Source organism: Bactrocera oleae, chromosome 3, assembly GCF_042242935.1.
Source record: "Bactrocera oleae isolate idBacOlea1 chromosome 3, idBacOlea1, whole genome shotgun sequence".
NCBI classification, from domain to species: domain Eukaryota; kingdom Metazoa; phylum Arthropoda; class Insecta; order Diptera; family Tephritidae; genus Bactrocera; species Bactrocera oleae.
The window spans coordinates 54,463,520-54,535,608 of NC_091537.1; the positions used below are offsets into that span (position 1 = coordinate 54,463,520).

The window sequence follows — 72,089 nt, forward strand, 5'->3', positions numbered from 1 at the left end:
GTATGAAGATGGTCCATTCCCCACCAATAAATTAGGAAATAGTCATGTTTTGGTAGTCAAGGACCATTTCAACGAATGGCCACAAGTATACACAATTCCTAACCAAGAGACTGAACCAGTGGCGGAGGCATTCATCAACAAGTGGGTATCGAGATTCGGTGTTCCAACGGAGTTACGTTCTGATCAAGAATGGAATCTCAAGTCATCTTTAAGTCAAGGGATGTACCAGAAACTGAGTATCCGGAAAACGGACGGAATCAACTCCAAGAAGAGAAGGACGGCTAACGATGTCAGCACCAGCCTAGAAGACGAGATGTGGGACATAAAAGCTTTGTGTTTGGTATCGCAAATATGTCTAATCGGGACGATCAGACTTAGGTGGAGGGCAGTATGACGAACACGGATGATAGAACAAAATCGAATCAACGATAAACTGCCAGAAGCAACTAGTTAGCGAATTCGTAGTTGCCAGAATGTTCTAGACGCAATATTTTGTTACAGATTTACTATATAAGGGCTGCCGGATTGTGCAGCAAAGACAGTTCTAGTTAGAGTTTTGTCGTGATAAGAACAATTAAGACATAAGCAAGAAGTTGTAAGCTCAAATAACGAGCAATAAGTTTTAAGTTGTTGGAATTAGAAATAAAGATAAGTGTGTAGCCATTAAATTGGGACTTTTATTTAACAATCCAGTGATCGAACTCAAGAGTGAGTTACAGGTAGACGATTTATCGAGAAATCTGCTACAATATGTATATCTATGACTATATATTGTGACGAACATGAATGATATAACAAAATCGAATCAACGATAAATTGCCAGAAGCAACTAGACAGTTAATTCCTAGTTGCCAGAATGCTCTTGAGGCAAAGTTTTGTTAAAGATCTACTATATAAGGGCTGTCGGATTATGCAGCAAACACAGATCTAGAAGTTGTAAGATCGAATAAATTCATTGGAATAAGAAAAAAAGATAAATGTATAGCATTAAATTGGGACTTGAATTTAACAATCCAATTATCGAGCTCAAGAGTGAGTTACAAGGTAAACGATTTATCGAGAAATCCCAAAGAGGGAATTGTTTTAAAATGGCAGAGTTTGACGATTAGATTCCCCAACTGAAAAGGAGTTCGGTGACAAATGGAGAAAAGTCGGAATTACAATCACGTTTGCCAGGAGGCCATGGAAGCGGAAAACATTGATGTTGACGAGTATGTGTTTCACTTAGAGTTGGAGGAAGATACTACGAAAATAGAAGCAAAAGAAGAGGCTCAATGCTCGTCAAAGGTTGTGGACATGAACATGGTTTTTGCTGCAATATCGCGGATGTCAACGCAATTGTCGACAAAATTTTAAGAGTTCGCAGCGCAAGATGCACGTATATCAGCACATGTAATTAGTGCTTCCTAAATATATGACACCTCTATTACGTTCCTATTATAACGCGATAGTAATTGCCGTTCAGCAAGATTATGCCAAAATTTTAGTTACGAGTAGACACCGACTTTCGTATCCCTGCAAGACGGAGGTGATGGTGTAGTGATAAGTTCTGAATTCTAAGCTCCGAAATTTATATTACGGATATTTCTCAATCGCAAGTTTTAAAAATATATTGAAAAGTACTTGATACCTATCAATGTCGATAGTTTAGTATCGATCCTTTTCCCAGTACCTATAAATCTGATACGATACTGGTATCGAGTAAAGTGTCGATACTTTTGAAATTTTGTGGAACACTAAGAAGAGGAAATACCTAAAGGGGAAGTAAGGAACTAACTAGACTAGAACTTAGAAACTAGGATACAAAAAAATCATCCGAATTTTGTGCCGATTTCACATTCTTCCTGAACTGGCAACTTTCAGTCTATTTTATGTTTGAGGGGATTTCACTCAAGCTTTCGGAGGAATAACCTCTAGATTCGAACAACAAGACATTTTAGAAAAATTCCTTAACATAATATATAAGCAAACAATTAAAATAATTTTTCATTACTTATTTAACAGACACCTAGTAAAAATGTTCTGCCCTAGAGACAAATTTTCGTCATATTCGAGAACAATGTAGCCGTTAATAACTGATACAGAATTAAAAGGTTTAATACATTTAAGTGATATATATGCTAAGCCTACAAGTTGGTTCTATTCTTAAATTTAAAAGTGACGTGCTTTTATGCGGAAAATTAATCATATAAATATTGAAGCGCGCATGTGAATTTACTACGTAAGTACCTATCTATTTTATAAATTAAATTGTAATACGTAAGAAAAAACGTAATATTGAACACACCTAATTTGATATTGACCGCAAGATATGTTAAAAATGTTTTAAGAGGTATGTAAATTTATTTCATAAAATTTTTTACCGTACAGAAAGGCTGACGGTAGATCACGCTTGTCGAGACACCAATATAAAAAACGAAGACTTGAAAAAGACGCAAAGCGACAAAAGCAAGCAGGGGCATTAGAGTCCATTTTGAAGAAAGGTGATCTAAACAGACTATCATCACCCATACCAGAAACCGGAGCTATAGCTGAGATTCCACTTAAACCTCGAGAAGAACATACGTCCGACTCCAATATAATCTGTGAACCTGGTGCTTCTACTTCTGGGTCAAGCCCTATTACAGGTGAAAGTGCTATTACAGGGGAAGAGGCTATGACAGGTGAAACTGCTATTGTAGGTGAAGGTGCTATTGCAAGTTCAAGTGTTTCTACAGAATTAACATCTATTGTAGATGTCGACCCAGCTACGTGGCCCAATAGATTAACATACACAGAAATAATATACTTAGTAAATAGGTTCTCCAGACCCACTGTGTGAATTTCAATTTCCACAAGATATCAATGGTCGGAGATTTACTTCGAGATACTATAAGAGAAAGCTTAATAACGGTGAAGAATTTTTAGGAGATTGGCTTGCATATTCTGTGGCAAAAAAATTTATTGTATTGCTTTTGTTGTAAAATCTTCAATACAACTATAACTTCCGGTCAATCTGAAGATGGCTACAAAAATTGAAGTCATGTAGGTGATATGCTTAAATCTCCTGAGACATCACGAGACCATGTAAAAGCAGTAAAATCTTGGTTAGAACTTTCACGCAGGCTCAAATCGTGTCGAACGCCGTGTCCCAGAGGATAATTAAATCAGAAATAGAACACTGGAATAAAATATTATATTATGGAAGTTATCATTACGTCGTAATATTATTCTATTATTTTAGATCGTACTCCAGACGCTAGTAAAACTGAGCAGATGACCATGATAATTAGGTACCTTTTATATTATTCAATCACAGGACCATTCAAGAACATTCAGAAATTGTAATAAATGAAAGTTTTTTAGGATTTATACCAATCGAGAAATCATCAGGTCTGGCCCTAACAGAAATTATCGTAGAACAATTATCAGCACTTGGATAAGAGGGCAAGGGTACGATAATGGATCTAATATGAAAGGTATTGAAAGTGGAGTTAAAGCCAGGATTAAGAGAACCAATCCACGGGCATTGGTGGTTCTTTGCAGTAGTCATTCTTTAAATTTAGTGGTAAACGACATGGCAAAGTCCTCACTGGAAACTACAATTGTTTTTAATACTGTGCAAAAAATAATTGTTATTTTTTACTTTAAGATAAAGGTGGTCAATTCTTTTGAAGAATGCAAAAGGTATTACTCTAATACTATGTTCGCACCGACACAAAATTCGTGTTTTCATAGACAAAAGAGGTTTTCAGGCGAAAACTTGTGTTTTCATCCATACAAAATCTGTCAAACGAAAACACAGTTTTCGCTGAAAACCCTTTGAGATCTTACTCTTTGTTTACATCAGTTTTTGCACAAGGCTCTTAAGAAAATGATAGAAACTTTGTTCTGCGCGCTGACAAAATTTTTTCAGCTATGACTGTCATATTACCCATCAGATGACCGTCACTGCTCTTGTAGGGTACATAACAAATGTAAACAAATAGATGTGTGAACTGTCAATGAAAACTCATCGAAAACACACAATGCCGGTCAGAACGACTTTGGTTCCACAATGCACAAATTATGTTTTCAAGAGGATTTCAATTCGGTGCGAACATAGTATTAGTAAATAAATGCAAAGTAAAGATTCTAACTTAGTTTCCGTCATTAAATTACTTAAAAATACAAAAGATTGCTTTGAAAACTCATGTTCAGATAAGTATTTTACTCAAGTTCTTGAAGATGCCAAAGCCTTAGCTTCTGAAATTGATTGCGAGATGTCAGACTTTGAAAATGAGGCTAGATCTGGTGCACGATCCAAGAAAAAGCATTTAACTTATGAGTGTGTTGAACCAATCATTGAGCACCGTCAAAAATATAAAATTGAAGTATTTTTTCACATTAAAGATACAGCCATAAATTCTTTATAATTAAGATTTTCCCAAATTTCTGAGCACAGTAAACTTTTTGTATAACATACTCTTACATATATGCCTTAAGATATAATATGATTAGATATAAATGTATTAGAACTTTGTGAGGAGTTGTCAGTCCTTTGTATGTTTTTAAATAGTAATTTATCTCCTCAAGATGTTTTAAAATTTTTAAAAGATTTAAGATTTGGTCCAAATATTACAAGTAGTATTGCGCTCAGAATCCTTTGAACTTTACCGGTAACAGTTGCAAGTTGTGAAAGAAGCTTTTCTAAATTAAAAATAATAAAAAATTATCTGCGATCCACCATGACACAATAGATTATCTGGATTGCCTATGATTTCAATAGAACACAAGGTTTGCGACAGAATAAATTGATCAGATTTTATTAAAGAATTTGCAGAACAAAAAGTGCGAAGAAAATTACTATAATTACGAGGTAGGATTAAATATTCTCTGAAAAAATGGTTAATTTTTGGTTTCATTATTTTAAAAAATAACTGATTTGTTTTGTAGTAACAGTATTAAATTTAAAAACAAATCTTTTGTTGTGTTGTGTTTTGTTTTTTATACGTACCGTACGAACCTTAACTTAAATTTTATGAACCGATTGACCATAATAAACAATTAAACAGTTTGGTCCTAATCTTTTTAACTTCTGAAACGATTTTGATGAAAAATGTTTATTGTTCCTTTAGTTAAAGGGCAACATTAGTAATACAAAGGCTTTTCTGCAATTTCCAATTGAATGGGAGAAACCTTAGGTGAGAGAGAGAAAAACTACCGACATTCTAAACATATTGTAATATAAACATGCCAAAATAAGAAAAACGAATATACAATTTACTACTCAAGAAGAATAAAAAAAGCGTAATTTCACTAAAACCAGGGATAAAGGGACGCTTATTGCAGTGTGAGAGCGCTTCAAAATTAGTGTCTTTTATAACATTTTGCATTGTAGCCAGATCAGTCAAAATAAAAATTGTTGGACATTTAAACTAAAACACCCAACATATATTAAGATTAAAAATATTATATATATATCCGATTAACAAATGGAGGAACTATTAAAATCCTTTTTTGTGATTTTGTGATATTTTAAAACAACTGGTTTTTGAACTTTCAATAGTTGAGAGAGTTGAGCATTCCTTCATCTCTGCTAAAAATTTGGCTTTTAGAGAGGTGAGTTCTTCTTTTTCTAAATATGTTGTATTGTAAAATTAATTTGTTTTACTTTATACATAGAAAAACACGACACAAAACCGATCAATAAGGTACGCATTGTGGTATGTGTTTTGTTTTTATAACCAAAACTTTTATTGTTACAGAAAATTTGCAGCATTGCGGTAAAATTGCATTCCTAGAATAAAACCAATTCAGGTGAGTAAATTATTAATTAATAACTTTAAAAAGTGAACAAATATAGTTAGTTAACTAATATTTAATATAAGAAATTATGTTTTAGATTGATAAAAATGCAATTTAAACATAATTATGTTGGAGGTTCAAGACGATACATGGATTTTGATTGGTATTGGTATACCATCGTTTGTTAGAGAGATTTTTCCTCATTTTCACTCATAATTTGTAAACGTTACAAAGAACGATTTGTGGAACATCGACAGATTCTATTGCAAGATTTTGTATATTGGGCTTGTCGTCATCCGGTACTGTGACAGTGCGAAGTGTGGCATCATTTTTTGACCTGCTACTATGACAAGATGTTGAAATCAAGCATAAGGAAAGCCGATCATGACACATATGTAGGAGTCTCTTATTGTTGGGCCATATCTCTTAGCATTATCGAATGACACGGCGAAACGTTATGAAACATAATGTAAAAAATAAATGCAACGTATTGGTGATGGCAGGTCGGACCTGGCAAAGGCCTTAAATAAAGACGAGCGTCGTGCACACTTAAAAACAACACGGGAAAACTTTGGTTTAGCGTCCCACGATTTCAGGGTTAAGAGGGGTATGGTTGAATAGAGGAGATGCTCCAGATCTCGAATATATATAACTATTGCCGCCGGAAACTTATAGTTTTCGAGATATTTGCATTTTAAGTTAAAAATTTCACACTTTTCATTTTACAATTTCTCGATTTATGGTTATCTTTTCTTTTATATTATGCACTTATTACACACTAACACTTCACTACAATGTTTCTACATATCTATTTTATATTAAATATTTAAGTATTTGCTTTAAATAAGCATTTAATTTTTATACAATTTTCGTAATATGAACAATAACAAATGGGTTCCATGTTGTCAGATAATAAGTGTTGCCATATCCAAACGGATGAAAGCAATCAAAATAAATAAAAAACCCAATCACCCTCTACAAAATATTATGAACTTAATTTTCCATTTTAATAAAAGAAAAAGGTTTTATGGCTTAAACGTATGTTTTATTGCAACTGATAATTTCACAAATGGATCATGATGCTGATTTACTATATTTTTACGCTATATGTATTCATATATCAAATTTTCAAAATCTTCACTGTTATTATAATTATCCTTAATAAAAATTGAAGTTTATAGAGAGTGATATATTCTCTTTAACAATACTTTTTTTTGGTTAAGATTTTTTATTTGCACTGGCGGCCTTCGACCGCGCTTCAAAAAAATAACCCTGGTCGGTCCAACACCTGCGTGTTCATAATTCAATCGCGTCAAACTTCTTTGTGCACTGGTGGCTTTTGGCCGCGCTTCAAAAAAATAACCCTGGTCGGTCCAACACCGGTTTGTTCATAATTTAATCGCGTCAAACTTCTTTCCGCACTGGCGGCCTTCGGTCGCGCTTTAAAAAAATAACCCTAGTCGGTCCAATCGGCAAATATCGACACTATTTAAAGAACAGGATACACGTATGTCTCAAATGGAAACGCGATTGTCAACGCATTTGGAGGAGCTGTTCGCAGCGCAAGATGCACGTTTTTTAGCACAGTTGTCAGCATCGAAAGAGCTCGACGTGCATATGTCAGCGCATTTATCCTCACAGTTGGAAGAGGAGGAAGCATGTGAGCCAGGATCTTCACAGTATGAAGAGCGAGAAGCTTGGATACCAGCACAAGTGTCTTTGCAGTCGGAAGAACTGAACGGGCGCATGCCAGCGCAGGTGTCCTCACAGTCGGAAGAGGGGGACGCGTGTGTACCACTACAAGGGTCCTCATAGTTAGAGAGCAAGAAGCTTGGATACCAGCACAAGTGTCCGTACAGTTGGAAGAGCAGGAAGCGTGTATACCATCATAGGTGGAAGATCAGCATAAAATTGAACCTGAAACGGATGACTCTTTGCAAGAAGATCCAGAATTGGATGGTGCATTACATGAAGTGGAGTTGAACCAATGTACAACGATTAGAGAAATAACTACAGGAAAGCCAGTCACAAAATCATATTGGGCAGAACGGAGCAGTTCAAAGTTAGTGTATGGCTGCTTGCATCGAGTATGGAAAAGCGAAAATAGGCAAACCTTCCGAGTACTTATGGTTGTTCCAAGGGTTGGAATTCATGATGTTCTTAACGTGCAGTACAAATGTCCAAGAGGAGGGCACTTGAGAGACATGAAATCCTTGGAGTATTTGAAGCAAAGGTTTTATTGGACTGGACATGGGCAGATGAAACAGCACAATTCGCGTGCCCCAGTTGAGAAAATAGGCGTGTATGAAGATGGTCCATTCCCCACCAATAAATTAGGAAATAGTCATGTTTTGGTAGTCAAGGACCATTTCAACGAATGGCCACAAGTATACACAATTCCTAACCAAGAGACTGAACCAGTGGCGGAGGCATTCATCAACAAGTGGGTAACGAGATTCGGTGTTCCATTGGATTTACGTTGTGATCAAGAATGGAATCTCAAGTTATCTTTAAGTCAAGAGATGTACCAGAAACTGAGTATCCGGAAAACGGACGGAATCAACTCCAAGAAGAGAAGAACGGCTAACGATGTCAGCACCAGCCTAGAAGACGAGATGGGGGACATAAAAGCTTTGTGTTTGGTATCGCAAATATGTCTAATCGGGACGATCAGACTTAGGTGGAGGGCAGTATGACGAACACGGATGATAGAACAAAATCGAATCAACGATAAACTGCCAGAAGCAACTAGTTAGCGAATTCGTAGTTGCCAGAATGTTCTAGACGCAATATTTTGTTACAGATTTACTATATAAGGGCTGCCGGATTGTGCAGCAAAGACAGTTCTAGTTAGAGTGTTGTCGTGATAAGAACAATTAAGGCATAAGCAAGAAGTTGTAAGCTCAAATAACGAGCAATAAGTTTTAAGTTGTTGGAATTAGTAATAAAGATAAGTGTGTAGCCATTAAATTGGGACTTTTATTTAACAATCCAGTGATCGAACTCAACAGTGAGTTACAGGTAGACGATTTATCGAGAAATCTGCTACAATATGTATATCTATGACTATATATTGTGACGAACATGAATGATATAACAAAATCGAATCAACGATAAATTGCCAGAAGCAACTAGACAGTTAATTCCTAGTTGCCAGAATGCTCTTGAGGCAAAGTTTTGTTAAAGATCTACTATATAAGGGTTGTCGGATTATGCAGCAAACACAGATCTAGAAGTTGTAAGATAGAAGCAAAAGAAGAGGCTCAATGCTCGTCAAAGGTTGTGGACATGAACATGGTTTTTGCTGCAATATCGCGGATGTCAACGCAAATGTCGACAAAATTTTAAGAGTTCGCAGCGCAAGATGCACGTATATCAGCACATGTACTTAGTGCTTCCCAAATATATGACACCTCTATTACGTATCTATTATAACGCGATAGTAATTGCCGTTCAGCAAGATTATGCCAAAATTTTCGTTACGAGTAGACACCGACTTTCGTATCCCTGCAAGACGGAGGTGTTGTGATGGTGTAGTGATAAGTTCTGAACTCTAAGCTCCGAAATTTCTCGGATAATATTTTATATTACGGATATTTCTCAATCGCAAGTTTTAAAAATATATTGAAAAGTACTTGATACCTATCAATGTCGGTAGTTTAGTTTCGATCCTTTTCCCAGTACCTATAAATCTGATACGATACTGGTATCGAGTAAAGTGTCGATACTTTTAAAATTTTGTGGAACACTAAGAAGAGGAAATACCTAAAGGGGAAATAAGGAACTAACTAGACTAGAACTTAGAAACAAGGATACAAAAAAATCATCCGAATTTTCTGCCGATTTCACATTTCTGAACTGGCAACTCTCAGTCTATTTTATGTTTGAGGGGACTTCCCTCAAACTTTCGGAGGAATAACCTTTAGCTAGATTCCCACAACAAGACATTTTAGAAAAATTCCTTAAACATAATATATAAGCAAACAATTAAACTAATTTTTCATTACTTATTTAACAGACACCTAGTAAAAAGGTTCTGCCCTAGAGACAAATTTTCGTCATATTCGAAAACAATGTAGCCGTTAATAACTGATACAGAATTAAAAGGTTTAATACATTTAAGTGATATATATGCTAAGCCTACAAGTTGGTTCTATTCTTAAATTTAAAAGTGACGTGCTTTTATGCGGAAAATTAATCATATAAATAATGAAGCGCGCATGTGAATTTACTACGTAAGTACCTATCTATTTTATAAATTTAATTGTAATACGTAAAAAAAAAACGTAATATTGAACACACTTAATTTGATATTGACCGCAAGATATGTTAAAAATGTTTTAAGTGGTATGTAAATTTATTTCATATAACTTTTTTACTGTAAAGAAAGGCTGACGGTAGATCACGCTTTTCGAGACACCAATATAAAAAACGAAGACTTGAAAAAGACGCAAAGCGACAAAAGCAAGCAGGGGCATTAGAGTCCATTTTGAAGAAAGGTGATCTAAACAGACTATCATCACCCATACCAGAAACCGGAGCTATAGCTGAGATTCCACTTAAACCTCAAGAAGAACATACGTCCGATTCCAATATAATTTGTGAACCTGGTGCTTCTACTTCTGGGTCAAGCGCTATTACAGGTGAAAGTGCTATTACAGGGGAAGAGGCTATGACAGGTGAAACTGCTATTGTAGGTGAAGGTGCTATTGCAAGTTCAAGTGTTTCTACAGAATTAACATCTATTGTAGATGTCGACCCAGCTACGTGGCCCAATAGATTAACATACACAGAAATAATATATTTGGTAAATAGGTTCTCCAGACCCACTGTGTGAATTTCAATTTCCACAAGATATCAATGGTCGGAGATTTACTTCGAGATACAGTAAGAGAAAGCTTAATAACGGTGAAGAAATTTTAAGAGATTGGCTTGCATATTCTGTGGCAAAAAATTTATTGTATTGCTTTTGTTGTAAAATCTTCAATACAACTATAATTTCCGGTCTATCTGAAGATGGCTACAAAAATTGGAGTCATGTAGGTGATATGCTTAAATCTCCTGAGACATCACGAGACCATGTAAAAGCAGTAAAATCTTGGTTAGAACTTTCACGTAGGCTCAATTCGTGTCGTACGCCGTGTCCCAGAGGATAATTAAATCAGAAATAGAACACTGGAATAGAATATTATTACGAATTGCCTCAATCATCAAAATGTTGGCTAAAAATAGCTTGGCTTTGGGTATTTCTGATAATCTGTATCAACATAACAATGGTAATTTTTTAATACTAGTATAGTTGTTAGCCGAATTTGATTCCGTTATGCAGGAACATGTACGCAGAGTTTTGAAAAAAGAGGAGAAACAAGCAACGTACTTAAGTAAAACAATTCTAAATGAGTTTATTAATACAATTTCAGACGGCATAAAAAAACATTATATTATGGAAGCTATCATTACGTCGAAATATTATTCTATTATTTTAGATCGTACTCCAGACGCTAGTAAAACTGAGCAGATGACCATGATAATTAGGTACCTTTTATATTATTCAATCACAGGACCATTCAAGAACATTCAGAAATTGTAATAAATGAAAGTTTTTTAGGATTTATACCAATCGAGAAATCATCAGGTCTGGCCCTAACAGAAATTATCGTAGAACAATTATCAGCACTTGGATAAGAGGGCAAGGGTACGATAATGGATCTAATATGAAAGGTATTGAAAGTGGAGTTAAAGCCAGGATTAAGAGAACCAATCCACGGGCATTGGTGGTTCTTTGCAGTAGTCATTCTTTAAATTTAGTGGTAAACGACATGGCAAAGTCCTCACTGGAAACTACAATTGTTTTTAATACTGTGCAAAAAATAATTGTTATTTTTCACTTTAAGATAAAGGTGGTCAATTCTTTTGAAGAATGCAAAAGGTATTACTCTAATACTATGTTCGCACCGACACAAAATTCGTGTTTTCATAGACAAAAGAGGTTTTCAGGCGAAAACTTGTGTTTTCATCCATACAAAATCTGTCAAACGAAAACACAGTTTTCGCTGAAAACCCTTTGAAATCTTACATTCCACTCATTATAATCGGCGCCTGCTCTAGTTTAATCGATATTATGAAGACATATTTTGCGAGCCCTAAATGTCAGTTGACAATTTGTTTCCATTCCATAATTGGCCTAAACGTACCCTACAAGAAACTGCTGATGGGTTCGCCAATAAACTTACATTTGATATGTCAGTACTGCTAATTTACATTTGCATTTTTAAATTCATTTATTCACTGATTGGAGAAAGACGTACACAGAGCTATTGAGAGGAGGAAATGGCATCAAGTAAAAATTAATTTTTATATTTTCATATTTTATTATATTTTTTCTTGTATTTCTTTTTATATTTAAGTACATTATTATAACTAATTTTGATTAAAAGTTTGAAATTTATTAAAGAAATAAAAATTATATTATCTACTGCGCAAAAGAATTTTTCACTTCTGATAGCATTTCAGTCATTACTGACAATTTTCAGCTATGACGGGTTTATGGTCCGCAATGACTCAGAAAAAGACATGAGAGTGAGCAAAATAGATATATAGTGAATCAATTCCGAATACCCATGTGTTAAAGAGAGATGCAAACTCACACACATACGTTTGTTTATATCAGTTTTTGCACAAGGCTCTTAAGAAAATGATAGAAACTTTGTTCTGCGCGCTGACAAAATTTTTTCAGCTATGACTGTCATATTACCCATCAGATGACCGTCACCGTTCTTGTAGGGTACATAACAAATGTAAACAAATAGATGTGTGAACTGTCGATGAAAACTCATCGAAAATACACAATGCCGGTCAGAACGACTTTGGTTCCACAATCCACAAATTATGTTTTCAAGAGGATTTCAATTCGGTGCGAACATAGTATTAGTAAATAAATGCAAAGTAAAGATTCTAACTTAGTTTCCGTCATTAAATTACTTAAAAATACAAAAGATTGCTATGAAAACTCATGTTCAGATAAGTATTTTACTCAAGTTCTTGAAGACGCCGAAGCCTTAGCTTCTGAAATTGATTGCGAGGTGTTAGACTTTGAAAATGTGGCTAGACCTGGTGCACGATCCAAGAAAAAGCATTTAACTTATGAGTGTGTTGAACCAATCATTGAGCACCGTCAAAAATATAAAATTGAAGTTTTTTTTCACATTATAGATACAGCCATAAATTCTTTATAATTAAGATTTTCCCAGATTTCTGAGCACAGTAAACAGTTTGCTTTTTTGTATAACATACTCTTACATATATGCCTTAAGATATAATATAATATGATTAGATATAAATGTATTAGAACTTTTAGAGGAGTTGTCAGTTCTTTGTATGTTTTTTAATAGTAATTTATCTCCTCAAGATGTTTTAAAATTTGTAAAAGATTTAAGATTTGGTCCAAATATTACAAGTAGTATTGCGCTCAGAATCCTTTGAACTTTACCGGTAACAGTTGCAAGTTGTGAAAGAAGCTTTTCTCAATTAAAAATAATAAAAAATTATTTGCGATCCACCATGACACAATAGATTATCTGGATTGCCTATGATTTCAATAGAACACAAGGTTTGCGACAGAATAAATTGATCAGATTAAATATTCTCTGAAAAAATGTTTAATTTTTGGTTTCATTATTTTAAAAAATAACTGATTTGTTTTGTAGTAACAGTATTAAATTTAAAAACAAATCTTTTGTTGTGTTGTGTTTTGTTTTTTATACGTACCGTACGAGCCTTAACTTAAATTTTATGAACCGATTGACCATAATAAACAATTAAACAGTTTGGTCCTAATCTTTTTAACTTCTGAAACGATTTTGATGAAAAATGTTTATTGTTCCTTTAGTTAAAGGGCAACATTAGTAATACACAGGCTTTTCTGCAATTTCCAATTGAATGGGAGAAACCTTAGGTGAGAGGGAGAAAAACTACCGACATTCTAAACATATTGTAATATAAACATGCCAAAATAAGAAAAACGAATATACAATTTACTACTCAAGAAGAATAAAAAAAGCGTAATTTCACTAAAACCAGGGATAAAGGGACGCTTATTGCAGTGTGAGAGCGCTTCAAAATTAGTGTCTTTTATAACATTTTGCATTGTAGCCAGATCAGTCAAAATAAAAATTGTTGGACATTTAAACTAAAACACCCAACATATATTAAGATTAAAATTATTATATATATATCCGATTAACACATGGAGGAACTATTTAAATCCTTTTTTGTGATTTTGTGATATTTTAAAACAACTGGTTTTTGAACTTTCAATAGTTGAGAGAGTTGAGCATTCCTTCACCTCTGCCAAAAATTTGGCTTTTAGAGAGGTGAGTTCTTTTTCTAAATATGTTGTATTGTAGAATTAATTTGTTTTACTTTATACATAGAAAAACGCGACACAAAACCGATCAATAAGGTACGCATTGTGGTATGTGTTTTGTTTTTATAACCAAAATTTTATTGTTACAGAAAAGTTGCAGCATTGCGGAAAAATTGCATTCCTAGAATAAAACCAATTCAGGTGAGTAAATTATTAATTAATAACTTTAAAAAGTGAACAAATATAGTTAGTTAACTAATATTTAATATAAGAAATTATGTTTTAGATTGATAAAAATGCAATTTAAACATAATTATGTTGGAGGTTCAAGACGATACATGGATTTTGATTGGTATTGGTATACCATCGTTTGTTGGAGAGATTTTGCCTCATTTTCACTCATAATTTGTAAACGTAACATAGAACGATTTGTGGAGCATCGACAGATTCTATTGCAAGATTTTGTATATTGGGCTTGGTATGGTTGATAGAGGAGATGCTCCAGATCTCGAATATATATAATTATTGCCGCCGGAAACTTAGTTTACGAGATATTTGCATTTTAAATTGAAAATTTCACACTTTTCATTTTACAATTTCTCGATTTATGGTTATCTTTTCTTTTATATTATGCACTTATTACACACTAATACTTCACTACAATGTTTCTACATATCTATTTTATATTAAATATTTAAGTACTTGCTTTAAATAAGCATTTAATTTTTATACAATTTTCGTAATATGAACAATAACCAAATTAGTTATAATAATAAATGTTGCCATATCCAAACGGATGAAAGCAATCAAAATAAATAAAAAACCCAATCACCCTCTACAAAATATTATGAACTTAATTTTCCATTTTAATAAAAGAAAAAGGTTTTATGGCTTAAACGTATGTTTTATTGCAACTGATAATTTCACAAATGGATCATGATGCTGATTTACTATATTTTTACGCCATATGTATTCATATATCAAATTTTCAAAATCTTCACTGTTATTATAATTATCCTTAATAAAAATTGAAGTTTATAGATAGTGATATATTCTCTTTAATATTACTTTTTTTTGGTTAAGATTTTTTATTTGCACTGGCGGCCTTCGACCGCGCTTTAAAAAAATAACCCCGGTCGGTCCAACGCCGGGGTGTTCATAATTCAATCGCGTCAAACTTCTTTCCGCACTGGCGGCCTTCGGCTGAGCTTTAAAAAAATAACCTTAGTCGGTCCAACGCCGGGGTGTTCATAATTCAACCGCGTCAAACCTCTTTCTGCACTGGCGGCCTTTGGCCGCGTTTCAAAAAAATAACCCTGGTCGGTCCAACACCTGGGTGTTCATAATTCAATCGCGTCAAACTTCTTTGTGCACTGGCGACCTTTGGCCGCGCTTCAAAAAAATAACCCTGGTCGGTCCAACACCGGTTTGTTCATAATTTAATCGCGTCAAACTTCTTTCCGCACTGGCGGCCTTTGGCCGCGCTTCAAAAAAATTACCCTAGTCGGTCCAACACCGGGGTGTTCATAATTCAATCGCGTCAAACTTCTTTGTGCACTGGCGGCCTTCGGCCGCGTTTCAAAAAACTAACCCTGGTCGGTCCAACACCTGCGTGTTCATAATTCAATCGCGTCAAACTTCTTTGTGCACTGGCGGCCTTTGGCCGCGCTTCAAAAAAATAACCCTGGTCGGTCCAACACCGGTTTGTTCATAATTTAATCGCGTCAAACTTCTTTCCGCACTGGCGGCCTTTGGCCGCGCTTCAAAAAAATAACCCTGGGCGGTCCAACATCGGGGTGTTCATAATTTAATCGCGTCAAACTTCTTTCCGCACTGGCGGCCTTCGGCTGCGCTTTAAAAAAATAACCCTAGTCGGTCCAACACCGGGGTGTTCATAATTCAATCGCGTCAAACTTCTTTGTGCGCTGGCGGCCTTCGGCTGCGCTTTAAAAAAATAACCCTAGTCGGTCCAACACCGGGGTGTTCATAATTCAATCGCGTCAAACTTCTTTGTGCACTGGCGGCCTTTGGCCGCGCTTCAAAAAAATAACCCTGGTCGGTCCAACACCGGTTTGTTCATAATTTAATCGCGTCAAACTTCTTTCCGCACTGGCGGCCTTTGGCCGCGCTTCAAAAAAATAACCCTGGGCGGTCCAACATCGGGGTGTTCATAATTTAATCGCGTCAAACTTCTTTCCGCACTGGCGGCCTTCGGCCGCGTTTCAAAAAACTAACCCTGGTCGGTCCAACACCTGCGTGTTCATAATTCAATCGCGTCAAACTTCTTTGTGCACTGGCGGCCTTTGGCCGCGCTTCAAAAAAATAACCCTGGTCGGTCCAACACCGGTTTGTTCATAATTTAATCGCGTCAAACTTCTTTCCGCACTGGCGGCCTTTGGCCGCGCTTCAAAAAAATAACCCTGGTCGGTCCAACACCGGTTTGTTCATAATTTAATCGCGTCAAACTTCTTTCCGCACTGGCGGCCTTTGGCCGCGCTTCAAAAAAATAACCCTAGGCGGTCCAACATCGGGGTGTTCATAATTTAATCGCGTCAAACTTCTTTCCGCACTGGCGGCCTTCGGCTGCGCTTTAAAAAAATAACCCTAGTCGGTCCAACACCGGGGTGTTCATAATTCAATCGCGTCAAACTTCTTTGTGCACTGGCGGCCTTTGGCCGCGCTTCAAAAAAATAACCCTGGGCGGTCCAACATCGGGGTGTTCATAATTTAATCGCGTCAAACTTCTTTCCGCACTGGCGGCCTTCGGCTGCGCTTTAAAAAAATAACCCTAGTCGGTCCAACACCGGGGTGTTCATAATTCAATCGCGTCAAACTTCTTTGTGCACTGGCGGCCTTTGGCCGCGCTTCAAAAAAATAACCCTGGTCGGTCCAACACCGGTTTGTTCATAATTTAATCGCGTCAAACTTCTTTCCGCACTGGCGGCCTTTGGCCGCGCTTCAAAAAAATAACCCTGGGCGGTCCAACATCGGGGTGTTCATAATTTAATCGCGTCAAACTTCTTTCCGCACTGGCGGCCTTCGGCCGCGCTTTAAAAAAATAACCCTGGCCAATCCAATACCATACTTTATCAATGGAATGGAATGAACAAAATTATAGTTGATGTATTTGGGGTATAATCCTCTTTTATTGTTCATTTTAATTCGCTTTGAAAATATATATTTATATATATATATATAATAGATATGGCAACACTTATTATTTGACAACATGGAACCCATTTGTTATTGTTCATATTACGAAAATTGTGTAAAAATTAAATGCTTATTTCAAGCAAATACTTAAATATTTAATATAAAATAAATATGTAGAAACATTGAAGTGAAAAGTTAGTGTTTAATAAGTGCATAATATAAAAGAAAAGATAACCATAAATCGAGAAATTGTAAAATGAAGTTTGTGAAATTTTCAACTTAAAATGCAAATATCTCGAAAACTGTAAGTTTCCGGCGGCAATAATGTATTCGTGATCTGGAGAATCTCCTCTATCCAACCATACGTCTCTTAACACTGAAATCGTGGGATGCTAAACTAAAGCTCACCCAACAACACCGTTATCGGAAAGTGTTGGGCATTTCCTCGGGTCGGAAAGTTAAACCATAAATTGGACTCGATACCATTCACGGACCGTTTATAGTTCTACAGTCAATACGACACGAGAGTTAGTCTCTTTTTAGTTACATATGCCTAAGGAATGAAAGAACCTTGTGCCTAGCTTGAAGATACCCAAAAGCCAATATTTCAGTATCTCCTAACTGGTATTAGAGTAATTAATCTAATTGCTACCTCGCTTGTCAATCTCGTTCATAAATGGCTTCATTTTCTATGTATTTTTTATTTCAGAGGCGTCCTGAACAGTTTTCCTGACATTATTTCAACACGAATGCGATTGGTTAACATCTATGCAAAAGATGAGCAATGACCAGATGACCGATGTGAATCGTCGCACCAATGTTAGTTCCTATGCAGTAATAGCTGAAATGTAGGATTTTAAACAAAATCATGTTACACAAATGAAACCGGCGCTTAAATCTTTTATAGTCGAGTTTTTGGCAAGAAACCTGCGAAGAAATAATGTATGACATGGTGTATAATCGTGATGAAGGGGCCGAATCATATTGTTTAAATAGATACACAATTTATGGAGGATCACACACCACTGATTTATAATTAAAATTGCTTTATTTTTAAGAAAAACTCAGTATCTCGATATATTTTATACAAGTAATAAGTTTTGATTTATTTCGTCATATAAGAACAGTGTTTTATAATAATTCTTCCGGATAGAGTGGTGTGTACATGTAGAGGGAGACTAAACTCATTTAACCAGATATTTTGTATGCATGTAGCTTTATAATTGTAGTATATATAAATATATTGTTAAATGTACTTCTTTAAGTATACAATTTAAGTGTTAATACTTATATTTAACCTATATACATATGTGTAACATAGTATATATCAATATGTACACATTTAAGATATTCATTACTTTGAATAATTAGTTAGTAATAAGATAGTAAGTAAGTAGGTTTTTCAATAAAATAAAGACAAATAAAATAAAAAAATATTGAATTTTATTTTACAAAATTGCAATTGGTTATGTCAACAAGAAGGTAACCGATAAGCTTAAATACGAATTTGTTAAAAGAAACAAACAGGTAATAAATAATGTAACAAATCGAGGCAACAGTTATGCTTGTTAAAGCCAACAAATAGATAACAAATACGCTAACAAGTTTATATGTTAAAGGTAACAAACTGCTAATCAAAACGATATCACTAACCGAAATTATGGGAACAAATACTTCTGTTATGGATAACACATAGGTAACCTATTCTCTAACAAAAGAATTTATTACCTTCAACAGACTGTAAACAGATTTGATTACCAATGTATGTCATTCTGTTACCCAAAAAATAACAAACGCATATAAAAGGTAACTTAGAACGAAACTACATGACATAATAACTATTGGATAGAGCGAGAGAACTATTGAACATCAAATGGCGATGTGTTACTTTTTTCCCACTCTCTGTGAACAATAACAAGTCGCGAACACGTTTGCTAGTAGATATCCGCTTGTAAGGATGCAATTGAAGACGACTTCATTATATTTAAACGCGATCCAGGATCGCCATATCATAAAATATTTTGAAATGCGGATCGCGGATCGTGGATCGCGCGTTAAACATTAAATATTGATCGCGACATCAACGACATTTTGTATGTAAATTCACGATACGACGGAACAAATTATTAAAAATAATAAAAAGGCATGCTAATTTTCTCAAAATTTTTTTTAAATTTATATTTACACATATAAATTTTTTTTAGCTTTTTCTAAGATCCGGGGAATTCTTTACAATGGTTGCAACATTTTTTTTTATCGAGCGCTGTCTTTGAATGTTTTTCTTCAAAACCTTAAAAACTTTTCTTCAGTTTTCTTTCGACATTTCATCAAAAACCCGGATAAAATTAAACAAATACTAAGTAAAAATATTTTTAACACACTGGTTTTAACAACTGGATTTATTTCGAATAAAAAGTGACGAGATATTTATTGAACGTGTAGCATTCACTCGTGATCCATCAATCATTAATTATGATCACGATCCAAATATCACATTAAATATTGAACGTGTGATTGCGCCAATCAGTCGGCTTTGGTAATAATATTGTGACGAACACGGATGATAGAACAAAATCGAATCAACGATAAACTGCCAGAAGCAACTAGTTAGCGAATTCGTAGTTGTCAGAATGTTCTAGAAGCAATGTTTTGTTACAGATTTACTGTATAAGGGCTGCCGGACTTTGCAGCAAAGACAGTTCTAGTTAGAACGTTGTCGTGATAAGAACAATTGAGACATAAGCAAGAAGTTGTTAGCTCAAATAACGAGCAATAAGTGTTAAGTTGTTGGAATAAGTAATAAAGATAAGTGTGTAGCCATTAAATTGGGACTTTATTTATCAATCCAGTGATCGAACTCAAGAGTGAGTTACAGGTAGACGATTTATCGAGAAATCTGCTACAATATGTATATCTATGACTATATATTGTGACGAACATGAATGATATAACAAAATCGAATCAACGATAAATTGCCAGAAGCAACTAGACAGTTAATTCCTAGATGCCAGAATGCTCTTGAGGCAAAGTTTTGTTAAAGATCTACTATATAAGGGCTGTCGGATTACGCAGCAAACACAGTTCTAGAAGTTGTAAGGTCGAAAAAATTTATTGGAATAAGAAAAAAAGATAAATGTATAGCATTAAATTGGGACTTAAATTTAACAATCCAATTATCGAGCTCAAGAGTGAGTTACAAGGTAAACGATTTATCGAGAAATCCCAAAGAGGGAATTGTTTTAAAATGGCAGAGTTTGACGATTTGAAGATTCCACAACTGAAAAAGGAGTAGGAAAACGTGGTTCGGTGACAAATGGAGTAAAGTCGGAATTACACTCACGTTTGCGGGAGGCCATGGAGGCGGAAAACATTGATGTTGATGAGTATGTGTTTCAGTTGGAGTTGGAGGAAGAGACTACGAAGATAGAAGCAAAAGAAGAGGCTCAATGCTCGTCAAAGGTTGTGGACATGAACATGGTTTTTGCTGCAATATCGCGGATGTCAACGCAAATGAAGACAAAATTTTAAGAGTTCGCAGCGCAAGATGCACGTATATCAGCACATGTACTTAGTGCTTCCCAAATATATGACACCTCTATTACGTATCTATTATAACGCGATAGTAATTGCCGTTCAGCAAAATTATGCCAAAATTTTCGTTACGAGTAGACACCGACTTTCGTATCCCTGCAAGACGGAGGTGTTGTGATGGTGTAGTGATAAGTTCTGAACTCTAAGCTCCGAATCTTCTCGGATAATATTTTATATTACGGATATTTCTCAATCGCAAGTTTTAAAAATATATTGAAAAGTACTTGATACCTATCAATGTCGGTAGTTTAGTTTCGATCCTTTCCCAGTACCTATAAATCTGATACGATACTGGTATCGAGTAAAGTGTCGATACTTTTGAAATTTTGTGGAACACTAAGAAGAGGAAATACCTAAAGGGGAAATAAGGAACTAACTAGACTAGAACTTAGAAACTAGGATACAAAAAAATCATCCGAATTTTCTGCCGATTTCACATTTCTGAACTGGCAACTCTCAGTCTATTTTATGTTTGAGGGGACTTCCCTCAAACTTTCGGAGGAATAACCTTTAGCTAGATTCGCACAACAAGACATTTTAGAAAAATTCCTTAAACATAATATATAAGCAAACAATTAAACTAATTTTTCATTACTTATTTAACAGACACCTAGTAAAAAGGTTCTGCCCTAGAGACAAATTTTCGTCATATTCGAAAACAATGTAGCCGTTAATAACTGATACAGAATTAAAAGGTTTAATATATTTAAGTGATATATATGCTAAGCCTACAAGTTGGTTCTATTCTTAAATTTAAAAGTGACGTGCTTTTATGCGGAAAATTAATCATATAAATAATGAAGCGCGCATGTGAATTTACTACGTAAGTACCTATCTATTTTATAAATTAAATTGTAATACGTAAAAAAAAACGTAATATTGAACACACCTAATTTGATATTGACCGCAAGATATGTTAAAAATGTTTTAAGTGGTATGTAAATTTATTTCATATAATTTTTTTACTGTACAGAAAGGCAGGCGGTAGATCACGCTTTTCGAGACACCAATATAAAAAACGAAGACTTGAAAAAGACGCAAAGCGACAAAAGCAAGCAGGGGCATTAGAGTCCATTTTGAAGAAAGGTGATCTAAACAGACTATCATCACCCATACCAGAAACCGGAGCTATAGCTGAGATTCCACTTAAACCTCGAGAAGAACATACGTCCGACTCCAATATAATTTGTGAACCTGGTGCTTCTACTTCTGGGTCAAGCGCTATTACAGGTGAAAGTGCTATTACAGAGGAAGAGGCTATGACAGGTGAAACTGCTATTGTAGGTGAAGGTGCTATTGCAAGTTCAAGTGTTTCTACAGAATTAACATCTATTGTAGATGTCGACCCAGCTACGTGGCCCAATAGATTAACATACGCAGAAATAATATATTTGGTAAATAGGTTCTCCAAACCCACTGTGTGAATTTCAATTTCCACAAGATATCAATGGTCGGAGATTTACTTCAAGATACAATAAGAGAAAGCTTAATAACGGTGAAGAAATTTTAAGAGATTGGCTTGCATATTCTGTGGCAAAAAATTTATTGTATTGCTTTTGTTGTAAAATCTTCAATACAACTATAATTTCCGGTCTATCTGAAGATGGCTACAAAAATTGGAGTCATGTAGGTGATATGCTTAAATCTCCTGAGACATCACGAGACCATGTAAAAGCAGTAAAATCTTGGTTAGAACTTTCACGTAGGCTCAATTCGTGTCGTACGCCGTGTCCCAGAGGATAATTAAATCAGAAATAGAACACTGGAATAGAATATTGTTACGAATTGCCTCAATCATCAAAATGTTGGATAAAAATAGCTTTGCTTTGGGTATTTCTGATAATCTGTATCAACATAACAATGGTAATTTTTTAATACTAGTAGAGTTGTTAGCCGAATTTGAATCCGTTATGCAGGAACATGTACGCAGAGTTTTGAAAAAAGAGGAGAAACAAGCAACCTACTTAAGTAAAACAATTCAAAATGAGTTTATTAATACAATTTCAGACGGCATAAAAAAACATTATATTATGGAAGCTATCATTACGTCGAAATATTATTCTATTGTTTTAGATCGTACTCCAGACGCTAGTAAAACTGAGCAGATGACCATGATAATTAGGTACCTTTTATATTATTCAATCACCACACCATTCAAGAACATTCAGAAATTGTAATAAATGAAAGTTTTTTAGGATTTATACCAATCGAGAAATCATCAGGTCTGGCCCTAACAGAAATTATCGTAGAACAATTATCAGCAATTGGATAAGAGGGCAAGGGTACGATAATGGATCTAATATGAAAGGTATTGAAAGTGGAGTTAAAGCCAGGATTAAGAGAACCAATCCACGGGCATTGGTGGTTCTTTGCAATAGTCATTCTTTAAATTTAGTGGTAAACGACATGGCAAAGTCCTCACTGGAAACTACAATTGTTTTTAATACTGTGCAAAAAATAATTGTTATTTTTCACTTTAAGATAAAGGTGGTCAATTCTTTTGAAGAATGCAAAAGGTATTACTCTAATACTATGTTCGCACCGACACAAAATTCGTGTTTTCATAGACAAAAGAGGTTTTCAGGCGAAAACTTGTGTTTTCATCCATACAAAATCTGTCAAACGAAAACACAGTTTTCGCTGAAAACCCTTTGAAATCTTACATTCCACTCATTATAATCGGCGCCTGCTCTAGTTTAATCGATATTATTAGAAGACATATTTTGCGAGCCCTTAATGTCAGTTGACAATTTGTTTACATTCCATAATTGGTACCCTACAAGAAACTGCTGATGGGTTCGCCAATAAACTCACATTTGATATGTCAGTACTGTTAATTTACATTTGCATTTTATTCACTGATTGGAGAAAGACGTACGCAGAGCTATTGAGAGGAGGAAATGGCATCAAGTAAAAATTAATTTTTATATTTTCATATTTTATTATATTTTTTCTTGTATTCCTTTTTATATTTAAGTATATTATTATAACTAATTTTGATTAAAAGTTTGAAATTTATTAAAGAAATAAAAATTATATTATCTACTGCGCAAAAGAATTTTTCACTTCTGATAGCATTTCAGTCATTACTGACAATTTTCAGCTATGACGGGTTTATGGTCCGCAATGACTCAGAAAAAGACATGAGAGTGAGCAAAATAGATATATAGTGAATCAATTCCGAATACCCATGTGTTAAAGAGAGATGCAAACTCACACACATACGTTTGTTTATATCAGTTTTTGCACAAGGCTCTTAAGAAAATGATAGAAACTTTGTTCTGCGCGCTGACAAAATTTTTTCAGCTATGACTGTCATATTACCCATCAGATGACCGTCACCGTTCTTGTAGGGTACATAACAAATGTAAACAAATAGATGTGTGAACTGTCGATGAAAACTCATCGAAAATACACAATGCCGGTCAGAACGACTTTGGTTCCACAATCCACAAATTATGTTTTCAAGGGGATTTCAATTCGGTGCGAACATAGTATTAGTAAATAAATGCAAAGTAAAGATTCTAACTTAGTTTCCGTCATTAAATTACTTAAAAATACAAAAGATTGCTTTGAAAACTCATGTTCAGATAAGTATTTTACTCAAATTCTTGAAGACGCCAAAGCCTTAGCTTCTGAAATTGATTGCGAGGTGTTAGACTTTGAAAATGTGGCTAGACCTGGTGCACGATCCAAGAAAAAGCATTTAACTTATGAGTGTGAACCAACCATTGAGCACCGTCAAAAATATAAAATTGAAGTTTTTTTCACATTATAGATACAGCCATAAATTCTTTATAATTAAGATTTTCCCAGATTTCTGAGCACAGTAAACATTTTGCTTTTTTGTATAACATACTCTTACATATATGCCTTAAGATATAATATAATATGATTAGATATAAATGTATTAGAACTTTTAGAGGAGTTGTCAGTCCTTTGTATGTTTTTTAATAGTAATTTATATCCTCAAGATGTTTTCAAATTTGTAAAAGATTTAAGATTTGGTCCAAATATTACAAGTAGTTTTGCGCTCAGAATCCTTTGAACTTTACCGGTAACAGTTGCAAGTTGTGAAAGAAGCTTTTCTCAATTAAAAATAATAAAAAATTATTTGCGATCCACCATGACACAATAGATTATCTGGATTGCCTATGATTTCAATAGAACACAAGGTTTGCGACAGAATAAATTGATCAGATTAAATATTCTCTGAAAAAATGTTTAATTTTTGGTTTCATTATTTTAAAAAATAACTGATTTGTTTTGTAGTAACAGTATTAAATTTAAAAACAAATCTTTTGTTGTGTTGTGTTTTGTTTTTTATACGTACCGTACGAGCCTTAACTTAAATTTTATGAACCGATTGACCATAATAAACAATTAAACAGTTTGGTCCTAATCTTTTTAACTTCTGAAACGATTTTGATGAAAAATGTTTATTGTTCCTTTAGTTAAAGGGCAACATTAGTAATACACAGGCTTTTCTGCAATTTCCAATTGAATGGGAGAAACCTTAGGTGAGAGGGAGAAAAACTACCGACATTCTAAACATATTGTAATATAAACATGCCAAAATAAGAAAAACGAATATACAATTTACTACTCAAGAAGAATAAAAAAAGCGTAATTTCACTAAAACCAGGGATAAAGGGACGCTTATTGCAGTGTGAGAGCGCTTCAAAATTAGTGTCTTTTATAACATTTTGCATTGTAGCCAGATCAGTCAAAATAAAAATTGTTGGACATTTAAACTAAAACACCCAACATATATTAAGATTAAAATTATTATATATATATCCGATTAACACATGGAGGAACTATTTAAATCCTTTTTTGTGATTTTGTGATATTTTAAAACAACTGGTTTTTGAACTTTCAATAGTTGAGAGAGTTGAGCATTCCTTCACCTCTGCTAAAAATTTGGCTTTTAGAGAGGTGAGTTCTTTTTCTAAATATGTTGTATTGTAGAATTAATTTGTTTTACTTTATACATAGAAAAACGCGACACAAAACCGATCAATAAGGTACGCATTGTGGTATGTGTTTTGTTTTTATAACCAAAATTTTATTGTTACAGAAAAGTTGCAGCATTGCGGAAAAATTGCATTCCTAGAATAAAACCAATTCAGGTGAGTAAATTATTAATTAATAACTTTAAAAAGTGAACAAATATAGTTAGTTAACTAATATTTAATATAAGAAATTATGTTTTAGATTGATAAAAATGCAATTTAAACATAATTATGTTGGAGGTTCAAGACGATACATGGATTTTGATTGGTATTGGTATACCATCGTTTGTTGGAGAGATTTTGCCTCATTTTCACTCATAATTTGTAAACGTAACATAGAACGATTTGTGGAGCATCGACAGATTCTATTGCAAGATTTTGTATATTGGGCTTGGTATGGTTGATAGAGGAGATGCTCCAGATCTCGAATATATATAATTATTGCCGCCGGAAACTTAGTTTTCGAGATATTTGCATTTTAAATTGAAAATTTCACACTTTTCATTTTACAATTTCTCGATTTATGGTTATCTTTTCTTTTATATTATGCACTTATTACACACTAATACTTCACTACAATGTTTCTACATATCTATTTTATATTAAATATTTAAGTACTTGCTTTAAATAAGCATTTAATTTTTATACAATTTTCGTAATATGAACAATAACCAAATTAGTTATAATAATAAGTGTTGCCATATCCAAACGGATGAAAGCAATCAAAATAAATAAAAAAACCCAATCACCCTCTACAAAATATTATGAACTTAATTTTCCATTTTAATAAAAGAAAAAGGTTTTATGGCTTAAACGTATGTTTTATTGCAACTGATAATTTCACAAATGGATCATGATGCTGATTTGCTATATTTTTACGCCATATGTATTCATATATCAAATTTTCAAATTTTCACTGTTATTATAATTATCCTTAATAAAAATTGAAGTTTATAGAGAGTGATATACCCTCTTTTACATTACTTTTTTTTGTTAAGATTTCTTATTGGCACTGGAGGCCTTGGGCCGCGCTTCAAAAAAATAACCCTGATCGGTCCAACACCGGGGTGTTCATAATTCAATCGCGTCAAACCTCTTTCTGCACTGGCGGCCTTTGGCCGCGTTTCAAAAAAATAACCCTGGGCGGTCCAACACCTGGGTGTTCATAATTCAATCGCGGCAAACTTCTTTCTGCACTGGCGGCCTTTGGCCGCGCTTCAAAAAATAACCCTAGTCGGTCCAACACCGGGGTGTTCATAATTCAATCGCGTCAAACTTCTTTCTGCACTGGCGGCTTCGGGCGCCCTTCAAAAAAATAACCCTGGTCGGTCCAGCACCGGGGTGTTCATAATTTAATCGCGTCTTCTTTCCGCACTGGCGGCCTTCGGCCGCGCTTTAAAAAAATAAACCTGGCCAATCCAATACCATAATTTATCAATAGAAGGGAATGAACAAAATTATAGTTCATGTATTTGGGGTATAATCCTCTGTTATTGTTCATTTTAATTCGCTTTGAAAATATATATTTATATATATATATATATACATAATAGATATGGCAACACTTATTATTTGACAACATGGAACCCATTTGTTATTGTTCATATTACGAAAATTGTGTAAAAATTAAATGCTTATTTAAAGCAAATACTTAAATATTTAATATAAAATAAATATGTAGAAACATTGAAGTGAAAAATTAGTGTATAATAAGTGCATAATATAAAAGAAAAGATAACCATAAATCGAGAAATTGTAAAATGAAGTTTGTGAAATTTTCAACTTAAAATGCAAATATCTCGAAAACTGTAACTGTCTATCCAACCATACCCCTCTTAACCCTGAAATCGTGGGATGCTAAACTAAAGCTCACCCAACAACACCGTTATCGGAAAGTATTGGGCATAAAGTTCGCCTCGGATCGGAAAGTTAAACCATAAATTGGACTCGATACCATTCACAGACCGTTTTTAGTTCTACAGTCAATACGACACGAGAGTTAGTCTCTTTTTAGTTACATATGCCTAAGGAATGAAAGAACCTTGTGCCTAGCTTGAAGATACCCAAAAGCCAATATTTCAGTATCTCCTAACTGGTATTAGAGTAATTAATCTAATTGCTACCTCGCTTGTCAATCTCGTTCATAAATTACTTCATTTTCTATGTATTTTTTATTTCAGAGGCGTCCTGAACAGTTTTCCTGACATTATTTCAACACGAATGCGATTGGTTAACATCTATGCAAAAGATGAGCAATGACCAGATGACCGATGTGAATCGTCGCACCAATGTTAGTTCCTATGCAGTAATAGCTGAAATGTAGGATTTTAAACAAAATCATGTTACACAAATGAAACCGGCGCTTAAATCTTTTATAGTCGAGTTTTTGGCAAGAAACCTGCGAAGAAATAATGTATGACATGGTGTATAATCGTGATGAAGGGGCCGAATCATATTGTTTAAATAGATACAAAATTTATGGAGGATCACACACCACTGATTTATAATTAAAGTTGCTTTATTTTTAAGAAAAACTCAGTATCTCGATATATTTTATACAAGTAATAAGTTTTGATTTATTCCGTCATATAAGAACTGTGTTTTATAATAATTCTTCCGGATAGAGTGGTGTGTACATGCAGAGGGAGACTAAACTCATTTAACCAGATATTTTGTATGCATGTAGCTTTATAATTGTAGTATATATAAATATATTGTTAAATGTACTTCTTTAAGTATACAATTTAAGTGTTAATACTTATATTTAACCTATATACATATGTGTTACATAGTATATATCAATATGTACACATTTAAGATATTCATTAATTTGAATAATTAGTTAGTAATAAGATAGTAAAGAAGTAAGTTTTTCAATTAAACAAAGACAAATAATATAAAAAAATATTGAATTTTATCTAACAAAATTGGAATTGGTTATGTCAACAAGAAGGTAACCGATAAGCTAAAATACGAATTTGTTAAAAGAAACAAACAGGTAATAAATTATGTAACAAATCGAGGCAACAGTTATGCTTGTTAAAGCCAACAAATAGATAAAAAATACGCTAACAAGTTTATATGTTAAAGGTAACAAACTGCTAATCAAAACGATATCACTAACCGAAATTTTGGGAACAAATCCTTCTGTTATGGATAACACATAGGTAACCTATTCTCTAACAAAAGAATTTATTACCTTCAACAGACTGTAAACAGATTTGATAACCAATGTATGTCATTCTGTTACCCAAAAAATAACAAACGCATATAAAAGGTAACTTAGAACGAAACTACATGACATAATAACGATTGGATAGAGCGAGAGAATTATTGAACATCAAATGGCGATGTGTTACTTTTTTCCCACTCTCTGTGAACAATAACAAGTCGCGAACACGTTTGCTAGTAGATATCCGCTTGTAAGGATGCAATTGAAGACGACTTCATTATATTTAAACGCGATCCAGGATCGCCATATCATAAAATATTTTGAAATGCGGATCGCGGATCGTGGATCGCGCGTTAAACATTAAATATTGATCGCGACATCAACGACATTTTGTATGTAAATTCACGATACGACGGAACAAATTATTAAAAATAATAAAAAGGCATGCATAATCTCAAAATTTTTTTTTTATTTTTTTTATTATCACTGGTATGATCGAACTCAAGAGTGAGTTACAGGTAGACGATTTATCGAGAAATCCGTTACAATTGGTGTCAGAAGTGGGATTGTCAAATAAATTCCCAAGTAGATAATTATTTTAAAATGGCCAAGTTTAACGATCTGAAGATTCCACAACTGAAAAAGGAGCTGGAGCAACGGGGTTTGGCGACAAATGGATTAAAAACTGAATTACAATCACGGTTGAGAGAGGCCATGGAGCCGGAAAACATTAATGTGGAGGAATATGTCTTTCATATGGAATTAGAAGAAGAGACAACAAAGATAGAAGAAAAGAAAGAGGCTCAATGCTCGTCAAAGATTTTGGACGTAAACATGGTTTTTGTCGCAATATCGCAAATGTCAACGGAAATATAGACACTATTTAAAGAACAGGATACACGTATGTCTCAAATGGAAACGCGATTGTCAACGCATTTGGAGGAGCAGTTCGCAGCGCAAGATGCACGTTTTTCAGCACAGTTGTCAGCACCGAAAGAGCTCGACGTGCATATGTCAGCGCATTTATCCTCACAGTTGGAAGAGGAGGAAGCATGTGAGCCAGGATCTTCACAGTATGAAGAGCGAGAAGCTTGGATACCAGCACAAGTGTCTTCGCAGTCGGAAGAACTGAACGGGCGCATGCCAGCGCAGGTGTCCTCACAGTCGGAAGAGGAGGAAGCGTGTGCACCAGTACAAGGGTCCTCACAGTTAGAAGAGCAAGAAGCTTGGATACCAGCACAAGTGTCCGTACAGTTGGAAGAGCAGGAAGCGTGTATACCATCATAGGAAGTGGAGTTGAACCAATGTACGATTAGAGAAATAACTACAGGAAAGCCAGTCACAAAATCATATTGGGCAGAACGGAGCAGTTTAAAGTTAGTGTATGGCTGCTTGCATCGAGTATGGAAAAGCGAAAATGGGCAAGCCTTCCGAGTACTTATGGTTGTTCCAAGGGTTGGAATTCATGATGTTCTTAACGTGCAGTACAAATGTCCAAGAGGAGGGCACTTGAGAGACATGAAAACCTTGGAGAATTTGAAGCAAAGGTTTTATTGGACTGGTTGTCAATCAGCTATAGAAAGGATTGCGAAATATGCTGAGAACATTGTAGCTAAAGGATCAAGGTCCACTAATCATATAAATATTCAAGCGCGCATGTGATATTACTACGTAAGTACCTATCTATTTTATAAATTAAATTGTAATACGTAAAAAAAACGTAATATTGAAAACACCTAATTTAATATTGACCGCAAGATATGTTAAAAATGTTTTAAGAGGTATGTAAATTTATTTCATATAATTTTTATACCGTACAGAAAGGCTGACGGTAGATCACGCTTGTCGAGATACCAATATAAACAAGTAAGGAAAGGCTAAGTTCGGATGTAACTGAACATTTTATACTCTCGCAAAGTCAAATGGTATACTCGTTTGAGATTTCTTTGTGGATTGACTGATATTTTCGGTAGAAGGTCAACTATAGGCAATGGGGTCCATATATTTAGTACTTAGGGGTTTGAACAGTTTTGGTTCGATTTAGACAATTTTTGACCGCAAGGTGGCATACTTTAATTGCATTATTCACGCAAAGTTTTACCCCGATATAATCATTGTTACCTGATTTGCATAGTGGAATGTGAAAGAATCAGATGGAATCGAAAATGGTGTTACATGGGAAGTAAGCGTGGTTGTAGTCCGATTTCGCCCATTTTCGCACTATGACATAAAAACATGAAAAGAACGTTATGCACCGAATTTGGTTGAAATCGGTTGAGCAGATCTCCAAATATGGGTTTTCACCTCAAAGTGGGCTGTGCCACGCCCACAGACTAATTTTGAACGCGGTTCCTATAAAGCCAATTTATACCATCTCAGAGATAAAATTTAATGTCTCTGGCGTGTTTAGTGCTTGATTTATCGCGCTTTAAGTAGTTTTTAACAGTACCGTTATATGGGGAGTGGGCGGAGTTGCCACCCTATTTCAACTATTTTCACTCCGTCAATAAAAGTGCTCAAAGCATTTGCTTCTAGTGAATTTTGTTATTATAGCATTAGCGGTTTAGGAGATATGCACGTTAAACCTATTAGAGGACCACGCCCACTTTTTAAAAAAAAGTTTTAACTGCAGATGCCCTGCAAGTTATTTGTTTTTGATTAATGGCGTTTTGTGGGCGTGGCAGTGGTCCGATTACGCCCATCTGCAATACCAACCGTCTCACGGTACCAAGAAACATGTCTACCAAGTTTCATAAAGATATCTCAATTTTTACTCAAGTTAGAGCTTGCACGGACGGACGGACGGACGGACAGACAGTCACCCGGATTTCAACTCGTCTCTTCATCCTGACCATTTATATATATAACCCTATATCTAACTCGATTAGTTTTAGGTGATACAAACAACCGTTAGGTGAACAAAACTATTATACTCTGTAGCAACAGGTTGCGAGAGTATAAAAACGAAGACTTGAAAAAGACCCAGAGCGACAAAAGCAAGCAGGGGCATTAGAGTCCATTTTGAAGAAAGGTGATCTAAACAGACCATCATCACCCATACCAGAAACCGGAGCTATAGCTGAGATTCCGCTTAAACCTCGAGAAGAACATACGTCCGACTTCAATATAATCTGTGAACCTGGTGCTTCTATTTCTGGGTCAAGCGCTATTACAGGTGAAAGTGCTATTACAGGGGAAGAGGCTATGACAGGTGAAACTGCTATTGTAGGTGAAGGTGCTATTGCAAGTCCAAGTGTTTCTACAGAATTAACATCTATTGTAGATGTCGACCCAGCTACGTGGCCCAATATTTTAACATACACAGAAATAATATATTTGGTAAATAGGTTCTCCAAACCCACTGTATGAATTCCAATTTTTACAAGATATCAATGGTCGGAGATTTACTTCGAGATACTATAAGAGAAAGCTTAATAACGGTTAAGAAATTTTAAGAGATTGGCTTTCATATTCTGTGGCAAAAAATTTATTGTATTGCTTTTGTTGTAAAATCTTCAATACAACTATAACTTCCGGTCTATCTGAAGATGGCTACAAAAATTGGAGTCATGTAGGTGATATGCTTAAATCTTCTGAGACATCACGAGACCATGTAAAAGCAGTAAAATCTTGGTTAGAACTTTCACGTAGGCTCAAATCGTGTCGTACGCCGTGTCCCAGAGGATAATTAAATCAGAAATAGAACGCTAGAATAGAATATTGTTACGAATTGCCTTAATCATCAAAATGTTGGCTAAAAATAGCTTGGCTTTGGGTATTTCTGATAATCTGTATCAACATAACAATGGTAATTTTTTAATACTAGTAGAGTTGTTAGCCAAATTTGATCCCGTTATGCAGGAACATGTACGCAGAGTTTTGAAAAAAGAGGAGAAACAAGCAACCTACTTAAGTAAAACAATTCAAAATGAGTTTATTAATACAATTTCAGACGGCATAAAAAAACATTATGTTATGGAAGCTATCATTACGTCGAAATATTATTCTATTATTTTAGATCGTAATCCAGACGCTAGTAAAACTGAGCAGATGACCATGATAATTAGGTACCTTTTATATTATTCAATCACAAGACCATTCAAGAACATTCAGAAATTGTAATAAATGAAAGTTTTTTAGGATTTATACCAATCGAGAAATCAACAGGTCTGGCCCTAACAGAAATTATCGTAGAACAATTATCAGCACTTGGATAAGATGGCAAGGGTACGATAATGGATCTAATATGAAAGGTATTAAAAGTGGAGTTAAAGCCAGGATTAAAAGAACCAATCCACGGGCATTGGTGGTTCTTTACAGTAGTCATTCTTTAAATTTAGTGGTAAACGACATGGCAAAGTCCCCACTGGAAACTACAATTGTTTTTAATACTGTGCAAAAAATAATTGTTATTTTCACTTTAAGATAAAGGTGGTCAATTATTTTGAAGAATGCAAAAGGTATTGCTCTAATACTATGTTCGTACCGACACAAAATTCGTGTTTTCATAGACAGAAGAGGTTTGCAGGCGAAAACTTGTGTTTTCATCCATACAAAATCTGTCAAACGAAAACACAGTTTTCGCTGAAAACCCTTTGAAAACTTACATTCCACTCGGCGCCTGCTCTAGTTTAATCAATATTATGAAGGCATATTTTGCGAGCCCTAAATGTCAGTTGAGAATTTGTTTACATTCCATAATTGGCCTAAACGTACCCTACAAGAAACTGCTGATGGGTTCGCCAATACACTCACATTTGATATGTCAGTACTGTTAATTTACATTTGCATTTTTAAATTCAGAACTATTCACTGATTGGAGAAAGACGTACGCAGAGCTTTTGAGAGGAGGAGATGGCATCAAGTGAAAATTAATTTTTGTATTTTCATATTTTATTATATTTTTTCTTGCATTCCTTTTTATATTTAAGTATATTATTATAACTAATTTTGATTAAAAGTTTGAAAGTTATTAAAGAAATAAAAATTTTCTAATCTACTGCGCAAAAGAAATTTTTCACTTCTGATAGCATTTCAGTCATTACTGACAATTTTCAGCTATGACGGATTTATGGTCAGCAATGACTCAGAAAAAGACATGAGAGTGAGCAGTATAGATATATAGTGAATCAATTCCGAATACCCATGTGTTAAAGAGAGATGCAAACTCACACACATACGTTTGTTTATATCAGTTTTTGCACAAGGCTCTTAAGAAAATGATAGAAACTATGTTCTGCGCGCTGACAAAATTTTTTCAGCTATGACTGTCATATTACCCATCAGATGACCGTCACTGTTCTTGTAGGGTACATAACAAATGTAAACAAATAGATGTGTGAACTGTCAATGAAAACTCATCGAAAATACACAATGCTGGTCAGAACGACTTTGGTTCCACAATCCACAAATTATGTTTTCAAGGGGATTTCAATTCGGTGCGAACATAGTATTAGTAAATAAATGCAAAGTAAAGATTCTAACTTAGTTTCCGTCATTAAATTACTTAAAAATACAAAAGATTGCTTTGAAAACTCATGTTCAGATAAGTATTTTACTCAAGTTCTTGAAGACGCCAAAGCCTTAGCTTCTGAAATTGATTGCGAGGTGTTAGACTTTGAAAATGTGGCTAGACCTGGTGCACGATCCAAGAAAAAGCATTTAACTTATGAGTGTGAACCAATCATTGAGCACCGTCAAAAATATAAAATTGAAGTTTTTTTCACATTATAGATACAGCCATAAATTCTTTATAATTAAGATTTTCCCAGATTTCTGAGCACAGTAAACATTTTGCTTTTTTGTATAACATACTTGTACATACATATATGCCTTAAGAGAACTCCCAAATGATGAATTGTTAGAACATTGTAAGAATCTCGAGGCTATTTTAAGTCATTAGAACTGAAGCGATATAAATGTATTAGAACTTTGTGAGGAGCTGTCAGTCCTTTGTATGTTTTTAAATAGTAATTTATCTCCTCAAGATGTTTTAAAATTTGTAACAGATTTAAGATTTGGACCAAATATTACAAGTAGTATTGCGCTCAGGATCCTTTTAACTTTAACGGTAACAGTTGCAAGTTGTGAAAGAAGCTTTTCTAAATTGAAAATAATAAAAAATTATCTGCGATCCACCATGACAAAATAGATTATCTGGATTGGCTATGATTTCAATAGAACACAAGGTTTGCGGCAGAATAAATTGATCAGATTTTATTAAAGAATTTGCAGAACAAAAAGTGCGAAGAAAATTACTATAATTACGAGGTGGGATTAAATATTCTCTGAAAAAATGTTTAATTTTTGGTTTCATTATTTTAAAAAATAACTGATTTGTTTTGTAGTAACAGTATTAAATTTAAAAACAAATCTTTTGTTGTGTTGTGTTTTGTTTTTTATACGTACCGTTTGAACCTTAACTTAAATTTTATGAACCGATTGACCATAATAAACAATTAAACAGTTTGGTCCTAATCTTTTTAACTTCTGAAACGATTTTGATGAAAAATGTTTATTGTTCCTTTAGTTAAAGGGCAACATTAGTAATACACAGGCTTTTCTGCAATTTCCAATTGAATGGGAGAAACCTTAGGTGAGAGAGAGAAAAACTACCGACATTCTAAACATATTGTAATATAAACATGCCAAAATAAGAAAACCGAATATACAATTTACTACTCAAGAAGAATAAGAAAAGCGTAATTTCACTAAAAACAGGGATAAAGGGACGCTTATTCCAGTGTGAGAGCGCTTCAAAATTAGCGTCTTTTATAACATTTTGCGTTGTAGCCAGAAAAGTCAATATAAAAATTGTTGGGTATTTAAACTAAAACACCCAACATTTATTAAGATTAAAATTGTTATATATATATCCGATTAACACATGGAGGAACCATTTAAATCCTTTTTTGTGATTTTGTGATATTTTAAAACAACCGGTTTTTGAACATTCAATAGTTGAGAGAGTTGAGCATTCCTTCATCTCTGCTACAAATTTGGCTTTTAGAGAGCTGAGTTCTTCTTTTTATAAATATGTTGTAAAATTAATTATATTTATATTGTAAAATTAATTTGTTTTACTTTATACATAGAAAAACGCGACACAAAACCGATCAATAAGGTACGCCATGTGATATGTGTTTTGTTTTTATAACCAAAACTTTTATTTTTTGCAGCATTGCGGAAAAATTGCATTCCTAGAATAAAACCAATTCAGGTGAGTAAATTATTAATTAATAACTTTAAAAAGTGAACAAATTATGTTTTAAATTGATAAAAATGCAATTTAAAAATAATTATGTTGGAGGTTCAAGACGATACATGGATTTTGATTGGTATTGGTATACCATCGTTTGTTAGAGAGATTTTGCCTCATTTTCACTCATAATTTGTAAACGTTACAAAGAACGATTGGTGGAGCATCGACAGATTCTATTGCAAGATTTTGTATATTGGGCTTGTCGTCATCCGGTATTCTGACAATGCGAAGTGTGGCATCATTTTTTGACCTGCTACTGTGACAAGATGTTGAAATCAAGCATAAGGAAAGCCAAACGTGACACATATGTAGGAGTCTCTTATTGTTGGGCCATATCTCTTAGCATTATCTAATGACACGGCGAAACGTTATGAAACATAATGTAAAAAATAACTGCAACGTATTGGTGATGGCAGGTCGGACCTGGCAAAGGCCTTAAATAGAGACGAGCGTCGTGCACCCTTAAAAACAACACCGTTATCGGAAAGTGTTGGGCGTAAAGTTCGCCTCGGATCGGAAAGTTAAACCATAAATTGGACTCGACACCATTCACAGACCGTTTTTAGTTCTACAGTCAATACGAAACGAGAGTTAGTCTCATTTTAGTTACATATGCCTAAGGAATGAAAGAACCTTGTGCCTAGCTTGAAGATACCCAAAAGCCAATATTTCAGTATCTACTAACTGGTATTAGAGTAATTAATCTAATTGCTACCTCGCTTGTCAATCTCGTTCATAAATGGCTTCATTTTCTATGTATTTTTTATTTCAGAGGCGTCCTGAACAGTTTTCCTGACATTATTTCAACACGAATGCGATTGGTTAACATCTATGCAAAAGATGAGCAATGACCAGATGACCGATGTGAATCGTCGCACCAATGTTAGTTCCTATGCAGTAATAGCTGAAATGTAGGATTTTAAACAAAATCACGTTACACAAATGAAACCGGCGCTTAAATCTTTTATAGTCGAGTTTTTGGCAAGAAACCTGCGAAGTAATAATGTATGACATGGTGTATAATCGTGATGAAGGGGCCGAATCATATTGTTTAAATAGATACACAATTTATGGAGGATCACACACCACTGATTTATAATTAAAGTTGCTTTATTTTTAAGAAAAACTCAGTATCTCGATATATTTTATACAAGTAATAAGTTTTGATTTATTCCGTCATATAAGAACAGTGTTTTATAATAATTCTTCCGGATAGAGTGGTGTGTACATGCAGAGGGAGACTAAAATCATTTAACCAGATATTTTGTATGCATGTAGCTTTATAATTGTAGTATATATAAATATATTGTTAAATGTACTTCTTTAAGTATACAATTTAAGTGTTAATACTTATATTTAACCTATATACATATGTGTAACATAGTATATATTCCTGTTATAAATTTGGCCTTGAAAGTATTTAGCCCTTTTAAACAAAGACTTTTGAATCCCAAAAATATTGAGTAAAGAAATTATGAATTTTTGATACCTAAATATTAGGAAATTCCTGTTATAAATTTGGCCTTGAAAGTATTTAGCCCTTTTAAACAAAGACTTTTGAGTCCCAAAAATATTGAGTAAAGAAATTATGAATTTTTGATACATAAATATTAGGAAATTCCTGTTATAAATTTGGCCTTTTAAATATTAAGCAGGTAGGTATTATGCATATTGTTCGACCACATTCATGATAATTCATTGCAAGCAAAATGTGGGACCACCATCCCAACATACAAATGAAATATGCAACATACTCTAAGTGTTGCGCATTCGAACGGCACAAACAGACAGAAAAACTATACTCGAGTCGCTGGACTCTTTTTGCTCGTGTGAAAGCAGAGCATGATGCAAGCGTTTACACCATAAAACATGTTCATAACAACATCATGTTTTTAAAATTTTTTAAAAACCATCACACATGTATGACATACACGAATTTATTATGTTTACACGCTCATTCTTCTCATCACGCCGCACATGCTTGCATACAAAAATGACCGTGTAAAGGCCGCTTGTTACCCAAAAAATAACAAACGCATATAAAAGGTGACTTAGAACGAAACTACATGACATAATAACGATTGGATAGAGCGAGAGAACTATTGAACATCAAATGGCGATGTGTTACTTTTTTCCCATTCTCTGTGAACAATAACAAGTCGCGAACACGTTTGCTAGTAAATATCCGCTTGTAGGAATGCATTTGAAGACGACTTCATTATATTTAAACGCGATCCATGATCGCCATATCATAAAATATTTTGAAATGCGGATCGTGGATCGCGCGTTAAACATTAAATATTGATCGCGACATCAACGACATTTTGTATGTAAATTCACGATACGACGGAACAAATTATTAAAAATAATAAAAAGGCATGCATAATCTCAAAATTTTTTTTTTATTTATATTTACACATACCAGTGATCGAACTCAAGAGTGAGTTACAGGTAGACGATTTATCGAGAAATCCGTTACAATTGGTGTCAGAAGTGGGATTGTCAAATAAATTCCCAAGGAGATAATTATTTTAAAATGGCCAAGTTTAACGATCTGAAGATTCCACAACTGAAAAGGGAGCTGGAGCAACGGGGTTTGGCGACAAATGGATTAAAAACTGAATTACAATCACGGTTGAGAGAGGCCATGGAGGCGGAAAACATTAATGTGGAGGAATATGTCTTTCATATGGAATTAGAAGAAGAGACAACAAAGATAGAAGAAAAGAAAGAGGCTCAATGCTCGTCAAAGATTGTGGACATAAACATGGTTTTTGTCGCAATATCGCAAATGTCAACGGAAATATCGACACTATTTAAAGAACAGGATACACGTATGTCTCAAATGGAAACGCGATTGTCAACGCATTTGGAGGAGCAGTTCGCAGCGCAAGATGCACGTTTTTCAGCACAGTTGTCAGCACCGAAAGAGCTCGACGTGCGTATGTCAGCGCAGGTATCCTCACAGTTGGAAGAGGAGGAAGCATGTGAGCCAGGATCTTCACAGTATGAAGAGCAAGAAGCTTGTATACCAGCACAAGTGTCTTCGCAGTCGGAAGAACTGAACGGGCGCATGCCAGCGCAGGTATCCTCACAGTCGGAAGAGGGGGAAGCGTGTGCCAGTACAAGGGTCCTCACAGTTAGAAGAGCAAGAAGCTTGGATACCAGCACAAGTGTCCGTACACCAAAATTTTCGTTACGAGTAGACACCGACTTTCGTATCCCTGCAAGACGGAGGTGTTGTGATGGTGTAGTGATAAGTTCTGAACTCTAAGCTCCGAAATTTCTCGGATAATATTTTATATTACGGATATTACTCAAAAGCAAGTTTTAAAAATATATTGAAAAGTACTTGATACCTATCAATGTCGATAGTTTAGTATCGATCCTTTTCCCAGTACCTATAAATCTGATACGATACTGGTATCGAGTAAAGTGTCGATACTTTTGAAATGTTGTGGAACAATAAGAAGAGGAAATACCTAAAGGGGAAATAAGGAACTAACTAGACTAGAACTTAGAAACTAGGATACAAAAACATCATCCTAATTTTCTGCCGATTTCACATTTCTGAACTGGCAACTCTCAGTCTATTTTATGTTTGAGGGGATTTCCCCACACACAACACAACAAGACATTTTAGAAAAATTCCTTAAACATAATATATAAGCAAACAATTAAACTAATTTTTCATTACTTATTTAACAGACACCTAGTAAAAATGTTCTGCCCTAGAGACAAATTTTCGTCATATTCGAGAACAATGTAGCCGTTAATAACTGATACAGAATTAAAAGGTTTAATACATTTAAGTGATATATATGCTAAGCCTACAAGTTGGTTCTATTCTTAAATTTAAAAGTGACGTGCTTTTATGCGGAAAATTAATCATATAAATATTGAATTGCGCAAGTTATGTATAACGGCGGCATGCACAGCATCATATCGCATGATCCGCCAATACGTGACTCAAACAGCAGACTCAGCATATTTTGAGCTTGCTGGAATGTGCGGTACAACCGGGCATAGCAGCAAGCTCGAGTTGCCCATCTGATGCAAGAAGCAGTCTGATTTCAAACATCAAAGAGTTGAGTAATTAATTATATAATTGGCGCAGTCGACGTTCCGCGACCCAAAAAGGGAAGTAAATGAAGAAAAAAAAAATAAAAAGCAGAATCAAGTGCTGTGATTTAAAACTAAAAAAAAAATATATATATAAATGTTTTAATTTAATAACTATTTTAAATATCGGCATTGAAAGATAAACCCAAATTCTCCAATGCAGCAGCAAGCAATTCAACAACTCAACAGTAAACGCAAATTCAGCGAATTGTAAAATAACGAAGGTGCCAGAAAAACAACTTTAAAAGAACTTTACAACTTTAGAGAGTAGAACTTATTTACTTTTGAAAAAATTAAAGAACTGAAAACAATCGTTAAAAAATTGATATATACATATATATATATAAATAATAAAAAATAAAAATAAAAAAACAAACAACCCAGTGTGATTCCTGAGACTTTCCTAATAAAAATCGTATGTCAGTTGAAATAACTAAAAGAGAAGAGTTTATAATAAATAGCAGTAGCAGCAAGCAACAGTAACAGTAAGGGCAACAACAATAACAACAGCAGCAGTAGCAGCAAGCAACAGTAGCAGTAAGGGCAATACAAAAAATTACAACAGCAGTTGTACGTGGAGAGCAGCAATAGTAAAAACGGCAAGTGAATGTTATAGATTCGAAGCATACCTTTATAAGCTTATATTAATTTATATTATACAATATTATTAAAATAATTTGAAGCATATTCTTACGAGAGGTAAAATACGAATTGTTAAATATACAAGATATTGTACATTTATTTATTGTATACTATTCTATCTATACATAAAAATTTGTGAAGATGGCTCAAAATATACAAGATTGTTTAGTCGCCATTGCCCAGTTGCTGCAACAAAACGCCCAACAACAAAATATAACGTTTAGGCAAAGAGTCGAAAGGGACTTAAAATTTCTAGCTCCTTTCGAAGGTAATGTAAAAAATTTGCCATCCTTCATTGAGGCTATTGACAGAGTACGAAGGGACTATGTAGGTCAGGAAGAAATAGTTTTTAGAGTGATCTATGACTTAAAAATTGGTGGTTCAGCAAAAAATTTTTTGCAAGCAAACCCACCTCAAGATTGGGCAACTTGTAAAGCTAAATTAAAACAGCACTACTTTGACCAACGACATCACCTATCTTAGGGTGGGTAGTATCATGGAACTTAGTAGAAAAGCTAAAGAAATAATTGATAATGTTACGGAATATTGTGCTTTAAGTGAGTCAGGAAATATAATGAAAGAAATATTTACAGGAATGCTTATACAAAAGATAAAGCAATTAGCAGCAGGAACATTAGCCTATATGGTACGAAATATATCGGCATGGACAGACATGGCAAATACAATCCACAATTTCATAGGGCTGGACGATGGAAATTGAAATCCTACGTTTTTAACAAAAAATAGAAATTCGGATTCATTTTCTCAAAATACTAGAAAGTTTAATAATAACAGAAATCAGAATAATCAAATAATAAACAATTATAGGAGACAAAATAGTAGTGAGCAAAATATTAATCGTTTCCAAAGTAATTCAGGACAACATCCCCGTAATAATAATAATTATTATTCACAAAATAGTTCGAGACGATACTCCCAAAGAAATACAAACTTTTCAGGGCAAAATAATTATCACCCAAATAATCCCCACAGACAAACTAATCCTGGAAATTCAGGTCAAAATAATCAATATCGTAGTAATAATAATAACGGTTATGGTAATTCTGCATGGCAACCTGTACAAAATGGCACTCGGCAATCAAGACGATCAAATGGACCAACACCCATGGAAGTTGACACTATGAGTAGAACAGAGGAAACAAATAACAACGAGGAATTTTTTACCAATTAGCTTCGGAAAATCAAAATAAAATCTTAATTTCACTCACTCTATTTAATAAGAAATGGTGTGCATTAGTAGACCCAGGCTCTACCATAAGCATAATGAAAAGAGCAAGTTTCGAAAAGTATAATTTACCAGTTTTAGAAAAAAATAAAACAATAATCAGTACACTGAATGGAGAAATAAGAGCGATGAACGAAAGAGTTAAGACACCATGCCCACTAGAATTTAGATACCCTCAAAATGCAAGAATGCGATGGTTAAAAATGGATTATAACAAGCCATACGACCTTATACTAGGGAATGATTTTATATTTGAAAATGTGAAAACAATAAATATTGAAAACAAAGAAATGGCATTGAGAAATGGTGTCAAGCTTCCATTCCATACGAAAATTATGCAGGAGCAAATTTATTCGTTGGAAGAAAGTGAAGTTAGTAACATTCCACTCGACCATTTAACCCCAGAAGAAAAGATAAAAATAAGTAAACTATTAAAAAAGTACGAAAAACTAATTTATAAAGAAGGAGATGAGCTGACAAACACGAATACCATTGCTCATGAAATTAGAACAACAACGGATCAACAAATTAATTCTCGAATTTACAGATTGCCCCCCAAACATGCAGACGAGGCGGAAAGGCAAATTGAAGAAATGGAAAAGCAAGGAATAATAAGAAAAAGTCGAAGCCAATACAGCTCACCAATAATAATTGTGCCAAAGAAATCGGATAGTTCCGGTATAAAAAAATTTCGTTGTTGATTATAGGAGGTTAAACCAAATTACTGTTGACGATAAATATCCCCTGCCAAATATTGATGGAATTTTAGATAAATTGGGCAAAGCACAGTACTTTAGCACCATAGATCTAGCTAAAGGTTATCATCAGATCCTAATGGCAGAGAAGGATATAGAGAAAACAGCCTTTGTGACTCCAGCAGGCCTGTATGAATACGTCAGGATGCCGTTTGGGCTTAAAAATGCTCCAGCCACTTTTCAGAGATTAATGAACGACATCTTAAGGGAACATATTAATAAAATATGTGTAGTCTATTTAGATGACATATTAATATTTTCTACGTCACTAGAAAAACACATACATTCACTAAGAAAAATTTTTTCAAAGCTTCAGGAAAATAACCTAAAAATCCAACCAAATAAGTGTAGTTTTTTAAAAAGAGAAACCGAATTTTTGGGTCACGTTTTGACAAAAGACGGCATTAAGCCCAACCCAGAAAAAATTTTAGCCATTTAAAATTTACCAATTCCAACAACAGAAAGGCAATTAAAAGGGTTTTTAGGGACCACAGGCTATTATAGAAAGTTTATTAAAGATTACTCTAGAATAGCTTACCCAATGATAAAATATTTAAAGAAAGATAACACAATAAATTCGAGAGATCCTCAATATATAGCCAGCTTTGAAAATTTAAAAACCCATCTCATCACATCCAATTTTAAAATTTCCTGAATATGACAAAAAATTTACAATTACTGCGGATGCAAGCGATTACGCTATTGGAGCTGTTCTTTCACAGCAAGGCCAACCAATATGCTTCATCTCAAGAACACTAAACAATCATGAGCAGAAATATGCGACGACAGATAAAGAATTCCTTACAATCATGTATGCTGTGACTTATTTTAGACCATACATATACGGAGCAAAATTTAAGATAGTAACTGATCACTGCCCGATTAAGTATCTAAATAGCAAGTATAAAGGGAAAGAATTTTCACCACGACATCAAAGGTGGCTTCTAAAACTCCAGGAGTATAATTACGAAATGGAGTATGTAAAGGGTAAAGATAACGTAGTAGCGGACTTCCTAAGTCGAATTGAAAATTCGCCTAAAATAACAGAGGGGAACGACGATGAGTCAAATTTAGAAATGTCAGATACAGTACATTCTGCGGAAGAAGAACTGTTAGAACACTTTGTAATCAAGGAAGAAATAGTGAATAAACATAAAATTCAAATCATATTAACATACAGTCCAAAATTTGAAATGCAGAGACTCCATGGGAGAAAGATGATAGAGATCAACCCAATGGAGGAAGAGTACATAATAAAAGAAGTGTTAAGTCGACATGTGTCGGCATAATCTCAGAAGTCACTGAATCTGATTATCATAGAATTCAGATATTAATGATTTCGATGTTTTCACATGATAATAATTTTAAATTAGTCAAATATACAAAAAGGGCAACAGAAATAGAAAAAGAAGAAGATTTACATAAGAAAATCGCACTTTACCATAGTAATGAGTCAATGCATAGCGGAATAAACGAAACTTACAATACACTTAAGGACAAAATATACTATCCCAAATTCACAGAGCACATTCAGTTAATAATAAATAACTGTGAAAAGTGCCAAAGAGTTAAGTATGATAGGAAGCCGATAAGACCAAAATTTAAACTAACAGAAACACCGACAGTTAAAAACGAAATAATACATATAGATATTTTTCATTTCAAAAAGCAGTCGTTTGTCACAGTTATTGACAAACTAACAAAATTCGCGGCAGCATACAACATAACTGATAGAAATTGGAGGGCAAAGAAGGCTTTTATAATTGAACATTTCGCGAAATTTGGAAAACCAAAACAAATCATAATGGACAATGAATTCAGGGCCGAACATTTGATACAGTTCTTAAATGCAGAAGGAGTAGAGATACACCTAACAAAACCGAATTCCCACACAGGTAATGCAGACATTGAGAGGCTGCACTCAACCCTGTTAGAGAAACTAACAGGAATTGGTGAACCAAGTCTCTCAACAGAAATGAGGATACAGATCGTTATAGGTAACTATAATGACCGATATCACTCAACCATTAAATGTACACCCAATGACGCAAAAAATAGTATAGATCCAACCATTTAAAAAAAAACAATAGACCAGGTGAAACAAAACATTATACAAGAAAGAAATAGGTACAGAGAAGACTACGAAGAACTGAGATCGTCAGGGCCAATAAAAAACAACAAAAGAGTACGACACAAGGACGAACCGTATTTCCGAATTACCCCCCTACAAAACATTCATGTAGCAAACATAAAGAGGCCACTTAAATTAGCTAAAGCAGAGAAGTTAGGCACTGAAGAAGAGGATGAGAGGTTGAGCGTGATAGTACATAATGGTGACATATAAAAAAAAAAAACCAATTCACGAGCAAATGTATTTTCAGGCCATGTGGATAATAGCTTTTCTGATGACCTACATAAAATTGGTGACAGCGTTCCTGCAAGTAGCACCGCTAATTGAAGATGCAGGATATACCACGATGCAACTCGGCGATGTAGAAATAGTTAATGAAGTATGTACAATACTTCATATTATACACCCAAAGGAACTAACAATTTTGGTAGAAGAAATAGAGAAAAATGTAAGACAGGCCGACATAAGTAACGAGGAACTTCTTTTTAATGAAATTCAAATAATAAAAGCAAAAATTAGATCCATTACACCCAAGAAGCAGGAAAGAAAGAAGAGGGGCTTAATTAATCTAGGAGGGACAATGTACAAATGGTTGTTCGGGGTAATGGACGACGAAGACCGCCAGGACATAATTAGGCATTTAGAAATAATAGAGGGGAATATTCACAACGCAATAGAAAATATAAATAAACAGATCTTCATAAATGAGCATTTTAATGACTCAATTAATCTAATGAAAACAATAATAGAAAAAGACAGGGTTAAAATATTAAAAGAATTAAATCAGATACAAAAGGAAAATAGAGAACTAGCGAAATTGGTGCTGTACAATGATCAAATGCTTAGTTTGAAATTATATTGAAAGGAAAATTCACGAAATTCAGGATAATATAGCTGCGGCTAAAAACAATTTGATACATCCCGGAATGTTAACAAAAGAAGAAATAGATAGGTTCGATATTGATTTTTATAAATTGAAATTAGCAAAAATAGGAGTTGTGGCATACAAAGAGGAAGCATTAATATTCGCCATACAAATTCCAAGAAGTTTTTTTAAAGAAAATGTGAAATTGATTACGCCATTACCTAATAAACAAAACTTACAAATAAATCAAGAAGATGAATTAATTGTAATAATAAGTAAAGAAACCTATATGTATAAGGAAAATACTGTATTTAAAAAATTAAAACTAAGTAAGAAATGTATCTTCTCTGATGATTGTGAATTTATGTATAACAATATAACACAAATTCAAGAAATAAGTGATGACACTTTAATAATAAAGAATGCACATAATGAAAGTTTAATTCAGACTTGTGATGAACGAAACTTCATATTGCAAAATAATTATATTTTAAATTATGCAAATTGTAAAATAAAGATTATTCAAAAGATTTTTACTAACAATAAAACCGAATTTGTTGAGAAACTTGTACATCCTGTGAGGATATTGAATCAAACTTATGAAGCGAAAATAAGCTTTGATAAAATAGTACTAAATAATTTTAAAAACATCAGAGAGATAGAAGAGCTAAAATATCATAAGAATATAACTTATGGTATTAGCGCCACCGTAATTATAATTACATTAATAAGTCTAACTATTGTCATTCTCATTTAAAAAAAAATAATAATAATGTAAATTTCAAAATTATAAATATTAATATAAATATTAATTATGTATAACGGCGGCATGCACAGCATCATATCGCATGATCCGCTAATACGTGACTCAAACAGTAGACTCAGCATATTTTGAGCTTGCTGGAATGTGCGGTACAGCCGGGCATAGCAGTAAGCTCGAGTTGCCGATCTGATGCAAAATCAGTCTGATTTCAAACATCAAAGAGTGGAGTAATTAATTATAAGACAGAGCGACAAAAGCAAGCAGGAGCATTAGAGTCCATTTTGAAGAAAGGTGATCTAAACAGACCATCATCACCCATACCAGAAACCGGAGCTATAGCTGAGATTCCGCTTAAAACTCGAGAAGAACATACGTCCGACTTCAATATAATCTGTGAACGTGGTGCTTCTACTTCTGGGTCAAGCGCTATTACAGGTGAAAGTGCTATAACAGGGGAAGAGGCTATGACAGGTGAAACTGCTATTGTAGGTGAAGGTGCTATTGCAAGTCCAAGTGTTTCTACAGAATTAAGATCTATTGTAGATGTCGACCCAGCTACGTGGCCCAATAGATTAACATACACAGAAATAATATATTTGGTAAATAGGTTCTCCAGACCCACTGTATGAATTTCAATTTCCACAAGATATCAATGGTCGGAGATTTACTTCGAGATACTATAAGAAAAAGCTTAATAACGGTTAAGAAATTTTAAGAGATTGGCTTTCATATTCTGTGGCAAAAAATTTATTGTATTGCTTTTGTTGTAAAATCTTCAATACAACTATAACTTCCGGTCTATCTGAAGATGGCTACAAAAATTGGAGTCATGTAGGTGATATGCTTAAATCTCCTGAGACATCATGAGACCATGTAAAAGCAGTAAAATCTTGGTTAGAACTTTCACGTAGGCTCAAATCGTGTCGTACGCCGTGTCCCAGAGGATAATTAAATTAGAAATAGAACACTGGAATAGAATATTGTTACGAATTGCCTCAATCATCAAAATGTTGGCTAAAAACAGCTTGGCTTTGGGTATTTCTGATAATCTGTATCAACATAACAATGGTAATTTTTAATACTAGTAGAGTTGTTAGCATCAAATGTGCTGGAATGAGAATTAAAATCATGACATATACGGCGGAATGGCTCGTCTAGTTTCAAAAGTTTCACTAAGAATATTATGCCAAGCATTTCCCTACGACTAGAAAGTGTAGGTAGATTAATAAGTTTTAAACGACTAGTGTATGCAGGTAGACTTACCCTAGCATCCCATCGGAAATGCGCTAAGGCGAAAAATAAAAATTGTTTTTGAACCGACTCTAAATTGTCAGAATGGATTTGGTAGCTAGGGTTCCATAACACAGAGCCATATTCCAATATAGGTCTAACCAAAGTTGTATAAAGTGTTATAGTAATATACGGATCTCTAAATTCTTTAGACCAACGTTTAACAAAACTGAGGGCAGCTTTTGCTTTCAAGACCATGGTAGAAATATGAAGACTGAAATTAAGCTTAGCTCAATATTAACTCCCAAATCAACATAGTTAAAAACTTGCTCTATAATCGTAGAACAATTATCAGCACTTGGATAAGAGGGCAAGGGTACGATAATGGATCTAATATGAAAGGTATTGAAAGTGGAGTTAAAGCCAGGATTAAAAGAACCAATCCACGGGCATTGGTGGTTCTTTGCAATAGTCATTCTTTAAATTTAGTGGTAAACGACATGGCAAAGTCCTCACTGGAAACTACAGTTGTTTTTAATACTGTGCAAAATATAATTGTTATTTTCACTTTAAGATAGAGGTGGTTAATTCTTTTGAAGAATGCAAAAGGTATTACTCTAATACTATGTTCGCACCGACACAAAATTCGTGTTTTCATAGACAGAAGAGGTTTTCAGGCGAAAACTTGTGTTTTCATCCATACAAAATCTGTCAAATGAAAACACAGTTTTCGCTGAAAACCCTTTGAAAACTTACATTCCACTCATTATAATCGGCGCCTGCTCTAGTTTAATCGATATTATGAAGACATATTTTGCGAGCCCTAAATGTCAGTTGACAATTTGTTTACATTCCATAATTGGCCTAAACGTACCCTACAAGAAACTGCTGATGGGTTCGCCAATACACTCACATATGATATGTCAGTAATGTTAATTTACATTTGCATTTTTAAATTCAGAACTATTCACTGTTTGGAGAAAGACGTAAGCAGAGCTATTGAGAAGAGGAGATGGCATCAAGTGAAAATTTATTTTTGTATTTTCATATTATATTATATTTTTTCTTGCATTCCTTTTTATATTTAAGTATATTATTATAACTAATTTTGATTAAAAGTTTGAAAGTTATTAAAGAAATAAAAAAAGCGTTTCAGTCATTACTGACAATTTTCAGCTATGACGGATTTATGGTCAGCAATGGCTCAGAAAAAGACATGAGAGTGAGCAGTATAGATATATAGTGAATCAATTCCGAATACCCATATGTTAAAGAGAGATGCAAACTCACACACATACGTTTGTTTATATCAGTTTTTGCACAAGGCTCTTAAGAAAATGATAGAAACTTTGTTCTGCGCGCTGACAAAATTTTTTCAGCTATGACTGTCATATTACCCATCAGATGACCGTCACTGTTCTTGTAGGGTACATAACAAATGTAAACAAATAGATGTGTGAACTGTCAATGAAAACTCATCGAAAATACACAATGCCGGTCAGAACGACTTTGGTTCCACAATCCACAAATTATGTTTTCAAGGGGATTTCAATGCGGTGCGAACATAGTATTAGTAAATTAATGCAAAGTAAAGATTCTAACTTAGTTTCCGTCATTAAATTACTTAAAAATACAAAAGATTGCTTTGAAAACTCACGTTCAGATAAGTATTTTACTCAAGTTCTGGAAGACGCCAAAGCATTAGCTTCTGAAATTGATTGCGAGGTGTAAGACTTTGAAAATGTGGCTAGACCTGGTGCACGATCCAAGAAAAAGCATTTAACTTATGAGTGTGTTGAACCAATCATTAAGCACCGTCAAAAATATAAAATTGAAGTATTTTTTCATATTATAAATACAGCCATAAATACTTTATAATTAAGATTTTCCCAGATTTCTGAGCACAGTAAACATTTTGCTTTTTTGTATAACATACTTGTACATACATATATACCTTAAGAGAACTCCTAAATGATGAATTGTTCGAACATTGTAAGAATCTCGAGGCTATTTTAAGTCATTAGAACTGAAGCGATATAAATGTATTAGAACTTTGTGAGGAGTTGTCAGTCCTTTGTATGTTTTTAAATAGTAATTTATCTCCTCAAGATGTTTTAAAATTTGTAACAGATTTAAGATTTGGTCCAAATATTACAAGTAGTATTGCGCTCAGGATCCTTTTAACTTTAACGGTAACAGTTGCAAGTTGTGAAAGAAGCTTTTCTAAATTAAAAATATTACGAAAATTGTGTAAAAATTAAATGCTTATTTAAAGCAAATACTTAAATATTTAATATAAAATAAATATGTAGAAACATTGAAGTGAAAAATTAGTGTATAATAAGTGCATAATATAAAAGAAAAGATAACCATAAATCGAGAAATTGTCAAATGAAGTTTGTGAAACTTTCAACTTAAAATGCAAATATCTCGAAAACTGTAACTGTCTATCCAACCATACCCCTCTTAATCCTGAAATCGTGGGATGCTAAACTAAAGCTCACCCAACAACACCGTTATCGGAAAGTGTTGGGCATAAAGTTCGCCTCGGATCGGAAAGTTAAACCATAAATTGGACTCGATACCATTCACAGACCGTTTTTAGTTCTACAGTCAATACGACACGAGAGTTAGTCTCTTTTTAGTTACATATGCCTAAGGAATGAAAGAACATTGTGCCTAGCTTGAAGATACCCAAAAGCCAATATTTCAGTATCTCCTAACTGGTATTAGAGTAATTAATCTAATTGCTGCCTCGCTTGTCAATCTCGTTCATAAATAGTTTCATTTTCTATGTATTTTTTATTTCAGAGGCGTCCTGAACAGTTTTCCTGACATTATTTCAACACGAACGCGATTGGTTAACATCTATGCAAAAGATGAGCAATGACCAGATGACCGATGTGAATCGTCGCACCAATGTAAGTTCCTATGCTGTAATAGCTGAAATGTAGGATTTTAAACAAAATCATGTTACACAAATGAAACAGGCGCTTAAATCTTTTATAGTCGAGTTTTTGGCAAGAAACCTGCGAAGAAATAATGTATGACATGGTGTATAATCGTGATGAAAGGGCCGAATCATATTGTTTAAATAGATACACAATTTATGGAGGATCACACACCACTGATTTATAATTAATGTTGCTTTATTTTTAGGAAAAGCTCCGTATCTCGATATATTTTATACAAGCAATAAGTTTTGATTTATTCCGTCATATAAGAACAGTGTTTTATAATAATTCTTCCGGATAGAGTGGTGTGTACATGCAGAGGGAGACTAAAATCATTTAACCAGATATTTTGTATGCATGTAGCTTTATAATTGTAGTATATATAAATATATTGTTAAATGCACTTCTTGAAGTATACAATTTAAGTGTTAATACTTATATTTAACCTATATACATATGTGTAACATAGTATATAATAATTAGTTAGTAATAAGATAGTAAGTAAATACGTTTTTCAATAAAATAAAGAAAAATAATATAAAAAAAATATTGAATTTTATTTAACAAAATTGGAATTGGTTATGTCAACAAGAAGGTAACCGATAAGCTAAAATACGAATTTGTTAAAAGAAACAAATAGGTAATAAATTATGTAACAAATCGAGGCAACAGTTATGCTTGTTAAAGCCAACAAATAGATAACAAATACGCTAACAAGTTTATATGTTAAAAGTAACAAACTGCTAATCAAAACGATATCACTAACCGAAATTTTGGGAACAAATATTTCTGTTATGGATAACACATAGGTAACCTATTCTCTAACAAAAGAATTTATTACCTTCAACAGACTGTAAATAGATTTGATAACCAATGTATGTGATTCTGTTACCCAAAAAATAACAAACGGATATAAAAGGTAACTTAGAACGAAACTACATGACATAATAACGGTTGGATATAGCGAAAGAATTATTGAACACTCTCTGTGAACAATAACAAGTCGCGAACACGTTTGCTAGTAGATATCCGCTTGTAGGGATGCAATTGAAGACGACTTCATTATATTTAAACGCGATCCAGGATCGCCATATCATAAAATATTTTGAAATGCGGATCGCGGATCGTGGATTGCGCGTTAAACATTAAAGATTGATCGCGGCATCAACGACAATTTGTATGTAAATTCACGATACGACGGAACAAATTATATTATTTATATTTACACATACCAGTGATTGAACTCAAGAGTGAGTTACAGGTAGACGATTTATCGAGAAATCCGTTACAATTGGTGTCAGAAGTGGGATTGTCAAATAAATTCCCAAATAGATAATTATTTCAAAATGGCCAAGTTTAACGATCTGAAGATTCCACAACTGAAAAAGGAGCTGGAGCAACGGGGTTTGGCGACAAATGGATTAAAAACTGAATTACAAACACGGTTGAGAGAGGCCATGGAGGCGGAAAACATTAATGTGGAGGAATATGTCTTTCATATGGAATTAAAAGAAGAGACAATAAAGATAGAAGAAAAGGAAGAGGCTCAATGCTCGTCAAAGATTGTGGACATAAACATGGTTTTTGTCGCAATATCGCAAATGTCAACACAAATATCGACACTATTTAAAGAACAGGATACACGTATGTCTCAAATGGAAACGCGATTGTCAACGCATTTGGTAGAGCAGTTCGCAGCGCAAGATGCACGTTTTTCAGCACAGTTGTCAGCACCGAAAGAGCTCGACGTGCATATGTCAGCGCAGGTATCCTCACAGTTGGAAGAGGAGGAAGCATGTGAGCCAGGATCTTCACAGTATGAAGAGCAAGAAGCTTGTATACCAGCACAAGTGTCCGTACAGTTGGAAGAGCAGGAAGCGTGTATACCATCATAGGTGGAAGATCAGCATAAAATTGAACCTGAAACGGATGACTCTTAGCAAGAAGATCCAGAATTTGAAGGTGCATTACTTGAAGTGGAGTTGAACCAATGTACAACGATTAGAGAAATAACTATAGAAAGGTCAGTCACAAAATCATATAGGGCAGAACGGAGCAGTTTAAAGTTAGTGTATGGCTGCTTGCATCGAGTATGGAAAAGCGAAAATGGGCAAACCTTCCGAGTATTTATGGTTGTTCCAAGGGTTGGAATTCATGATGTTCTTAACGTGCAGTACAAATGTCCAAGAGGAGGGCACTTGAGAGACATGAAAACCTTGGAGAATTTGAAGCAAAGGTTTTATTGGACTGGTGGTCAATCAGCTATAGAAAGGATTGCGAAATATGCTGAGAACATTGTAGCTAAAGGATCAAGGTCCAGGAGTCATGGGCAGATGAAACAGCACAATTCGCGTGCGCCAGTTGAGAAAATAGGCGTGTATGAAGATGGTCTATTCCCCACCAATAAATTAGGAAATAGTCATGTTTTGGTAGTCAAGTCACAAGTATACAGAATTCCTAACCAAGAGACTGAACCAGTGGCGGAGGCATTCATCAACAAGTGGGTAACTAGATTCGGTGTTCCAATGGAGTTACTTTCTGATCAAGAATAGAATCTCAAGTCATCTGTAAGTCAAGGGATGTACCAGAAACTGAGTATCCGGAAAACGGATGGAATCAACTCCAAGAAGAGAAGGACGGCTAACGATGTCAGCACCAGCCTAGAAGACGAGATGTGGGATATAAAAGCTTTGTGTTTGGTATCGCAAATATGTCTAATCGGGACGATCAGACTTAGGTGGAGGGCAGTATGACGAACACGGATGATAGAACAAAATCGAATCAACGATAAACTGCCAGAAGCAACTAGTTAGCGAATTCGTAGTTGCCTGAATGTTCTAGAAGCAATGTTTTGTTACAGATTTACTATATAAGGGCTGCCGGATTGTGCAGCAAAGACATTTCTAGTTAGAGTGTTGTCGTGATAAGAACAATTGAGACATAAGCAAGAAGTTGTAAGCTCAAATAACGAGCAATAAGTGTTAAGTTGTTGGAATTAGAAATAAAGATATAACAATATCGAGGGGGATTTCCCTCAAACTTTCGGAGGAATAACTTTTAGCTAGATTCGCACAAGACATTTTAGAAAAATTCCTTAAACATAATATATAAGCAAACAATTAAACTAATTTTTCATTACTTATTTAACAGACACCTAGTAAAAATGTTCTGCCCTAGAGACAAATTTTTGTCATATTCGAGGACAATGTAGCCGTTAATAACTGATACAGAATTAAAAGGTTTAATACATTTAAGTGATATATATGCTAAGCCTACAAGTTGGTTCCATTCTTAAATTTAAAAGTGACGTGCTTTTATGCGGAAAATTAATCATATAAATATTGAAGCGCGCATGTGAATTTACTACGTAAGTACCTATCTATTTTATAAATTAAATTGTAATACGTAAAAAAAACGTAATATTGAAAACACCTAATTTAATATTGACCGCAAGATATGTTAAAAATGTTTTAAGTGGTATGTAAATTTATTTCATATAATTTTTTTACCGTACAGAAAGGCTGACGGTAGATCACGCTTGTCGAGATACCAATATAAAAAACGAAGACTTGAAAAAGACCCAGAGCGACAAAAGCAAGCAGGGGCATTAGAGTCCATTTTGTAAAAAGGTGATCTAAACAGACCATCATCACCCATACCAGAAACCGGAGCTATAGCTGAGATTCCGCTTAAACCTCGAGAAGAACATACGTCCGACTCCAATATAATCTTTGAACCTGGTGCTTCAAGCGCTATTTCAGGTGAAGAGGCTATGACAGGTGAAACTGCTATTGTAGGTGAAGGTGCTATTGCAAGTCCAAGTGTTTCTACAGAATTAACATCTATTGTAGATGTCGACCCAGCTACGTGGCCCAATAGATTAACATACACAGAAATAATATATTTGGTAAATAGGTTCTCCAGACCCACTGTATGAATTTCAATTTCCACAAGATATCAATGGTCGGAGATTTACTTCGAGATACTATAAGAGAAAGCTTAATAACGGTGAAGAAATTTTAAGAGATTGGCTTGCATATTCTGTGGCAAAAAATTGTATTTTATATTGTATTGCTTTTGTTGTAAAATCTTCAATACAACTATAATTTCCGGTCTATCTGAAGATGGCTACAAAAATTGGAGTCATGTAGGTGATATGCTTAAATCTCCTGAGACATCACGAGACCATGTAAAAGCAGGAAAATCTTGGTTAGAACTTTCACGTAGGCTCAAATCGTGTCGTACGCCGTGTCCCAGAGGATAATTAAACCAGAAATAGAACACTGGAATAGAATATTGTTACGAATTGCCTCAATCATCAAAATGTTGGCTACAAATATCTTGGCTTTGGGTATTTCTGATAATCTGTATCAACATAACAGTGGTAATTTTTTAATACTAGTAGAGTTGTTAGCCGAATTTGATCCCGTTATGCAGGATCATGTACGCAGAGTTTTGAAAAAAGAGGAGAAACAAGCAACCTACTTAAGTAAAACAATTCAAAATGAGTTTATCAATACAATTTCAGACGGCATAAAAAAACATTATATTATGGAAGCTATCATTACGTCGAAATATTATTCTATTATTTTAGATCGTAATCCAGACGCTAGTAAACTGAGCAGATGACCATGATAATTAGGTACCTTTTACATTATTCTATCACAAGATTATTCAAGAACATTCAGAAATTGTAATAAATGAAAGTTTTTTAGGATTTATACCAATCGAGAAATCAACAGGTCTGGCCCTAACAGAAATTATCGTAGAACAATTATCAGCATTTGGCTAAGAGGGCAAGGGTACGATAATGGATCTAATATGAAAGGTATTGAAAGTGGAGTTAAAGCCAGGATTAAAAGAACCAATCCACGGGCATTGGTGGTTCTTTGCAATAGTCATTCTTTAAATTTAGTGGTAAACGACATGGCAAAGTCCTCACTGGAAACTACAATTGTTTTTAATACTGTGCAAAAAATAATTGTTATTTTTCACTTTAAGATGAGAGTGGTCTATTCTTTTGAAGAATGCAAAAGGTTTTACTTTAATACTATGTTCGCACCGACACGAAATTCGTGTTTTCATAGACAAAAGAGGTTTTCAGGCGAAAACTTGTGTTTTCATCCATACAAAATCTGTCAAACGAAAACACAGTTTTCGCTGAAAACCCTTTGAAAACTTACATTCCACTCATTATAATCGCCTGCTCTACTTTAATCGATATTATGAAGACATATTTTGCGAGCCCTAAATGTCAGTTGACAATTTGTTTACATTCCATAATTGGCCTAAACGTACCCTACAAGAAACTGCTGATGGGTTCGCCAATACACTCACCTATGATATGTCTGTACAGTTAATTTACATTTGCATTTTTAAATTCAGAACTATTCACTGATTGGAGAAAGACGTATGCAGAGCTATTGAGAGGAGGAGATGGCATCAAGTGAAAATTAATTTTTGTATTTTCATATTTTATTATATTTTTTCTTGCATTCCTTTTTATATTTAAGTATATTATTATAACTAATTTTGATTAAAAGTTTGAAAGTTATTAAAGAAATAAAAAAAGCATTTCAGTTATTACTGACAATTTTCAGCTATGACGGATTTATGGTCAGCAATGGCTCAGAAAAAGACATGAGAGTGAGCAGTATAGATATATAGTGAATCAATTCCGAATACCCATATGTTAAAGAGAGATGCAAACTCACACACATACGTTTGTTTACATCAGTTTTTGCACAAGGCTCTTAAGAAAATGATAGAAACTTTGTTCTGCGCGCTGACAAAATTTTTTCAGCTATGACTGTCATATTACCCATCAGATGACCGTCACTGTTCTTGTAGGGTACATAACAAATGTAAACAAATAGATGTGTGAACTGTCAATGAAAACTCATCGAAAATACACAATGCCGGTCAGAACGACTTTGGTTCCACAATCCACAAATTATGTTTTCAAGGGGATTTAAATTCGGTGCGAAAATAGTATTAGTAAATTAATGCAAAGTAAAGATTCTAACTTAGTTTCCGTCATTAAATTACTTAAAAATACAAAAGATTGCTTTGAAAACTCACGTTCAGATATGTATTTTACTCAAGTTCTTGAAGACGCCAAAGCCTTAGCTTCTGAAATTGATTGCGAGGTGTTTGAAAATGTGGCTAGACCTGGTGCACGATCCAAGAAAAAGCATTTAACTTATGAGTGTGTTGAACCAATCATTGAGCACCGTCAAAAATATAAAATTGAAGTATTTTCACATTATAGATACAGCCATAAACTCTTTATAATTAAGATTTTCCCATATTTCTGAGCACAGTAAACATTTTGCTTTTTTGTATAACATACTTGTACATACATATATGCCTTAAGAGAACTCCCAAATGATGAATTGTTAGAACATTGTAAGAATCTCGAGGCTATTTTAAGTCATTAGAACTGAAGCGATATAAATGTATTAGAACTTTGTGAGGAGTTGTCAGTCCTTTGTATGTTTTTAAATAGTAATTTATCTCCTCAAGATGTTTTAAAATTTGTAACAGATGTAAGATTTGGACCAAATATTACAAGTAGTATTGCGCTCAGGATCCTTTTAACTTTATCGGTAACAGTTGCAAGTTGTGAAAGAAGCTTTTCTAAATTGAAAATAATAAAAAATTATCTGCGATCCACCATGACAAAATAGATTATCTGGATTGGCTATGATTTCAATAGAACACAAGGTTTGCGGCAGAATAAATTGATCAGATTTTATTAAAGAATTTGCAGAACAAAAAGTGCGAAGAAAATTACTATAATTACGAGGTGGGATTAAATATTCTCTGAAAAAATGTTTAATTTTTGGTTTCATTATTTTAAAAAATAACTGATTTGTTTTGTAGTAACAGTATTAAATTTAAAAACAAATCTTTTGTTGTGTTGTGTTTTGTTTTTTATACGTACCGTTTGAACCTTAACTTAAATTTTATGAACCGATTGACCATAATATACAATTAAACAGTTTGGTCCTAATCTTTTTAACTTCTGAAACGATTTTGATGAAAAATGTTTATTGTTCCTTTAGTTAAAGGGCAACATTAGTAATACATAGGCTTTTCTGCAATTTCCAATTGAATGGGAGAAACCTTAGGTGAGAGAGAGAAAAACTACCGACATTCTAAACATATTGTAATATAAACATGCCAAAATAAGAAAACCGAATATACAATTTACTACTCAAGAAGAATAAAAAAAGCGTAATTTCACTAAAAACAGGGATAAAGGGACGCTTATTGCAGTGTGAGAGCGCTTCAAAATTAGCGTCTTTTATAACATTTTGCGTTGTAGCCAGAAAAGTCAATATAAAAATTGTTGGGCATTTAAACTAAAACACCCAACATTTATTAAGATTAAAATTATTATATATATATCCGATCAACACATGGAGGAACTATTTAAATCCTTTTTTTGTGATTTTGTGATATTTTAAAATAGCTGGTGTTTGAACATTCAATAGTTGAGAGAGTTGAGCATTCCTTCATCTCTGCTACAAATTTGGCTTTTAGAGAGCTGAGTTCTTCTTTTTATAAATATGTTGTAAAATTAATTATATTTATATTGTAAAATTAATTTGTTTTACTTTATAAAAACAAAAAACCGATCAATAAGGTACGCATTGTGGTATGTGTTTTGTTTTTATAACCAAAACTTTTATTGTTACAGAAAATTTGCAGCATTGCAGAAAAGTTGCACTCCTAGAATAAAACCAATTCAGGTGAGTAAATTATTGATTAATAACTTTAAAAAGTTAACAAATATAGTTAGTTAACTAATATTTAATATAAGAAATTATGTTTTAGATTGATAAAAATGCAATTTAAAAATAATTATGTTGGAGGTTCAAGACGATACATGGATTTTGATTGGTATTGGTATACCATCTTTTGTTGGAGAGATTTTGCCTCATTTTCACTCATAATTTGTAAACGTTACAAATAACGATTTGTGGAGCATCGACAGATTCTGTTGCAAGATTTTGTATATTGGGCTTGTCGTCATCCGGTATTGTGACAATGCGAAGTGTGGCATCATTTTTTGACCTGCTACTGTGACAAGATGTTGAAATCAAGCATAAGGAAAGCCAATCGTGACACATATGTAGGAGTCTCTTATTGTTGGGCCATATCTCTTAGCATTATCTAATGACACGGCGAAACGTTATGAAACACAATGTAAAAAATAACTGCAACGTATTGATGATGGCAGGTCGGACCTGGCAAAGGCCTTAAATAGAGACGAGCGTCGTGCACCCTTAAAAACAACACCGCTATCGGAAAGTGTTGGGCGTAAAGTTCGCCTCGGATCGGAAAGTTAAACTATAAATTGGACTCGATACCATTCACAGACCGTTTTTAGTTCTACAGTCAATACGACACGAGAGTTAGTCTCTTTTTAGTTACATATGCCTAAGGAATGAAAGAACCTTGTGCCTAGCTTGAAGATACCCAAAAACCAATATTTCAGTATCTCCTAACTGGTATTAGAGTAATTAATCTAATTGCTGCCTCGCTTGTCAATCTCGTTCATAAAAAGTTTCATTTTCTATGTATTTTTTATTTCAGAGTCGTCCTGAACAGTTTTCCTGACATTATTTCAACACAAATACGATTGGTTAACATCTATGCAAAAGATGAGCAATGACCAGATGACCGATGTGAATCGTCGCACCAATGTTAGTTCCTATGCTGTAATAGCTGAAATGTAGGATTTTAAACAAAATCATGTTACACAAATGAAACAGGCGCTTAAATCTTTAATAGTCGAGTTTTTGGCAAGAAACCTGCGAAGAAATAATGTATGACATGGTGTATAATCGTGATGAAGGGGCCGAATCATATTGTTTAAATAGATACACAATTTATGGAGGATCACACACCACTGATTTATAATTAAAGTTGCTTTATTTTTAAGAAAAGCTCCGTATCTCGATATATTATATACAAGTAATAAGTTTTGATTTATTCCGTCATATAAGAACAGTGTTTTATAATAATTCGTTATAATTTCGTTAAAATAAAAGGTAGACAATAATTATGTCGACGGGTGGAGCGTTGTGAATCAAATTAGCTGTCGAATTGTGCAAGCGAATGCAGGAAGCGCGCTATATTGAATGTAGTGTTGACGCGGCACAGTGTACAAACGAAAGTTGATCCTCTGATGTGGGGACCCTCCGTTTTGTTGCTTGGCGGTATGACGTGTCGTCGTGTAGTGACTGAGTGTGGTGGTGTTCTCAGGTGTGATGTGTAGTAGGGTGTGCCAGTTTCTTCCGGATAGAGTGGTGTGTACATGTAGAGGGAGGCTAAACTCATTTAACCAGATATTTTGTATGCATGTATCTTTATAATTGTAGTATATATAATATATTGTTAAATGTACTTCTTTAAGTATACAATTTAAGTGTTAATACTTATATTTAACCTATATACATATGTGTAACATAGTATATATCAATATGTACACATTTAAGATATTCATTAATCTGAATAATTAGTTAGTAATAAGATAATAAGTAAATACGTTTTTCAATAAAATAAAGAAAAATAATATAAAAAAATATTGAATTTTATTTAACAAAATTGGAATTGGTTATGTCAACATGATGGTAACCGATAAGCTAAAATACGAATTTGTTAAAAGAAACAAATAGGTAATAAATTACGTAACAAATCGAGGCAACAGTTATGCTTGTTAAAGCCAACAAATATATAACAAATACGCTAACAAGTTTATATGTTAAAGGTAACAAACTGCTAATCAAAACGACATCACTAACCGAAATTTTGGGAACAAATACTTCTGTTATGGATAACACATAGGTAACCTACTCTCTTACAAAAGTATTTATTACCTTCAACAGACTGTAAACAGATTTGATAACCAATGTATGTCATTCTGTTACCCAAAAAATAACAAACGCATATAAAAGGTAACTTAGAACGAAACTAAATGACATAATAACGATTGGATAGAGCGAGAGAACTATTGAATATCAAATGGCGATGTGTTACTTTTTTCCCACTCTCTGTGGACAATAACAAGTCGCTAACACGTTTGCTAGTAGATATTCGCTTGTAGGGATGCAATTGAAGACGACTTCATTATATTTAAACGCGATCCAGGATCGCCATATCATAAAATATTTTGAAATGCGGATCGCGGATCGTGGATTGCGCGTTAAACATTAAAGATTGATCGCGACATCAACGACATTTTGTATGTAAATTCACGATACGACGGAACAAATTATTAAAAATAATAAAAAGGCATGCTAATTTTCTGAAAATTTTTTTTTATTTTATATTTACACATACAAATTTTTTTTAGTATTTTTTAAGATCCGGGGAATTCTTTACAATAGTTGCAACATTTTTTTTTTAACGAGCGCTGTCTGTGATTGTTTTTCTTCAAAACCTTAAAAACTTTTCTTCAGTTTTCTTTCGACATTTCATCGAAAACCCGGACAAAATTAAACAAATACTTAGCAAAAATATATTTAACACACTGGTTTTAAAAACTGGATTTATTTCCAATAAATGCTGACGAGATATTTATTGAACGTGTAGCATTTACTCGTGATCCATCAATCATCAATTATGATCACTATCCTAATATCACATTAAATATTGAACGTGTGATAGCGCCAATCAGTCGGCTTTGGTAATAATATTGTGACGAACACGGATGATAGAACAAAATCGAATCGACGATAAATTGCCAGAAGCAACTAGACAGCGAATTCGTAGTTGCCAGAATGTTCTAGTACTAAAGTAGTTAGCGAATTCGTAGTGGCCAGAATGTTTTAGTAGTAAAGTAGTTAGCGAATTCGTAGTGGCCAGAATGTTCTAGAAGCAATGTTTTGTTACAGATTTACTATATAAGGGCTGCCGGATTGTGCAGCAAACACAGTTCTGGTTAGAGTGTTGTAGTGATGAGAACAATTGAGACATAAGCAAGAAGTGGTAGCTCGAATAACGAGCAATAAGTGTTAAGTTGTTGGAATTAGAAATAAAGATAAGTGTGTAGCCATTAAATTGGGACTTTTATATAACAATCCAGTGATCGAACTCAAGAGTGAGTTACAGGTAGACGATTTATGGAGAAATCCGTTACAATTGGTGTCAGAAGTGGGATTGACAAATAAATTCCCAAGGAGATAATTAATTAAAAATGGCCAAGTTTAACGATCTGAAGATTCCACAACTGAAAAAGGAGCTGGAACAACGTGGTTTGGCGACAAATGGATAAAAAACTGAATTACAATCACGGTTGAGAGAGGCCATGGAGGCGGAAAACAATAATGTTGAGGAATATTTCTTTCACGTGGAATTAGAAGAAGAGACAACAAAGATAGAAGAAAAGGAAGAGGCTCAATGCTCGTCAAAGATGGTGGACATGAACATGCTTTTTTCTGCAATATCGCAGATGGGAACGCAAATGTCGACACAATTTAAAGAGCAGGATACACGTATGTCTCAGATGTCAACGCAGTTAGAAACGCGATTGTCAACGCATTTGAAAGAGCTGTTCGCAGCGCAACATGCACGTTTTTCAGCACAGTTTTCAGCACCGAAAGAGCTCGACGTGCATATGTCAGCGCAGGTATCCTCACAGTTGGAAGAGGAGGAAGCATGTGAAGCAGGATCTTCACAGTATGAAGAGCAAGAAGCTTGTATACCAGCAAATGTGTCTTCGCAGTCGGAAGAACTGAACGGGCGTATGCCAGCGCAGGTGTCCTCACAGTCGGAAGAGGAGGAAGTGTGTGTACCAGTACAAGGGTCCTCACAGTGGAAAGAGCTGGAACTGCGTATGTCAGGGCAGGTGTTTCCACAGTTGGAAGAGGAGGAAGCGTGTGAACTAATAAAAGGTTCCTCACAGTTAGAAGTGCAAAAAGCTTGGATACCAGCACAAGTGTCCTTACAGTTGGAAGAGCAGGAAGCGTGTATACCATCACAGGTGGAAGATCAGCATAAAATTGAACCTGAAACGGATGACTCTGTGCAAGAAAATCCAGAATTGGAAGGTGCATTCCATAAGATGGAGTTGAACCAATGTACAACGATTGGAGAAATAACTACAGGAAGGCCAGTCACAAAATCATATTGGGCAGAACGGAGCAGTTTAAAGTTAGTGTATGGCTGCTTGCATCGAGTATGGAAAAGCGAAAATGGGCAAACCTTCCGAGTACTCATGGTTGTTCCAAGGGTTGGAATTCCTGATGTTCTTAACGTGCAGTACAAATGTCCAAGAGGAGGGCACTTGAGAGACATGAAATCCTTGGAGCATTTGAAGCAAAGATTTTATTGGACTGGTTGTCAATCAGCTATAGAAAGGATTGCGAAATATGCTGAGAACATTGTAGCTAAAGGATCAAGGTCCAGGAGTCATGGGCAGATGAAACAGCACAATTCGCGTGCGCCAGTTGAGAAAATAGGCGTGTATGAAGATGGTCCATTCCCACCAATAAATTAGGAAATAGTCATGTTTTGGTAGTCAAGGACAATTTCAATGAATGGCCACAAGTATACGCAATTCCTAACCAAGAGACTGAACCAGTGGTGGAGGCATTTATCAAAAAGTGGGTAACGAGATTCGGTGTTCTAATGGAGTTACGTTCTGATCAAGAATGGAATCTCGAGTCAGCTTTAAGTCAAGGGATGTACCAGAAACTGAGTATCCGGAAAACGGATGAAATTAACTTCAAGAAGAGAAGGACGACTAACGATGTCAGCACCAGCCTAGAAGACGAGATGGGGAACATAAAAGCTTTGTGTTTGGTATCGCAAATATGTCTAATCGGGACGATCAGACTTAGGTGGGGGGCAGTGTGACGAACACGGATGATAGAACAAAATTGAATCGACGATAAATTGCCAGAAGCAACTAGACAGCGAATTCGTAGTTGCCAGAATGTTCTAGTAGTAAATTAGTTAGCGAATTCGTAGTGGCCAGAATGTTCTAGAAGCAATGTTTTGTTACAGATTTACTATATAAGGGCTGCCGGATTGTGCAGCAAACACAGTTCTGGTTAGAGTGTTGTCGTGATGAGAACAATTGAGACATAAGCAGGAAGTGGTAAGCTCGAATAACGAGCAATAAGTGTTAAGTTGTTGGAATTAAAAATAAAGATAAGTGTGAAGCCATAAAATTGAGACTTTTATTTAACAATCCAGTGATCGAACTCAAGAGTGAGTTACAGGTAGACGATTTATCGAGAAATCCGTTACAATATTGTGACGAATATGGATGATAGAACAAAATCGAATCGACGATAAATTGCCAGAAGCAACTAGACAGCGAATTCGTAGTTGCCAGAATGTTCTAGTACTAAAGTAGTTAGCGAATTCGTAGTGGCCAGAATGTTCTAGAAGCAATGTTTTGTTACAGATTTACTATATAAGGGCTGCTGGATTGTGCAGCAAACACAGTTCTGGTAAGAGTGTTGTCGTGATAAGAGCAATTGAGACATAAGCAAGAAGTGGTAGCTCGAATAACGAGCAATAAGTGTTAAGTTGTTGGAATTAGAAATAAAGATAAGTGTGTAGCCATTAAATTGGGACTTTTATTTAACAATCCAGTGATCGAACTCAAGAGTGAGTTACAGGTAGACAATTTATCGAGAAATCCGTTACAATATATATATCTATGACTATATATTGTGACGAACATGAATGATATAACAAAATCGAATCAACGATAAATTGCCAGAAGCAACTAGACAGTTAATTCCTAGTTGCCAGAATGCTCTTGAGGCAAAGTTTTGTTACTATATAAGGGCTGTCAGATTATGCAGCAAACAGAGTTCTAGAAGTTGTAAGATCGAATAAATTTATTGAAATAAGAAAAAAAGATAAATGTATAGCATTAATTTGGGACTTGAATTTAACAATCCAACTATCGAACTCAAGAGTGAGTTACAAGGTAAACGATTTATCGAGAAATCCCAAAGAGGGAATTGTTTTAAAATGGCAGAGTTTGACGATTTGAAGATTCCACAAGTGAAAAAGGAGTAGGAAAAACGTGGTTCGGTGACAAATGGAGTAAAGTCGGAATTACAATCACGTTTGCGGTAGGCCATGGAAGCGGAAAACATTGATGTTGACGAGTATGTTTTTCAGTTGGAGTTGGAGGAAGAGACTACGAAGATAGAAGCAAAAGAAGAGGCTCAATGCTCGTCAAAGATTGTGGATGTCGACAAAATTTTAAGAGTTCGCAGCGCAAGATGCACGTATATCAGCACATGTACATAGTGCTTCCCGAATATATGACACCTCGATTACGTATCTATTATAACGCGATAGTAATTGCTGTTTAGCAAGATTATGCCAAAATTTTCGTTACGAGTAGACACCGACTTTCGTATCCCTGCAAGACGGAGGTGTTGTAATGGTGTAGTGATAAGTTCTGAACTCTAAGCTCCGAAATTTCTCGGATAATATTTTATATTACGGATATTACTCAATCGCAAGTTTTAAAAATATATTGAAAAGTACTTGATACCTATCAATGTCGATAGTTTAGTTTCGATCCTTTTCCCAGTACCTATAAATCTGATACGATACTGGTATCGAGTAAAGTGTCGATACTTTTGAAATTTTGTGGAACACTAAGAAGAAGAAATACCTAAAGAGGAAATAAGGAACTAACTAGACTAGAACTTAGAAACTAAGATACAAAAAAATCATCCGAATTTTGTGCCGATTTCACATTCCTGAACTGGCAACTCATAGTCTATTTTATGTTTGAGGGGATTTCACTCAAACTTTCGGAGGAATAACCTTTAGCTAGATTCGAACAACAAGACATTTTAGAAAAATTCCTTAAACATAATATATAAGCAAACAATTAAACTAATTTTTCATTACTTATTTAACAGACACCTAGTGAAAATGTTCTGCCCTAGAGACAAATTTTCGTCATTTTCGAGAACAATGTAGCCGTTAATAACTGATACAGAATTAAAAGCTTTAATACATTTAAGTGATATATATGCTAAGCCTACAAGTTGGTTCTATTCTTAAATTTAAAAGTGACGTGCTTTTATGCGGAAAATTAATCATATAAATATTGAAGCGCGCATGTGAATTTACTACGTAAGTACCTATCTATTTTATAAATTAAATTGTAATACGTAAAAAAAACGTAATATTGAAAACACCTAATTTGATATTGACCGCAAGATATGTTAAAAATGTTTTAAGTGGTATGTAAATTTATTTCCTATAATTTTTTTACCGTACAGAAAGGCTGACGGTAGATCACGCTTGTCGAGATACCAATATAAAAAACGAAGACTTGAAAAAGACGCAGAGCGACAAAAGCAAGCAGGGGCATTAGAGTCCATTTTGAAGAAAGGTGATCTAAACAGACCATCATAACCCACACCAGAAACCGGAGCTATAGCTGAGATTCCGCTTAAACCTCAAGAAGAACATACGCCCGACTCTAATATAATCTGTGAACGTGGTGCTTCTACTTCTGGGTCAAGCGCTATTACAGGTGAAAGTGTTATTACAGGGGAAGAGGCTATGACAGGTGAAACTGCTATTGTAGGCGAAGGTGCTATTGCAAGTCCAAGTGTTTCTACAGAATTAACATCTATTGTAGATGTCGACCCAGCTACGTGGCCCAATAGATTAACACACACAGAAATAATATATTTGGTAAATAGGTTCTCCAGACCCACTGTATGAATTTCAATTTCCACAAGATATCAATGGTCGGAGATTTACTTCGAGATACTATAAGAGAAAGCTTAATAACGGTGAAGAAATTTTAAGAGATTGGCTTGCATATTCTGTGGCAAAAAATTGTATTTTATATTGTATTGCTTTTGTTGTAAAATCTTCAATACAACTATAACTTCCGGTCTATCTGAAGATGGCTACAAAAATTGGAGTCATGTAGGTGATATGCTTAAATCTCTTGAGACATCACGAGACCATGTAAAAGCAGTAAAATCTTGGGTAGAACTTTCACGTAGGCTCAAATCGTGTCATACGCCGTGTCCCAGAGGATAATTAAATCAGAAATAGAACACTGGAATAGAATATTGTTACGAATTGCCTCAATCAATCAAATGTTGGCTAAAAATAGCTTGGCTTTTCAAGGTATTTCTGATAATCTGTATCAACATAACAATGGTAATTTTTTAATACTAGTAGAGTTGTTAGCCGAATTTGATCCCGTTATGCAGGAGAGTACTGAAAAAATTCTATTATTTTAGATCGTACTCCAGACGCTAGTAAAACTGAGCAGATGACCATGATAATTAGGTACCTTTTATATTATTCAATCACAAGACCATTCAAGAACATTCAGAAATTGTAATAAATGAAAGTTTTTTAGGATTTATACCAATCGAGAAATCAACAGGTCTGGCCCTAACAGAAATTATCGTAGAACAATTATCAGCACTTGGATAAGAGGGCAGGGGTACGATAATGGATCTAATATGAAAGGTACTGAAAGTGGAGTTAAAGCCAGGATTAAAAGAACCAATCCACGGGCATTGGTGGTTCTTTGCAGTAGTCATTCTTTAAAATTAGTGGTAAACGACATGGCAAAGTCCTCACTGGAAACTACAATTGTTTTTAATACTGTGCAAAAAATAATTGCTATTTTTCACTTTAAGATAAAGGTAGTCAATTCTTTTGAAGAATGCAAGAGGTATTACTCTAATACTATGTTCGCACCGACACAAAATTCGTGTTTTCATAGACAAAAGAGGTCGTCAGGCGAAAACTTGTGTTTTCATCCATACAAAATCTGTCAAATGAAAACACAGTTTTCGCTGAAAACCCTTTGAAAACTTACATTCCACTCATTATAATCGGCGCCTGCTCTAGTTTAATCGATATTATGAAGACATATTTTGCGAGCCCTAAATGTCAGTTGACAATTTGTTTACATTCCATAATTGGCCTAAACGTACCCTACAAGAAACTGCTGATGGGTTCGCCAATACACTCACCTATGATATGTCTGTACAGTTAATTTACATTTGCATTTTTAAATTCAGAACTATTCACTGATTGGAGAAAGACGTATGCAGAGCTATTGAGAAGAGGAGATGGCATCAAGTGAAAATTAATTTTTGTATTGTCATATTTTATTATATTTTTTCTTGCATTCCTTTTTATATTAAAGTATATTATTATAACTAATTTTGATTAAAAGTTTGAAAGTTATTAAAGAAATAATAACTGTTGTTGCACAAGGCTCTTAAGAAAATGATAGAAACTTTGTTCTGCGCGCTGACAAAATTTTTTCAGCTATGACTGTCATATTACCCATCAGATGACCGTCACTGTTCTTGTAGGGTACATAACAAATGTAAACAAATAGATGTGTGAACTGTCAATGAAAACTCATCGAAAATACACAATGCCGGTCAGAACGACTTTGGTTCCACAATCCACAAATTATGTTTTCAAGGGGATTTAAATTCGGTGCGAAAATAGTATTAGTAAATTAATGCAAAGTAAAGATTCTAACTTAGTTTCCGTCATTAAATTACTTAAAAATACAAAAGATTGCTTTGAAAACTCACGTTCAGATAAGTATTTTACTCAAGTTCTTGAAGACGCCAAAGCCTTAGCTTCTGAAATTGATTGCGAGGTGTTTGAAAATGTGGCTAGACCTGGTGCACGATCCAAGAAAAAGCATTTAACTTATGAGTGTGTTCAACCAATCATTAATCACCGTCAAAAATATAAAATTGAAGTATTTTTTCACATTATAGATACAGCCATAAATTCTTTATAATTAAGATTTTCCCAGATTTCTGAGCACAGTAAACATTTTGCTTTTTTGTATAACATACTTGTACATATATGCCTTAAGAGAACTCCCAAATGATGAATTGTTAGAACATTGTAAGAATCTCGAGGCTATTTTAAGTCATTAGAACTGAAGCGATATAAATGTATTAGAACTTTGTGAGGAGTTGTCAGTCCTTTGTATGTTTTTAAATAGTAATTTATCTCCTCAAGATGTTTTAAAATTTGTAACAGGTTTAAGATTTGGTCCAAATATTACAAGTAGTATTGTGCTCAGGATCCTTTTAACTTTAACGGTAACAGTTGCAAGTTGTGAAAGAAGCTTTTCTAAATTGAAAATAATAAAAAATTATCTGCGATCCACCATGACACAATAGATTATCTGGATTGGCTATGATTTCAATAGAACACAAGGTTTGCGACAGAATAAATTGATCAGATTTTATTAAAGAATTTGCAGAAGAAAAATACTTAAATTTTATGAACCGATTGACCATAATAAACAATTAAACAGTTTGGTCCCAATCTTTTTAACTTCTGAAACGAACATTAGTAATACATAGGCTTTTCTGCAATTTCCAATTGAATGGGAGAAACCTTAGGTGAGAGAGAGAAAAACTACCGACATTATAAACATATTGTAATATATATAAACATGCCAAAATAAGAAAAACGAATATACAATTTACTACTCAAGAAGAATAAAAACAGCGTAATTTCACTAAAAACAGGGATAAAGGGACGCTTATTCCAGTGTGAGAGCGCTTCAAAATTAGCGTCTTTTATAACATTTTGCGTTGTAGCCAGCTCAGTCAAAATAAAAATTGTTGGGCATTTAAACTAAAACACCCAACATTTATTAAGATTTAAATTATTATATATATATCCGATTAACACATGGAGGAACTATTAAAATCCTTTTTTGTGATTTTGTGATATTTTAAAACAACCGGTTTTTGAACATTCAATAGTTGAGAGAGTTGAGCATTCCTTCATCTCTGCTACAAATTTGGCTTTTAGAGAGGTGAGTTCTTCTTTTTATAAATATGTTGTAAAATTAATTATATTTATATTGTAAAATTAATTTTTTTTACTTTATACATTGAAAAACGCGACACAAAACCGATCAATAAGGTACGCATTGTGGTATGTGTTTTGTTTTTATAACCAAAACTTTTATTTTTTGCAGCATTGCGGAAAAATTGCATTCCTAGAATAAAACCAATTCAGGTGAGTAAATTATTAATTAATAACTTTAAAAAGTGAACAAATATAGTTAGTTAACTAATATTTAATATAAGAAATTATGTTTTAGATTGATAAATATGCAATTTAAACATAATTATGTTGGAGGTTCAAGACGATACATGGATTTTGATTGGTATTGGTATACCATCGTTTGTTGGAGAGATTTTGCCTCATTTTCACTCATAATTTGTAAACGTTACACAGAACGATTTGTGGAGCATCGACAGATTCTATTGCAAGATTTTGTATATTGGGCTTGTCGTCATCCGGTACTGTGACAATGCGAAGTGTGGCATCATGTTTTGACCTGCTACTGTGACAAGATGTTGAAATCAAGCATAAGGAAAGCCAAACGTGACACATATGTAGGAGTCTCTTATTGTTGGGCCATATCTCTTAACATTATCCAATGAGACGGCGAAACGTTATGAAACACAATGTAAAAAATAACTGCAACGTATTGGTGATGGCAGGTCGGACCTGGCAAAGGCCTTAAATAGAGACGAGCGTCGTGCACCCTTAAAAACAACACCGTTATCGGAAAGTGTTGGGCGTTAAGTTCGCCTCGGATCGGAAAGTTAAACCATAAATTGGACTCGATACCATTCACAGACCGTTTTTAGTTCTACAGTCAATACGACACGAGAGTTAGTCTCTTTTTAGTTACATATGCCTAAGGAATGAAAGAACCTTGTGCCTAGCTTAAAGATACCCAAAAGCTAATATTTCAGTATCTACTAACTGGTATTAGAGTAATTAATCTAATTGCTACCTCGCTTGTCAATCTCGTTCATAAATGGCTTAATTTTCTATGTATTTTTTATTTCAGAGGCGTCCTGAACAGTTTTCCTGACATTATTTCAACACGAATGCGATTTGTTAACGTCTATGCAAAAGATGACCAATGACCAGATGACCGATGTGAATCGTCGCACCAATGTTAGTTCCTATGCTGTAATAGCTGAAATGTAGGATTTTAAACAAAATCATGTTACACAAATGAAACAGGCGCTTAAATCTTTTATAGTCGAGTTTTTGACAAGAAACCTGCGAAAAAATAATGTATTACATGGTGTATAACCGTGATGAAGGGGCCGAATCATATTGTTTAAATAGATACACAATTTATGGAGGATCACACACCACTGATTTATAATTAGAGCCGCTTTATTTTTAAGAAAAGCTCCGTATCTCGATATATTTTATACAAGTAATAAGTTTTGATTTATTCCGTCATATAAGAACAGTGTTTTATAATAATTCGTTATAATTTCGTTAAAATAAAAGGTAGACAATAATTATGTCGACGGGTGGAGCGTTGTGAATCAAATTAGCTGTCGAATTGTGCAAGCGAATGCAGGAAGCGCGCTATATTGAATGTAGTATTGACGCGGCACTGTGTACAAACGAAAGTTGATCCTCTGATGTGGGAACCATCCGTTTTGTTGCTTGGCGGTATGACGTGTCGTCGTGTGGTGACTGAGTGTGGTGGTGTTCTCAGGTGTGATGTGTAGTAGGGTGCGCCAGTTTCTACCGGATAGAGTGGTGTGTACATGTAGAGGGAGGCTAAACTCATTTAACCAGATATTTTGTATGCATGTATCTTTATAATTGTAGTATATATAATATATTGTTATATGTACTTCTTTAAGTATACAATTTAAGTGTTAATACTTATATTTAACCTATATACATATGTGTAACATAGTATATATCAATATGTACACATTTAAGATATTCATTAATTTGAATAATTAGTTAGTAATAAGATAATAAGTAAATACGTTTTTCAATAAAATAAAGAAAAATAATATAAAAAAATATTGAATTTTATTTAACAAAATTGGAATTGGTTATGTCAACATGATGGTAACCGATAAGCTAAAATACGAATTTGTTAAAAGAAACAAATAGGTAATAAATTATGTAACAAATCGAGGCAACAGTTATGCTTGTTAAAGCCAACAAATATATAACAAATACGCTAACA

The 72,089-nt window shown here is 34.2% G+C and overlaps 1 protein-coding gene and 8 long non-coding RNA genes across 10 annotated transcripts in view; 7 read left to right on the forward strand and 2 right to left on the reverse strand.

Moving 5' to 3' along the window:
* The first annotated feature begins 5,140 nt into the window (after positions 1-5,140).
* LOC138856203 (uncharacterized) lies at positions 5,141-6,803 on the forward strand. The gene is made up of 3 exons (XR_011395299.1): positions 5,141-5,580; positions 5,644-5,778; positions 5,864-6,803. It is a non-coding gene; the product is annotated as an uncharacterized lncRNA (long non-coding RNA).
* Positions 6,804-13,576: 6,773 nt separating this feature from the next.
* On the forward strand, positions 13,577-15,174 carry LOC138856204 (uncharacterized). Its single transcript, XR_011395300.1, has 4 exons — positions 13,577-14,138; positions 14,199-14,227; positions 14,281-14,332; positions 14,418-15,174. It is a non-coding gene; the product is annotated as an uncharacterized lncRNA (long non-coding RNA).
* Positions 15,175-25,248: 10,074 nt separating this feature from the next.
* Positions 25,249-26,461, forward strand: LOC118681245 (uncharacterized). The gene is made up of 4 exons (XR_011395301.1): positions 25,249-25,813; positions 25,874-25,902; positions 25,956-26,007; positions 26,093-26,461. It is a non-coding gene; the product is annotated as an uncharacterized lncRNA (long non-coding RNA).
* A 9,088-nt stretch (positions 26,462-35,549) lies between these two features.
* Positions 35,550-39,877, forward strand: LOC118681364 (SAP domain-containing ribonucleoprotein-like). 2 transcript variants are annotated; one of them, XM_070106643.1, is made up of 3 exons: positions 35,550-36,185; positions 36,241-36,281; positions 37,096-39,877. In XM_070106643.1, the coding sequence occupies exon 3, from the start codon at positions 38,860-38,862 to the stop codon at positions 39,595-39,597; it is 738 nt and encodes a 245-aa protein (XP_069962744.1). In that variant the 5' UTR covers positions 35,550-36,185; positions 36,241-36,281; positions 37,096-38,859; the 3' UTR covers positions 39,598-39,877. The 2 variants fall into 2 exon arrangements, with proteins under 2 accessions (XP_069962744.1, XP_069962745.1); XM_070106644.1 differs by lacking the exons at positions 35,550-36,185; positions 36,241-36,281 and adding an exon at positions 36,305-37,018.
* A 4,723-nt stretch (positions 39,878-44,600) lies between these two features.
* On the forward strand, positions 44,601-46,387 carry LOC138856205 (uncharacterized). The gene is made up of 2 exons (XR_011395302.1): positions 44,601-44,983; positions 45,470-46,387. It is a non-coding gene; the product is annotated as an uncharacterized lncRNA (long non-coding RNA).
* Positions 46,388-58,127: 11,740 nt separating this feature from the next.
* LOC118681792 (uncharacterized) lies at positions 58,128-60,341 on the forward strand. Its single transcript, XR_011395303.1, has 3 exons — positions 58,128-58,682; positions 58,737-58,788; positions 58,874-60,341. It is a non-coding gene; the product is annotated as an uncharacterized lncRNA (long non-coding RNA).
* LOC138856206 (uncharacterized) lies at positions 60,005-61,244 on the reverse strand. Its single transcript, XR_011395304.1, has 2 exons — positions 60,922-61,244; positions 60,005-60,409 (listed from the first exon to the last, which is right to left on the reverse strand). It is a non-coding gene; the product is annotated as an uncharacterized lncRNA (long non-coding RNA).
* A 6,954-nt stretch (positions 61,245-68,198) lies between these two features.
* Positions 68,199-71,212, forward strand: LOC118681233 (uncharacterized). The gene is made up of 2 exons (XR_011395306.1): positions 68,199-71,067; positions 71,127-71,212. It is a non-coding gene; the product is annotated as an uncharacterized lncRNA (long non-coding RNA).
* Positions 71,213-71,297: 85 nt separating this feature from the next.
* LOC118681553 (uncharacterized) overlaps positions 71,298-72,089 on the reverse strand; it is a 1,368-nt gene continuing 576 nt past the window's right edge. Inside the window, exon 2 of the long non-coding RNA XR_011395305.1 lies at positions 71,298-71,629. This is a non-coding gene — a long non-coding RNA (uncharacterized lncRNA). The remainder of the gene's footprint in view (positions 71,630-72,089) is intronic.

Bases quoted from the DNA above. Each gene is read 5' to 3' on its own strand.
- LOC118681364 (XM_070106643.1), top strand. From the start codon at position 38,860: ATGGCCAAGTTTAACGATCTGAAGATTCCACAACTGAAAAGGGAGCTG.